This window comes from Rhipicephalus sanguineus, chromosome 11, assembly GCF_013339695.2.
Source record: "Rhipicephalus sanguineus isolate Rsan-2018 chromosome 11, BIME_Rsan_1.4, whole genome shotgun sequence".
Lineage (NCBI taxonomy): Eukaryota > Metazoa > Arthropoda > Arachnida > Ixodida > Ixodidae > Rhipicephalus > Rhipicephalus sanguineus.
This window is the reverse complement of record NC_051186.1, coordinates 125,299,651-125,369,756: the sequence shown is the minus strand read 5'-3', so window position 1 is coordinate 125,369,756 and position 70,106 is coordinate 125,299,651. Positions and strand designations below refer to the sequence as shown.

The 70,106-nt window shown below is 46.9% G+C and overlaps 1 protein-coding gene across 1 annotated transcript; it reads right to left on the bottom strand.

The window, feature by feature from the left end:
* Nucleotides 1-17,853: 17,853 nt before the first annotated feature.
* Nucleotides 17,854-65,832, bottom strand: LOC119375363 (keratin, type I cytoskeletal 9-like). Its single transcript, XM_049411252.1, has 6 exons — nucleotides 65,802-65,832; nucleotides 62,580-62,791; nucleotides 56,638-56,953; nucleotides 43,676-43,889; nucleotides 21,439-21,613; nucleotides 17,854-17,982 (listed from the first exon to the last, which is right to left on the bottom strand). The coding sequence occupies exons 1-6, from the start codon at nucleotides 65,830-65,832 to the stop codon at nucleotides 17,854-17,856; spliced, it is 1,077 nt and encodes a 358-aa protein (XP_049267209.1).
* Nucleotides 65,833-70,106: the final 4,274 nt, after the last annotated feature.

Below are 70,106 nucleotides of genomic sequence, written 5' to 3'. Positions count from 1 at the left end.
TTTTGTCTCTTGGGGACCGGAAGTTTGACTGAAGTCATACTTCCGGTCCTCTGCTTTGGGTAACTTCTTGGCTCTGTCCGCGCGATGCCCGTTTAATCTAACATTAACAGGTTGTCCCATTTCGCCAATGTACCGTTTTTGACCATATGAACATTCGATCATATAGATAACGTTTGAACTAGTGCAGGTAAAACTAGATTTTATATGATGGACGTTATCACTTCCGGTGCTTTTAACTATAACGTCATCTTGAAGGTGCTTACCAGTCTTACATCTTGGACGAGAACAAGGTGTTATGTGGGCAGTAGAATGAGGGTTAACAATCATTCAGCGAAACGTATACCCTCCCGCCCCCTACCGTCCCCCGCTTTCTGTTTCTTTTTTTTTTTGCGTTCCTTATGACTGACCCGGTCCTCACGCTGGCCTCTCCCCCACTCCCCCACCCCTTCTCCCTTCTGGTGGAGAGGGTAAGAAGCATATACACACGATAGCTAAGGAAATCAGTTCCAGCCTTGAAGAAGACAAGTCCACTTGTCGAAACGTCGGCTCGAGCACTCACCCCCTGTTTACGGATTTTTTTCATCGCAGCTTCCATCTTGCACTTCCTGCCGTTTTTTAGTAATGAGCAGTTATGCTTAATGCGGCTCAATTTTTAGTGGGCTCTCTAGATGCGGTAATTAAAAGCGTTTTAAATTATCTTTAGGAACACCTAGTAATCAGATGCCGCCTTGGAGGGTCCTTGCCGCCGATGGCCTTCACCCCAGCTTTGAAGGCGTGGCGATGCTGGTGCTCCACTACCGAGGACTGCTCACCACTAGGACCAGCCGCTGGCACCCACGGATCTCACAGCCAGCCAGGAACGCTGCCCTTGCCGGTGCCGGCTCTCCAGTGCATGCCGAAAACATGGCCCCCGCGGACTCTCCCTCATCGCGCACTCCCGTGCCACCTGTTCCAAGGCCCGTCACTGTCCCAACATCGCCGACGACGGCCTACAGCCTCCGTAGCTATTCTGAAGACGCTAGACCACCGGCGCAGCCCAAAGTGAATTGACTGTCAGGTATGGTCTTTCCTCCCAAACCGGGGTCCCGCTCATTTCGGAAAATCAGGAAGATAATTGAGAAAAAGGTGAAGTACGAGTTCCACTATTCGACGCTGACTGCATATTTAACATCTAATTCGGTACCGAAAGGCTTGTCTTTGAAACTAAATCCAGCAATGACAAAATAAATCGAGAGGAACAAGCACAATAGGAGAACACACTTGCAAGATGCATTGCTGCAGCTCATGCAAATAATTATTCAGCACAGTGAACGTCAATCTCGCGAACTTAAAAAGGCTGAGCTTTCACTGAGGCGTCAGGCCGATCTCAGCGAGGAGGACCTTAATGACTTGGTGGAATATAAAAATCACAAAGCAGCAATGACAAAAGAGCGCAAGCGTCGCAAACTAGAACGGGATGGGGTAACTGAGACAATTACTACACATGTAACTATACCGGCGACACCGATAAAGGCCAACCACAACATAAAAACTGCTCTTCCGAGTGTGATTAATTTTTCTTCAGCAAAGTTATCTGCCTACGAAATAAGCCTCCTTTCAAAGGGTCTTACATTCTGTCCGGCAAGTGGCAAATTTAATGAATTTCAGTTATATCAGGATTTGGATAGTTTTGCCTGAAACCTTCGCCTGTGGGAGTACTTTCACGATCATAAACCGAGCCGCACAATATTCCCCGGTTCATCAGAAAAAATTTGGTCGCCGCCTGAGCAGCGGGACAAACACCTAGACATGTATATCTTGGCCGTACAAAAGGACATCATAACGGCTGGTAATTAAGCCTGCAGATAAGGGTGGCGCAGTAACCTGAGAGAACCTGAGGTAACCTGAGAGAAGGTTACCGGCAACTTGAGGACAAGAACTTCTATCAGGAACTTGAAGAGGACCCCACTAAATTATTTCAATCAGAAACAAACCGCGAGCTACATTCGCTCCATAAGAACGGAAAGATCACGGCCGATATGCCCAAAGCAATGCAACCGATTAACCTGGCCCAGGCCGTTTTTATTTGCTCGCGCAAATCCACAAAGCCAACTACCCCGGCCGTCCTATTGTCTCAAGCAACGGCCCAGTAACGGAAAAAATGTCAAGCACGCTAGACTTCATCATTAAGGACATAGTTCCATCTATCCCCTCTCACTTCAAGGACACGAACCACTTTTTCTGCGACATCACCGGACTCGAGGTTCCTGAGGATAGCATCCTTGTGACAATGGATGTAGTGTCACTTTACACAAACATTGCACAGTCAGATGGCATTGTTGCAACGGTGAAAGCTTTCAGGAAGGCCAGTACACACGTATGCTTAGACGAGGACACGCTGTCGACACTATTGAGGTTGGTACTTAGCCACAAAAGTCACAGTTTCGCCGCAAGGGCGAAGCAATGAATGCGATAGCAAGAAAAGCGGCCCGTGATGGACGCGCTGCAACTACCGTGCGTCCATCACTACAGGCAGCTACTAGACAGTTAATTTCACGTACGTGGAGAGTTCTCGTACGCTAACGTGAAAAGTACACGTACGTTACGTGCACGACATCTGAAACGCTTTTAGCTACACGTACGCGACGTGCGGTGAGAGCTACCACGTAGCTCCATCTGCTGAGAATCTGAACACTGCGGTAGCGTGTTCGAGCGCCTGCGCGAGCAGACAGCGGAAGGGCAGGTTCTCTTTGCGCAAATATAAGAAGCGAGAGAGCTGGCCGACGCCTTCAAGTGCGCCCGCCGCGCTCCTAGCGCCATAAGTGCCTCCGTCTCGGAGGACTGCAGACGGAGACGCTTATAAGCGCCTCCGTCTCGGAGGACTGTAAACGGTAAAGTGTGTGTGTATAACGCTCGCCGTTAGCTACCTGAGGGATCTACGCTTTGTGGAGTAATGCTTAGCGCACCGCGATGCGAATTGAGAAATCGCTGGTTCGATTCCGCGCTTCGGAAGCTTTGATTTTTTTTTTTTTTTTGGATATTGATGTATATATACATAAGTATACATATACGCAGCATGGCGGCGGCGACGGCGACGGCAAAAACCAGCCGAGACGGTCCATATAATTGCTATCGCAATAATAACTTTGAGTTTGATATTAAACACTTTCTTGAGATAAACAGCCGGTACAGCTCTGGATACAAAGACGGCTACTAATTACGCGAATATTTTTATGGCATCTATTGAAAAACCTTTTCTTGCAACCAGAACATTGAAGCCTCTCGTGTACAGAAGGTTCTTAGACGATGTATTCATTATTTGGCACCGCGGAGAGGAAGGTCCCTTTCGTTCATAGATGATTTCAATTCAGCTCACCCTTCAATAACTTTTACACACAGGTACTCGAAATCAACCATAAACTTTCTTGATGTCACTGTTAAAATTATTCAGAAGCGCATTCATACAAATCTATACAAAAAACCAACGGATTACCATCAATACCTTCACAATAAAAATAGCCATCCACGTCATTGCAAGACAGCCACACCATACTAACAAGCCCATCGATACCGCCCAATTTGTTCGGACGTGTCAGATTTGCAAGGTCATGCAGAGGATCTTATAACGGCTCTTGTTGCGAAGGGCTACCCATAGAGTGTCATCGATGATGCTATAAGCCGGGCGCGCAGTTTAGATAGAAACAAAATTTTGTCGTGCTCGAAACCATGCCATTCAAAAAACCAAACGAGCCTTGTCCTCACGTATTGGTCCACACTACCGCACCTCAACAACATTCTCTCTTAACATTTTAACAATATACAGCAGAGTACGCGCCTGTCCTCAGTTTTAACGGAGCCGCCGCGAGTGTTCTACCGCCGCGGAAGGAACATAAAAGACATCCTAGTAAGAGCTAAGACGACCGAGTCTGAAAACAGGGAATCGGGTTGAAAGCCATGTGAAAAACAACGCTGCCAGGTCGGCAAACATACGACCACAACCTGTGTTGCCAAGGCTTCGTCCTCTGACTTCACATTCAAAATTAAGGAACCTATAAATTGTGACAGTCAGAATGTTGTATATATGCTACGTTGCGATGTCTGTGGCCAGCAGTATATAGGCCAGACTGGGACGGCGTTTAGACTACGTCTGAATAACCACAGAGCTCACGCGTGCACTCTGCCAAATCTCCCTTTCTCTAAACATCTGAGTTTGCCAGAACACCCGTTCGACAAAATACGTGTCACCCTCGTGCAGTCAGGATTCCGCAGTACTCGTGAACGGGAACAAGGAGAGTCCTATTTCATCCACAAATTTGAAACAGTGACACACGCCGTAAATGAAAGCATGGGGAACCTCTCGTTTCTTTGGTCATGCAAAAGTTAGTAGACGGGTAATGAATCCTGACAGTTCTAATTCGTGCTGGATGCTAAAATGGAGTATCGAACAAGTATCTGGGGGAGCGGACCAACCGGACACCTTTGCATATTCTGGAACTATGTGTATTTTTGTTTACATGTTATTTTTGATGTTTTATTTTTTTTTCCTACTTTTCAGTATTCAATAGATATCTTTCCCACATCTGATCTTTGCCTTTTTATTATTCTTTTTTTACGTTTTATTCGTTTTATTCTTATCTTTTTTCCTTTATCTTGATATTTTAACCGTTTTGCTCATTTATTAATTCATTTTTTAAATGGGATAGGCTGACCCGCACTAGATTTTTCAACCACAGACGGCTCGGAGAGCCGCACTGACAGGGCAGGATTCCTGCACCCACGCCGCCACTTTGACACAGACACGAGGGTTAAACTGTAGTTCTCAAACGGCCTCCTGCGTATGCACAATTTTTGCCCCCACACACACGCAACGGGTAAGCGACAAAAGGACACCGACCCTTTTTCCCTCTCTGGAAGTAACCGCAAAAGGCAGGGGATCGGGTCTTGCTCTGCCACGAATGCACCCCTCGCAGCAAGTAATTGCTGCCGCCCAGGCATGAAACAATGCCCCCCGCGACCTTCAAAAGCGCGTCGCGGAAGCCGCGCTATGCGTCTATTCTCTTCTTTGCTTGCTCTACAGAATGAGCCGAGAGGAACTGTGTGACACAATATACGTCACCACTGTCAAGTTGACTTATTTATTATTTTCTTCCTTTCCTTCCTTCAACTAAGAGTGACCACGACGATTTGGTATGCTCGCATAGCGCCGTATTTGCTCATAAGCCTTGACGAAGACCGGTCCACCGATCGAAACCATTGGCAAATAAAATTAAGAAAACCGCTTAGTTGTGTCTCTTCTCTTCCCAAGTGTAGTTGGCCCATTGGAAAAGTTTCTGCAGTACACACACACACACACAAATATATATATATATATATATATATATATATATATATATATATATATATATATATATATATTTATATATATACATATACATATATATATATAACCTTTGGTGACACTAAATACGTTGTTGCACCCCCCACAGCATTCAGCCCTGTTATACCCTATAACAATGTGCCTTTGCGTCATAAGTTTTGCTGATTTTGACAAGAACTGGAGCATGCGCCGTGAAATGGCTGATGACAACATCGTTCAGTTAGCATTTCTTATATGATTAATAACTAGACGAAGGAAAAAGGGACACTGAAGGACCTACACAAGGTTATTCAACACACGAGACTGGCGCATAATATAACTGAACTCGCAGAAAATTTTGGTGTAGGATGTCGCATCGTGTCAAGCGGACACTAAGTTCGAATTAATGAAACAGCCCGTCGCGAACATACGATACAAAGGCGAATTTGAATGAGTAAGCTCAACATTGGTCATGCCGAGGTCGTAGGTGGAGATCTTCAATTTCGACTGAATTTAAATCGCTGCTGACGAATGCCACTGAAGCAGAATCGCGATTTCCAATCAATACGCTTTTTTTTGGCAAGACAAACATATATACAGACTTCGAAGGCGAGGGACGAAAGAGGATGATTGAGACACTCAACACTGGGGACTTCATAGGTTCGACTAAACTGTACATAGAAGTCTCATCGCAACTGCAGCTAGAACTCGATCTAAGGAAACCCGATTTAACGAAGTTCCCGGTATAACGCAGGAACTGCCATTCCCCGAAAATTACCAGTATGGTGCAAAGTTGTCATCAATCCGTAATGAACTAACGTCGCCACCAAATCCGACTTAACGAAGGTTTTTTTCTTGAAATAGCCGAGTTAAACGCAGTGACTTCTTTCTTATCTTGAAGGGGACGGCTCTAACGCCATATTGTTAAAACATCTAGGCGCCCTGGCAAAGGCCCTACCTTTGCTTTGACCATGATGCAGGCCGTGCTCATGCAGAACAACGGGCTCGACAGTCGATAGCGCTCCTACGCACCGGGTTGTGCAAGAGGCGACGGTGGCTGCACTCCTAATTCAGAGGTGCACGAAAGGCAAAATTGAACTCTGCGCGGACGTTTGAATAAATATTGAAGGATGCTTGAGCTTCACCTTCAAGAGCAGAGCATGATAGCGTAATGTGCCCCGTGCACATCGCCTTCAACTGCTAGACTCCCTTCTGTTCTCAGTGCATGCCTAAACCGTGCAGTAAGGAAAGAATGACTGGGCGCGTAACATTGTCCGTTTCAAACTATCCTAGAATGCCTACTGCCAGTGCAGTCGTTAAGTGCCCGCTACGCCTCATTATTCGTTTTACGAATCAGCGGAGGGCCCACCTTGCGTCCGTAAGGCAATACGCGAGCCTACGCAGCTGTTCATTTTGTTGATGCTTTTGCTGCTGATAATGATTAAGTATGTCTGAGCGCTTTGTAATGGGTCGGTCTTTAAAACAACTGCTCTTTGCGGAATTCACACGTTTTCACCTCTGGCACGATTCTACGCTTCTGCCACGCAATATTACATGTGTTAAGGAGACTCCTTTCACATGACATTCATATAGCGTTTTTTTTCCGAAGCAGATTCAGGAAATAGCGTGGCTCTGTGGTAGAACACCTGCTTGTCACTTGTCACGCAGACGACCTGGGTTCGGTTCTCACTTTGAACCCTAAAATTTTTATTATTCGTTTTAATTGCATGTTTCTGGATATTTCGGTCAAGGACCAGATGATTTTTCGCTCACAACCGACGATGCCATCAACGACAACGACACCGACACCGGAGTTTCTGGAGAGCGAGTTCTTTAACGCTATCGCGTTAACAGCCTTCCAGAAACCTCGTAGTGCTTGTTCCAAGGAAATGCTTGGTTTGAAGGAAAAACACGCTATTGTGGTCCGCATACTGTGAGCTCAATTCAAGCTGTCCGGCTCTCAAGGAGTCGTGGCGTAAGCACTCGCCAAAGCCGCCTCTAGCAGGTGCTACGCAGCACCTTCCGTTATTGGCAACATTGCGCCTCCAGCGGACACGTACGAGGCTATTTTTGCTGGCCGCTGCTGGTTGCATTGTAACGCGATCTGTTCCAAGGAAACGCTTGGTACTCGGACACTGCTGTGTAGAGTCGGTAAGCTGCAAGCGATCCGGCCGTCAGTGAGGGAATACGGCCGCCCCATGTGCCTGTGTGTATTAGGGGCGAAGCTCCTAAAGCCGTGGGTCTGTCCCTCCTAGCTCGTACGTGGCCGCCTATGCCACGCGTATGTGCCAGTGGTGATGGGAACGAAGCAGCGCGAGTGTTCTTGGCCCAGCGCAGGGACGAAGAAGACGTTGCAGTTCTTTCTCTGATCGATAAAGCGTGTTTGTCGTGCTCCGTGTCCTCGTCGATCCCACGTCGTTACACTGGTGGAGGTGCGGGGTAAGCTTCATGCTTGGCACTCCATCGCGGAGCCGACAGTCGAGCCCGGAATCGCCACCACGCGTCGAAACACCGGTCCACCGATTCAGTCGCCGTCTGCTAGTCGCCGTCATGACCGTGTACCTCGCACCCACCCTGTCTATCGGGGACGTAAAATTGTTTATAGACGCTGCGTTAGGTGACTACGACAACAAGTACAAGAACCGTCCGTTTGTGCTGGTTGAGGACATCAACGTGGACCTCAGTGCCAATGACTGGATCATGCAGCGCATGCTTTCCAAATACGCACTCAGATGTATCCATATGCTACCTACTATGAGTAGCGCATGAGGAAGAAGCAAGAGTCTGCCGCCGGGACGGACGCTCCTTCTTTAGCTCTCCCACGAGGCTTTTTTTTTCAGACCACTATCCAGTATGGCATTCTCTGCCTTTAACTTATTTTCATCCCTTCTGTACGCACTTTCGAGTGCAGCCCCCCTCGGGGCTTCGCAAGGGGTGAACTAATTTAATCGCATCTTCCCCTCACCTATTTATTTTCTTTATTCCTCCCTCCTCACAACAATGTTTCCTCACTCTCCAATCTCCTTCCTTCCTCGTTTCCCTCACCGCATCGCTTGATGGACGACAGTACCTTAGCTGAACTACCCTTGGGGCCAAGTTTGAGCGCCAGCTCCAAGCTGTCTCGAGCGTGTGAGCTCCTCCTGAGAGGAGCGAGGAACCTCAACAGAGATGAAGAGGGGAAAAAACAGCTTTCACCTCGGAGACGCCCGCGTCGAGCAAGAAAAAGCCCCGCGCAACCACGCAAGCGCACCCGTGGTGCGGCGACAACACCGGGCCCCGTGAACCCTTGTCCGGCTTTTCCAACCAGCCCCGGTATCTTCTCATCGCTTGGAGCAGCAGCGGAACCTGTAGAGAATTCAGCCACGGCCATTTTGCCTCTGCCTGACTCACAAGGCCGCCATATTTTTCCCGAGCAATTCTCAAAAAGCGATTCTGCACCTGCAGACCCAGAAGGGAATAGCCCTCACTTAGCACCCCTTCTCAGTACTGGCAGCATTCCTGAGACAAGCATCGAAGGGTCATCGCCCTCGCCCACCACAACTTCGGACGGAAACACCTCCTTCACCTCGGGCCTTGAGACGCCACCTTCCTCCTCTCCCGCCGTCTCCACAGGGGCGAGCAGCGCAATAGGTTCCCCGCCTGTCCCTTCCTCTGTGGCCTGTGACGTCGCTGGGTTACCAGGAACAGCCGCAGCCCCCACTCCCAGCACAGCCAAGAGCGTGACCCCTCCTCGTCCCCCTCCGACCACGACTGTCGTCGATGGAGGGACGATCGCAGCAATCATGCCTCTGTTGCCCTCCCCACCCAGCAGGCATCTCTCCTGACGCCTATCAAAAAGGGTGCCTCCGCAGGCGCGCTTCCCAAGCGTCCCTCTCGGCCAAGTTGTGTATTGGGCCAGCTACCAGCCGAGGACCCATTTCCCTCCTTCCCATCTACAGGAGCCCCAAGCGGAACAGCGCTATGCGCACCGCTCGTCTCAATCCCGCGGCCCAAACCCACGCGTGCTGATAAACCGACCCCAAACACTGCCCAAACACAGACGCCTAGTCTCACACATGCAGACGCACTCCTCTTTCGCCCTACTGAGAGGAAGGCATCCTTCCGGACTGTCACGCAGGAAGCCATCTTTGCCTCTCTTTACCCCATTGATGGAGTTGTGCGTGTGCGAGTTGCAATGTGGTCGCGCCGTCGTTGCTCCGGGCACACCTCTCGCCACCCTCCTCGCCATTGCCGACATCTGCGGCATTCCAGTGCGAGCAAAGAAGGCGACCACCAATACCTGCAGTGGTGTATACAATGTGGACCCCTCCATAGGCAATGAAGACTTCATTGCGAATGTTACGTCGCAGTGCCCGATCATAGAGTGCTCCCGTACTGGCTGGAACATTCTTGTCACGTTCAGCGCGTCCAAATCCCCCGCTGACATCGAACTCTACAAACAGCGCCGCACTGTTCGCCCCTTACGGCCCCGCCCAACTCAGTGCGCCCGCTGTGCCCGCTACGGCCACATAGACGTCACGCGCACGTCCACCATACGCTGTGTGCGATGTGGAGGGCCCCACCCCCCCGGCTGAGTGCGCGGCTGAGCAGCCAAAGTGTTTGTTCTGTGGCGTAAAACACCTTGCCACGGAACCGCGTTGCCCGCGTTGGCAGGAGGAGCCTCGCCTCCTTGAGCTGCGCAAGGAGTCTACGACGCCCCTTTCGCGTAGTGAGGCCCTCGCTCTCGCGCAGGCATCGGACAACAACGCCTCCGGTAACCCCGCAAAGCAACGAAACTACCACCCAGTCACTAAGGGACTATCCTACGCAGCTGCCACCGGTGTCACTGCTCCCGCAGCCGCGACCAGCGACAAGAAGAGTTCTGCTATCTCAGTCTTGGTGGCAGCACTCGCAGCAGCACTGGAGTTTCTGCCCTCCGATTGCCCCATTCGCCCACTCTGCACTGCAGCGCTGGCCACCCAAACGGCACTAACCCAGGATGGCGAGTAACCGTCTCCGTGAAACGAGGCCGCGCATACTGCAGTGGAACTGCAACTCACTGCGCCGCCGACAAGCCGTGTTTGCGGCGATCCTTCCCCTGCGCGACTACCACGTCCTGGCCTTCCAGGAAACAAACGTTCGCGCGGAGGAGGTATCGTTGCCCGGCTACATCGGCTACAGCAGCCCCACGCAGTGTGCGCGGCCTGATTGCACCAGTGTCCCGTGCGGTGACGCCCTCCACCCACCTGGGAAGCCGCGCGCAGCCCTTTACATTCGAACAACGCTTCCTCACGCTCTCATCCCCACGGAACACTACACCAGTGAAAGATGTGAATGTGTGGCCGCTACAGTTCGTGTAGACGGTGTTGACACCTCCGTCGTGAGTGTTTATGTGCGCCCCGTCTCTGCGGCCACCTATGCGTTTGTCCCACCACTTGTAGCTGCACTCTCGCGCGACCACGTCCTGTGCGGGGACTTCAACGCGCACCAGGTCAGCTGGGATGACCCTAGCACCGATGTGCGCGGTCGGGACCTCACCGAAGCGATACACAGGGCTGGTCTCCTCGTTCTAAACACTGGGGAGCCAACTTTCATACGTCGAAACAGCGCTGCCACTGTGATCGACCTGGCCTTGGTGTCGGAACGCTGCTCCTACGAGTGGAAGCGACATTCTGACACGGCCGGGTCCGATCACTTCCCGATCGCGCTCCTACCGTGCCAACCCAGCCGTGGTGCCGTGCGCGAGTACAAGGTCGTGCGGTGGCCGCTCTTCCGCGAGCTGTGCGCGAGTGTTCAGTCCAGCGAGGACTTCTTTGCGCGTATCGCGGACTGTGCCGAACGTGCAACCACTCGCTGTGTGGTGCCCGCTGGAACGCCCTGCCCTGACATTAAACTCTTAAACCTCCGTGCAGTGCGCCAGCGTGCACAGAGGCGCGCACTGCGCTCTTCAGGCCCCGGTGCCTGCACAGAGTACAACCGACTGGACGCCGTGTGCCGACACCACGCGCAACAATTGCGTGACCGCAGCTGGACGAGCGTGTGCTCCTCCCTCCGTGACCCGCGCAGGCGCCGCCGCGGTTGGCACATCATGAGCGTTATGCTCAACCCGAAGATGCCTCGCTTCCCCGTTCTCGCCATCGCGGTGGCGCGTGGAATCACGGAGTTGGAGGTCGCAGAGCTCATTGCCTCATCCTTCGAGCTCCCTCCTGCTGCTGCCCAGGCACCAGCGCACGCCCTGAACCATATTGCCCCACCCCTCCCGCCACCCGAACCTGATCTTGCGGCTGCCATCCGCTCCCTTTGCGAGAGCGACTTCACCCTGTCCGAGCTGCAGCGGGTAATTGAAAGGAAGCGAATACGCCGCGCTCCTGGTGTGGATGGCATCACACACCAGCTCCTGAGGAACTTGGACTCATCCCAGCGCTTAGAGGCATACAACCGAGTTTTGGCTGGTGGAGGCCTTCCGGATCAGTGGCGCTCTGCTGTGGTTGTGCCAGTTCTAAAGCGAGGCAAGCCGTCCCGTGAACTCAGATCGTATCGGCCCATCTCCCTGACATCTGTGGCTGGGAAAACGATGGAGGGAATGGCCCTTCACCGGCTTCAATGACTCGCAGCGGCTCGCGGCGTCTTTGCGCCCGAACAGTGCCGCTTCCGACCTGGTCGCGCAACAGCTGACTGTCTCGCTGCCGTCGTTAGCACCCTTGAGCAGGCCCTTCACGATGGGGAGATGGCAATCCTGCTGCTCCTTGACGTTCAGTCGGCTTTCGATTCGCTCCCCCACGCGTCCATCATCAGTGCTGTGCGCGCACTCGGTGTTGAGGGCAGACTCTTGAACTATGTGCAAGCTTTCCTCACTGACCGGACGTTTTCTGTGCGCGTGGGGAGAGCGACAATCTCACCGCGCTCCGTACACTCTGGTGTACCACATGGCAGTGTCCTAAGCCCGTTTCTGTTCAACTTGGTGCTCGCGCCGCTCGTGAAGTGCCTCCCAGAAACGGCTGACCTCCCTGTGCGCGCTGTGATCTATGCCGACGACGTCGCGCTGTACGTGCGCGGCCCCACTCGCAAGCGCAGTGCTGTGCGCGCACGCATACAGACAGCGCTCGAGCGTGTTGCTGCCTGTTAAATGCGAATGCATTTCTTAATCGGGGGTTGTCGTGCGTCCCTGGCCGGCGTGCGCACAGATCTCTCCGCGCACGCTCATCCTCGCCCCTGGCAACAGCTTCGCCGCGCCTAGCAACCGGAGCAGGTGGTGAGCGGCGAAGGGTAAGGGGGAGGAGGAGCGCGCGGGCGAGTGATGGCGCTCGCATCGCGGAGCTCCGGAGGGTAAGGGAGAGGAGGAGTGTACCCGGTGAGGGCGCTCGCATCGCGGAGCTCGCTCCGCGTTGCTAGTAAGGGAACTGATATCGCACGCCGCTGCCACGTCTCCCGTTCGAGACGCGTCTCCGTACAAGGACTTGTACACCCTTGCCTACACCGGACACGGAGTCTTTGTGGTGACCGTGTACCTCGCGCCCAACCTCGCTCGGGACGCCGTTGCCGCGAAGCTGGACGCGGTTATGGAAAGTGTGCGTGTGCGCTCCACACCCTCTGATCCCATTGTCTTGGTCGGCGACTTCAACGTTGACGTGCGCAAGAAGAGTGGCTGGTGGAGTACATGCAGATCAAGCACTCTAGCCATTGTCTCTCTGCCGCCTCCGACAACACGTGCCCCACTACCATTCACGGGAGTTGCATTGATCTTGTCTTTACGCGAAACTGTGCCGCGCGTATGCTTCTCAAAGACCCTTTGACCGTGCACTTCAGCGACCACAAAGCGGTGATTGTGGCCGTCAGGTACAGCGATAACACGAACAGGTGCTGACGTATGAATAAATAATACTTAGGTGCACACTCTCGTCTCTCTTCATTAATTAATCGCACACTCATCGGGTGCACCCAAATGCATTCGCATTTCCTCACGATCCCCTTCGGGGAGGTGCGGCTTTTTTTTTTGGAGGGCATCGGCCTGGCGCTCTCTCCAACGAAGACTGAGGCGCTCGTGGTTCACTCCGCGCCACCATCTCCCGTGCCTACAACTTCACGGTGCGCCGATCGGCTGGCAAACCTGCGTGCGCTACCTCGGGCTTACGATCGACAACCGGCTACGGTGGCTGCCCGCTGTTAAGCGCAAGGCCACCCGTCGTGTGGAGACCTGTGTTCGCCGACTCCTCGCCCGTGGTAACGGCTGCCCCCCACCCCCCCGCCTTTGCTTGCAACATCTACGAGGCAATCGCACTTTCGGCAGTGCATTACGCCCTTCCGCTATGCAGTGTGCGGGAGGTGCAGCGGCGCGCGTTGGAGCGGGATTACCTGCGTGTGATCCGCATGTGCCGCGGTCTTCCCCGCAGCTCTCGTGTGGCAGAAACACTTGCGGAAGCTCGCGCGTGGCCTGTGTCATTAACATCTGACATGCGCGCCCTCTGCCACATCGAGCGCCTTCACCGAGCCCCGGACGCCGGCCCCCTACTCACCAGACTGCGTGTAGTGCCCAACTCGTGCGTCGGCCGAATCCTCGATTTCTACGACAGTGTGGTGGTTGAGTAACCGACGCACCCTGTTCACTGGCCCGCCCCACACTGCCGCGAGCCCCTGCGAGTCTCCCTCGAGCTCCCCGGTGTCCGCTTCAAGCACGTCACCCCTCGCTGTGCCATCGCTCAAGAAGCCGCAGCGCGGATGCACGAGGACCTCGCCGGCAGGACTCACGTCTTTACTGACGGCTCTGTACTACAGGACCACTCTGCTGCAACCGCCTGTGTCGCCCCCGAGCCCGCCACTGACCTCCAGAGACGCCTGCGCTACTGCGCCTCCTCTACCAATGCCGAGCTGGTGGGTCTGCAGCTAGCTGCCGATCTCCTTCGAGAGTCGCCGGCTGTCCCTAGCGCGGCCATCTTCTGCGACTCCAAGGCAGCCCTGCACCAACTCGCAAGGGAGGACCGCGGCCCACCGCTCGCCCAGAGCATCCTGGCAAAGCGCGGAGTGGTTGCGACGTGGTCCTGCAGTGGCTACCATCCCACGTCGGCATCGCGGGCAACGAGGCTGCGGACGAACTCGCGAAGCAAGCACACTCCAGCGCGACCCCGCTCACGGACTACGCAACATCGTTCGACTCGGCGCGCATCAACTTTTGCCGTGAGTTGATGCGACAGCATACCGACGCGCGGATCGCCGCTGGACACGCCCCACCTCCCCTTCCTGCAACTGGCTTCTCCCGCCGCAATCGCGCGCTCCTCCTCACCCTGAGGACCGGTTCGGCGTGGCCCTCGGAACGTAAACATCGTCTCCGCGGCGCGCCTGCACCGAACTGCGTCGATTGCGGCGTGGTAGAAACAGTTGCACACCTACTCTGTGAGTGTCCCGCCCTTGTCGACGCCCGGAAGAGGCTCAAAACTGAGTACCGCCGCCACGGCCTGCCCTGTGTAACCCTACAGGACTTCCTGTTCCCCACCGGCTGCGAGGATCGCCTCCGTGGAGCTCTTGCGGCCCTGATCTCCTTCCTTCCACACGCGAACCTGATCGAGCGGCTTTTCTAAGCCGCTCGACACGGTTAACCAGATTCCTCTCTCCCGCCTCCGCTCCAATCACTACCTCATCCTCTTCTCTCTTTCTACCGCCTTCATTCCCCCCCCCCCCCACGAGTGTTTTGGTTGAGGTGTCCTTTACAGAGACAGTTATCGAGTACTCTTCCCCCAATCCCCCCCTTTTACTCTTTCTTACCCCTATACTAAAAGAATAAAGAATCACTCACAACCTACCACGATTCGAGGGACGTGCATAGACTTTGTGTTTGCAAACTTCCCACTGCAGCCAGTACAAGAACCTCTCTTGCTTCATTTCACGGACCATAAAGCCGTCATAATGAAGGGACCTCGCAATCCAGCCGCCATGACAACGACGAGATGAAAATAACAAACGAAGAAACGAAACAACAAACGAACAAGAACAAAATAAAGTTGATTTTGTATAATATACGCACAGTCTTACGTCTTTTTAATGATGTAATGGGCGAACTTTCACGGGAGGGTTACGGTTTTACCGATGATCTCCCCCTCTTGAGCTTCGCCCACTGGATATGGCGTGATTTTTCTTTATTTGTGCTGGCGCCGTTCGGTTGGCCTTTGTTTACGCCGCTGGTGCGCCATGCCGCCGAAATGCGATACGATCTATCCATGTATATTGTGAAATCTGTGTGCACAGCCTTCACTTGTGTGATCCCCGTGGGACCAATGTTCACTGCCTCCGAGGAATCGTGGAAAAGGCGCCGATCGCATCATGTGGCTTTGAGGTGCTTAGAGGGGCGGTTCGGGATAACAGCCACCTGAATGATATGTAGTCCTTCCTATTATTACAGTTTTGCTTTTAGATGCGAATCATCTTACAGCGGAGTTCAGACCGGTGGTGGTGGTGGTGGTGTGCGGCGTGACGATCCTTACTGCGCATGCGCAAACCTTCTCCACACACCTCCTCTCCCCTCCCCCTTTCCTCCTCTCCACTCACCCTCTCCTCTATCTCTCTCCACGTTCACTCTCCCTTCCCCCCTCCCCCTCTGAAACGCGGGCTCGACATGCCGAAATTCTCTCCTGCGCAACGCTGCGATGAGCGCCAGCGCATGCGCGTCCCCTCCCCTTTTCTCTTCCCACCTACGCTGCTACCCTCTCGCGCGCCTGTCGACCGCGTTCCCCGCTCGCCCCGTGAGAATTAACGGCCAGGCTAGAGGGAAGACAAGACACGCGTAGCGTTCCTCTTCGTGTTCCACGACGCGAGGTGGGTAGCATGCCCAAAGAACGCCAACGGAACGCGATCGTGCAAGTGCTCCGGCTTCGCATCACCTCATGGTCCCCTTTAGCGGGAGATGGTATAATGCTTTTTTAAGACCTTGAAACAAATTCTTTATTCTTCCATTTCCCTTACGTAGGCATACAGCCTGCTGACAAGACCGACGAAACAGTGCTGCGGGGAAGCAGTACCTTGAAGAGCGGCCTGCACGACTTGGTAATGTTACGGTTGATTTCGTAATCCTCAGCACGAAAATGCAGAAAGCACACCAGTAGATCATGTTGTTCGTACCATATTCGTAGCAGTGCGGCAATTCGACACTTCGAGCGGATGAGTTCCCTCCGTGGCGGCCATTGGAAAGTCGTTGATTTCTTTGTTGGAGGTGACAATACACGGACGCAGCATTTTCTCCAAGTTGCAGTTAGAACGAGTTTCGCGAGCCTGCAAAGCCCAGGCAGCACTATTCAATAATTAAGCTACCCTCCAGATGCGACTACGCAAGCGAAAACTACCACTGAGACGCGACCGCGTGAGGGGAGCGCAGCACGGCGGAAACGGAACTTTTGAACCATCCGCGCCGTTCCCAACGGCAACGCCAAGTTCTTTTTGCCATGAATCAAAAAGAAACGCAGAATCAGCATTTTATAACGTCGTTTACAGCACAAAATATTATTTTTATTATATGTTGTTTGAGTACTAGTGATTCTTTCTCGAATTGTGATGCAATTTCTCAATTAGTGGAGTTCTGCTGTAGATCTTATTGACGTTTTAGTCATTCTCAAACACTGAACTTTCACTCTGACATAAATTTTTCTTTGCCTTTAGTGTCTCTTCAATGGTTTATGCGACAGAAAGCACTGATCGTATGCTTGAAACTTTCTCGCTCGGCCTGCTTTCAAATCCATCCCATTTCTTATCCGTGTCATCGCATATCGGCAGGCTGTCAAAGCTTCACGTTACCATCTACCTGGCCTGCATCACCTGGACGTGGTGTCCCCTATGCGCAGGCCGTCCTCACGCCTCCCTTGCGGACTTCTCAGGCGCGCAGGTGTGGGCTGCCGGCAAAAACGATGCCACGGTAGCTTTTCGGTGTCGGTCAATTACAATTTTAGAAAAACTTCACAATTGACTACATGGTTAAACATGATCAACTTTCACTGCAGCAGGTGCAAGAGCTGTCCGATGTTTGAAGGAACACAAGTTGTACACTCTTAAAGCAACCAGACGAAAGCGGAGGTCGTCGAAGGTTGCACTACCAGAACGGCTGCAGTTGGCGCGTGACGAAGCGCTCATCCAACAACAAATAGGGCTGATCGAAAGCGCTCGGCCAAGAAGAAATAGAACTTATCAATGAGGCAAGCTCGCGTTGGTAGCCTGGCCTTCTTTGCGCCTGCCTGCAGTCTGTGTATATGTCTCATGTTCATCATCGTATTAAACAGATTATAGTTCTGTACGTTCTGGCTTGAACTGCATGTGTCGTTTCTCCAGCGCTGCGGTGCTTTTCGCAGTTTCCCGCAAAAAAAGTCATTATAATTTGAGATTTGCAAGGCCCGCAAAATTCCTTTCTTCATCTTAAAAAATTACCGACCTATCAAAATAATTCGAGGTTGTTCATCACCTCGTTAATTTGAGTTTCGACTACACATTTCAAAATACCGAGCACGCCATTCTGTAGTACATTCTCGTGGAGGTCAAAAGCCTGTCAGCAAACGAGGGTGCTGCCCTCACTTGGAAAACTGCAGGAGGTAGGGCTCGAAATCCGTGCCCCATTCCGCGTCTGAGGCGTAATTTATGCCGCCGAAGGCCATCACTATCTTTCGGCTCCGGTCTCCTGCCTGCAGTTTCCTCAGCTTCTGCACATGTAAAGAAAGACACAAGGCGCACGAATCATTTCCACGTTGGTAGCTCCAGTTTACACGTTACGGCGAAAGAAATAAGTGGCGCGACATCATGTATTACGAATGTAGATTCTGCCTAATGAAACCAACAGACAAAGAAGCTAAGAATCGTATAGGGCACATTGCATGCATGATTTAACTGTAGTATTGCATTTAGGACTCAAATAAAAAGCAATTAAAGTGAATGAAAAATCAACTTGCCGAAGGTAGGAATTGAAGCTGTCAAAGTTTGACTATGATGTGCCTAATAAAATGTAGAAGACCTCGATCAAAACTTTTTTCGTTAATGTGGATGCTGCAGTTTGTACCAGTGTGGGTGATTGGTGACGAACTTACGCAGCAGGTCAGAAATATACACAGCCTAAGGTTTATTGGGTTTTTTTCTTTCACACGTGCCAAGCCTTCTAGATATTGCGCAATCGTCATAATTCACGCGCCTAATATTTGCGGTTTTTCGTCGTTTAATGGAGGTACCTTAGTCCGTGTTACATTGGAGTTTCGGAATTCACACGAAGTGGTAAACAGGCCGGTAATGCGCCAGGCATTCTATAACACTGCTTTTCCCTTTTCATGTGGAGAAATTTTCATGGCTTCAGGTATTATCTTGAGCACGTTGCGTTTCTTACTTGAAAAAGTAAATTATTTTTAAGAATGGCCATTGCTTTATGGTAGCAGCCCGTTTCATCAAGTTTTTGCGTTTCCTGCTCACGTTCAGCCAGCAGCCTACAGAGGAAAAATTTGCAAAGTGAAGCTAGAGGCCTTTTAGTGTACGCAATGTTCGGCTTAAGAGAACAGCGCACCATGATTCGTGAATTATAACTGTATTACATAAGACTCCGTGAAAGACAGCTTAACTTGGTGCAATTCGTAATACTTGAAGACAATTAAAACAACACTCTGACTACGATTAAAAGCAAATAAAAGAACGACGTTTCGGCCCCCGTACGGGAGCCTTGTTCACAAGTGAAAAATGACTGTGTGAGCGGTCCGGTTATGTATGTTATAAAATGTGACGTAAGCAACGTGTGTAGGCGTGTGGAAAGTTTCCGTCATTTCGATTGAGTGTGTGCGCCGTTGTCTGGATCGTGATAGATTCGAGATGAAGCCGAGATGACCAGTTCTTTTCTCTTTCTGTTATTCTTGCGTTATCCCAGTCTATTTTGTGTCCGGACGTTTCCACGTGCTCGGCCAGCGCATTTGATGAGACCTTCTTTTTTACGTCATACATATGCTGTTTCAGCCTTTGTGGAAAATTACCAGTCTCGCCGATGTAACTTCCACTACAGTCTGCGCACGGGATGCTGTAGACAACGCCAGGAATTTTTTTCTTTTGGCAGCTTGTCTTTTACCCTCACAAGGGAATGCCTCAACTTGTTTGTTGGCACGTGTGCTACCTGCCCATCGTAAGGGCGTAGAACACGCGCAAGGTGTTCGCTGATGCCAGGAATATATGGCACAGAAGCACGTTTTCTTGGGCGCGAGTTTCCAGAACATTGCGACCGTGCCAGCTGACGTTCCACGGAGTGCACGAACGAGTCAGGGTAGCCACTTTGCGAAAAATCCCGATGCACATGCTCCATGTCGGCAGTGAAGTCCTCTGATTTTACGCAAACTCTCTTTGCGCGATTCATCAGGGAAGTGACCACGGACCTTTTGTGGGAAACCGGGTTCACGGAATTGAAATGCAAATAGCGACCTGTGTGGGTGCTTTTTCTGTCGACATTGAACGACATGCCTTCTCCTTCGCGCTTGACGTCTAGGAAAGGAAGTTTATCGTGCTGCTCCTCCTCTACAGTAAACTTGGTTGCTGCGTTCATGTCGTTCAGGTGCTGAGTGAATGCATTCAATGCCTCCTTCTTGATTATGCTGAAGCAGTCATCCACATAACGTAAAAAAAACTTCACTGCCGACATGGAGCATGTGCATGGGGATCTTTCGCAAAGTGGCTACCCTGACTCGTTCGTGCACTCCGTGGAACGTCAGCTGGCACGGTCGCCACGTTCTGGAAACTCGCGCCCAAGAAAACGTGCTTCTGTGCCATATATTCCTGGCATCAGCGAACACCTTGCGCGTGTTCTACGCCCTTACGATGTGCAGGTAGCACACGTGCCAACAAACAAGTTGAGGCATTCCCTTGTGAGGGTTAAAGACAAGCTGCCAAAAGAAAAATTTCCTGGCGTTGTCTACAGCATCCCGTGCGCAGACTGTAGTGGAAGTTACATCGGCGAGACTGGTAATTTTCCACAAAGGCTGAAACAGCATATGTATGACGTAAAAAAGAAGGTCACATCAAATGCGCTGGCCGAGCACGTGGAAACGTCCGGACACAAAATAGACTGGGATAACGCAAGAATAACAGAAAGAGAAAAGAACTGGTCATCTCGGCTTCATCTCGAATCTATCACGATCCAGACAACGGCGCACACACTCAATCGAAATGACGGACACTTTCCACACGCCTACACACGTTGCTTACGTCACATTTGATAACACACATAACCGGACCTCTCACACAGTCTTTTTTCACTTGTGAACAAGGCTCCCGTACGGGGGCCGAAACGTCGTGCTTTTATTTGGTTTTAATCGTGGTCAGAATGTTGTTTTAATTGTCTTCATGTCTGTTCCTGACCAGACGGGTTTCCGTCCAACTATCGATTTCAATTCGTAATACTTGTTCCGCATTGCAAGTTGTAAGGTACCAAATATTATAATCATTTTTGGGGTTTTACGTCCCAAAACAACGATATGAATATGATGGATGCCGTACAGGATGGCTCAGTATATTTCGATTATCTGGTATTTTTTAACGTTCACCTGTCTAAATGTACGGGCCTCCTGCACTTCGCCGCCATCGAAACGCGACCGACGCGATCGCGATCGAACCCGCAACGTTCGGGTCAGCAACCAAGCGCCGTAACCGCTACACTACCGCGGCGCACATGGCTGCAACAGCGTATAACAAATACTTGTTCTGGCAGACAGTACGTATTTTCTGTTGTTTCATTTATTCAGCTCTTGAAAGCGGCAACTAAAGAAATTCACAGGTGTAAAAGGAACGAGTTAGCACAAGATATATTAAATAACGGTTCTTTGGGAGAGGCCTTCGGCCTGCAGTTGACCTAAGATAGGCCGAAAATTATGATAATAATAATGATGATGGCACTTTAAATTCTTTCTTCTTTGCCAGTCTTGCACCTTGTTTCGATGAAGCACATTTAACAGATAGATTGTTCCCGCATCGCAGTAGCTTATTACTTTGGCAACTACGCACAGATATTGGCAACAATCACTAGTGATTTGGTCCACTGTCCACTCAGAAGTACACATATCCGAATCCTGGCAAGAATAGCGGAAAGAAACGAGGAGTGACGGTCCCTTCAGAATCGCGAGATGCATGACCGTACTTCTCACCGGAATCGCCCTGACCATCGCTCCCTCCAAGTAGTTCATATAGGCCGGTTCTGACATGACATTTAAGATGCCGTAGTGTTTGATGTTGCTTCTGCTGGCCAGATCTCCGAGCTCAGTGCCGACCTCATCCAGCGACAACGTCAGATCGGTACCATGCACAGCAACTATGGTGTATCTGGAAACAAAGAAGTCCCGCCTGAAGTTCAGCTTATGTACATATAAAAACTAGGAAAATTAAAATTTCCCATAGTGGCTAAACACCATAACAGACGCAATTCAATGTTTTTGTGTAGAATAACTGCACTTCGCGTATTGTCCGCTGAAAGGTACGTGGCTAATGTACTTAAACGTACGTGGCTTTGTAAACCTTCTAAGTTAGAAAGAACATGGCGGCAGACGCCGGCTACGCGTGAGAGGGTCGGGAGAGGGGGCAGTTCACGCTACCTAAATCAAAGATAAAAATATAGAAACATTAGCCATAACACTTTACCAGCATTTGTGTTTATGGGGGAAAATGGCGATACAGAAGTTCAAAGCCACTTCTTCTACATGGAAAGTTAGTGTGGGTGATTCCACGAGAGATCGAACATGCCTGTCCGGTCGATAATTTTTTTTGCCTGGGTTTTTTATATGTTATGTGGGAACATTCAAAGCGCACGGAAGGGAAAATTTTATTTCCAAGAAACGCTCTCAGCACGCCAAAACAATATTTGAAGGTGGCGACGCGGGCCTCCTGTTGTTGCTCACTGCAATGTTTTCGGATTTTACGGCCGAATTTAACGCTAACTATAAATGATGCCGAAAATTCTTTTTGCTGGTTTGAATACGCATCACTGTTAATTACATATGTGTTTTTTTTTTGCCGTGCTCAAAACAAAAAAATGTGAAAAAATGGCAAACGCGGCCGAAATCAAAAACGTCTGCTAGGATTGACGCGCCTTGGCGCCTTTCCTATTTCAAACAGAAACTTCAAAACAGTGTCAAATATGAAAAAGAGCCTTTGCAAGATTTATACCGAAGATCATTTTCCTACGGCAGCCCAAAAAAAAAAGAAAAAATAGTAAAAGAAGCGACTGTTTTCATAAATGTTCGTTTTAAAAAAAAATGAAAACTCCGGTCTCAATTTTGATGACAATTTTTTATCGAACAGCGCCTATGTCAGTCAACACACGGTTTTAATATCAGATGTCCTAATTTGCTTTGTTCACGAGATAAAACGGGCCAAAATGAACCTTGCTCTGTGTGCTCACTTCAGTGCGATAATATTATCTGGGGTGTAACGTCCCAAAACCACGATATGATTACGAGAGACACCGTAGTGGAGGGCTCGGAAAATTTCGACCACCTGGGGTTCTTTAACGTGCACCTAAATCTAAGTACACGGGCCTCAAACATTTTCGCCTCCATCGAAAATGCAGCCGCCGCGGCCGGGATTCGATCCCGCGACCTTCGGGTCAGCAGTCGAGCGCCATAACCACTAGACCACCGTGGCGGGGCCACTTCAGTGCGACTGATAGCTGTTATCAGGTTTCATTGTGCGTAAATCTACAGTTTTAATTATTCTGCTGCAGCAAAACTTTGCTCTGGTGGCTTTTCGTCAAGAAAAATGTGTCCTCAGGTTTTATTTGTGTCTAGCGTGTGCGAAAGTGGTCTGCTGCCGCCCTCTAAAGGGCTAACGTGTACACAGTTTGCAGCCTACAACCTCGCCTACAAGCATCAGAGGAAAGGGGGGCGTGCCTGTTCAAGATATCAATCGCTTCTTCTTCCTGAAAAAATGCTTGGTCTACCTCATCGCGGCTACATGTAGACAGGTTTTCCTTGAGCAGCATAAAGCAATGCTAGCAGACCTCGCAGGTGTCTCGAAGATCCTCAGCCTAAGACCGTAGAGTTTGGAGGCAGGTAACAACAAAAAGTGCAAGAAAAAGAATTTCGCAACACAGCAATCTTCTTTTTATGAACGCGTAAATAATAGGCACAGAATACTCGGACGTAGCCATGGGCCGCGCGCATCGCGTGTAGTGACCAGCTACACCAAATCGAAACGTTTATACTGAGCGGTGCCGTACACATTATCTCACTTCTGCGCATCTGTTATGAATGAGTTACCAGATCTGCTTACGGTTTCACATTTTATGACCAAGGGTGTCTAAGCGCTTCGGGCTGTGATAATTATTTTGTAGGCCACACTCGTCAAAACTAAGGGTAATGTCCGTCTTGCGCCACCAGTGACCTCTGCTGTTCTCGACGAGTGAGATCACTTTAGAAAAGTGCCAACAAAATATCATCAATTGTGCAGCTTCGGCCACTTATGGCTTAATCATGGCACACCGCACGTTTTCTGGCTGCTGAAACGCTGAGGTAAAAGTCGAGATGATACAGAAAGACGTTATCTGCGACGCCGAAAACATGTGATAGCGCGAAGTGAAATAAACGGCTCGAAAAGATTGAGCTAACATTTTACAAATGTTTTTAGGCAAAGTGTGCGTCAAATGGGGAAGATGGTTAGAGCGTACAATGCACGTAATGTAATGGGAGCAAGCAGGCAGTGAGAAAGCAACTGCATAAAAATCCGGCAGATCCCACGCACCCTGGGAATCGATGTAATGCGAAGCAGCCAGCAAATAGCTGCATACATCGCCTTGTTTGTCTTTGAGCCAAATGAAATCATTCATGCCATGGCATCTAGTCCACCATATATCGCATGCATGCACAATCTAGAATACACCATGTGAATGAAACGCATATTCTGGTATATACAATGCATGACCTGTAGTTTATGTTCATCACGCACTCGTGTCATGCCATGCCAATTTTGGTATATATCCAGTTAACAAAACGGCCGGAAGCGCACCATGACAGTGGCATGTAAATCATACCGTACATGACATGCATAACATGATTCGCATGTTAAGACCTCTTATTTATGTTCGTCATACAGTCATATCGCGCAATACCAATTTTGGTGTATATCAAGCGAGCGAAATGGCCGCGAGTGCACCATGCGTATAGCATGTAAATCATGCCATACGTGGCATGCGTATCATGCTTTTTCATGTTACCACCTGTCACTAATGTTCATCATACAGTCACATCGCGCAATACCAGTTTTAGTGTATATCAAGCTAGCAAAACGGCCGCGAATGCACCATGAGCGTGGCATATAAATCATAACATATATGGCATGCATGTCATGGTTTTCATGTTACCACCTGTTATTCATGCTCTTCATACAGTCATATCGGAGAATACCAATTTTGATGCATATCAATCTAGCAAAACGGCCACGAGTGCGCCATGAGCATGGCATGCAAATCATGACGTACATGTCATGCATGTCATGATTTTCATGTGACTACCTCTCATTTACGTTCATCATACAGTCGCGTCGCGCAATACTAATCTTGGTGTATATCGCATACCCAGGAATTCGGGACATCGCTTCTAGTTCACCGTTTTTCACACCACGTGGCGTACGGACCTTCAACGTTCAAAATTCGCGCGATGACGCTTGCCGTAATCGCGCGGATTGAGAAAACCACAATACATAAAAAAAAAGCACGACGACGATGTACAACCAGCGAGCGCGAACCTCAGTCGCCGACAGATAACCGCAACGCATGCGACGAGCGGCCGCTTGGGCTGCCCGACTGTGAGTCAGCAGTTCTGTTGCACTGAAAGGGTGCACACATACAAGTCGCTTGGCTGTGCTTGATAACTACGAACTCTCGAAAGAGCGTTCTGCCCTTCTTATCATCCCCTGCCTTTTCAATATATTTCGTCCGATGATATTCTAGTTGGGCCCGACGGGTTTCTTAAAAGAAAGCAAGAACGCGTCCTTTAGCGCTGCTGTTTTTGTAATGTGAATAAACTAACTTCCAGAAAATAATGCAAGCTTGGGAGTGGGTGATGACGATTGCGGGTTTCCGAATGTGCAGTGTCTTGACGTCCCTAATTTTTGTTGGCCTCAATTTATAAAATCAATATTTTGCGCTATTATGTGAAGACTTCTGGCCGTGTTCGCTACCACAGACATTTTTATTGAAAGCTCAATAACCAGCAGAAGTAAAGGAAGAATGAATACCTTTGCATGCAGAATATTGTTAGATGATCTTAAAAAGAATGGTTTTAACAAAGTCGCTTTAGTTTTAACTGCGCGCTTTTTGTTTCTAAATACCATACCTATACGTCGGAAAGTGCATTGACTTAGGCATGACATGGTACACAGGCCGCGTTTCCCTCTCTGCTAAGTGTTGGTGAAGGAGTAATGAAACAGATTAGATTCATATAAAGTATCGAGAAACCCGCCTTCTTATTTGACTGCCTATGCTAGTCTGCAGAAATGTAGGTGGTCGCGGCTTGAAACCCGGCTCTTGCGGCCAGCTTTATTCGGGACGGAATAGCGCGTTTCTATTTTTACATGGCAAAGTTCGCTAAAAGGCCCCTCGTCAGGACCCGTTTATTATATTGATTACGAGCTGAAATATTTCATTTATTTGAGCAACGGACGTGGAAAGGTGTCGAAAAGCCGTTTTATTTTTATTCTCTGTGTCGTGTGTTTGTTTACCGTAAGACAACGTAGCACCTCACCAGGCGATGTTTGGAGCAAGCTGAGCAAACGTTCACGAATGTCATTTTTTTTTTTTTTGTCAATAAGTTCGCTGTTCACTATTGCAAGAGTCGGAAGGCATTGAACTGCCCTGTTACCGTGCCGCCAGAAGGTAAACATTGTTGTCAACGCAGGCCTTGTCCGCCGCGGTGGAGCAGTGATTATGGTGCTCGGCCGCTGACCCGAAGGTCGCGGGTTCGATCCCGGCCGCGGCCGTCGCATTTCGGTAGAGGCGAAATGCTAGAGGCTCGTGTATTGTGCGATATCAGTGCACATTAAAGAACACCAGATGGTCGAAATTTCCGGAGCCCTTCACTACGGCGTCTCTCATAATCATATCGGGGTTTTGGGACGTTAAACCCCAGATGTTATTATTAACGCTGGCCTTATACCTTCGCCAAGGTGATGCAGGGAAAGAACTCTGCGAGTTTTTTCCCTGCCTTCCCTTACGTATCGTAGGCGATGTGCCCTGTTTTGCTTAGATGGCGAGCCCCAACTTCTTTCTGTTTTTCTTCGCGGCGCCTTTAGAGTGACCGCATTGAGCGTCTCGCAATGGGAGGTTAACTGAAGTCACGTGCTGTAATGAATGACGCTAAAAGCAGTGTGCTGTAGTGCGCGACTCACATCTCGCAGGAAGTGTGGTCCCCTCTGAGATGCACGGACTACCTTTTATTACTTTCATACTTGGTAGACACGATGTTCACCTGCTAATCTACTGACCGTGAATTGGTCAGAAATCTCAGATGATGAAATTCTTCGGTTTCCTCGCATTCCTCATTGTCATCGTCTCAATCACACAATGATGTCAATAAACACTTCGCACCGTCAGATGGTGCTAAGTAGCTATCAGTCATTAAGGCGAGAGCGTTGTATGGCTCGTAATTTTAAAAATCCGGCTTTGGGCGCGAACACACCATTGGTACCAAAACTCGAGTGGGCCGATACCCGGAGGCTGTGCAACAACGGGCGAGGTTGAAAATGTTTCAGGGTGAGGGTGGGACGACCAATGCAATTGACTAAGGACGTTAAAGTGGTTTAATTAATTAATGTCCCTCCAGAGCATAGGCTACTGTGGTCTCCTTAGCGTCAGCTAAATACATTTTATTACAGCGCCACCGACATAATGTGTATCCGCCGTGGGAGCTATTGGCAGATAAAAGTGTGGCGCTGTTAAGCGCGAGGTAGCGGGTTCGATTGCCTGCCATGGCGGCCGTATTGCTTTGATGTAGGACACCCGCTTGCTTTGATGTAGGTGCACGTTCAAGAACCCCAGATGTTTAAACCTATTACAGAATTCCCCACTGCGGCTTGCCTCATAATGACAATGTGGTTATGGCACGTAAAATCCTTTAAATTGTTATTATTTGCATAGGCCGCTAGGGGACGACAGAAATATTACGTGGAAAAAAAAACCCGTACACACGCTTCATCATTAACGCGATAGTGTCACATACCGAGTTTTGCCTAAATTATTGTTATGCATGTTCTATCATCTGCTTATTTTAATAATCCGCAAGTAGCCACGTGAATGCGCACGTGGATACTTCGGAATTACAGATGCTCTTGTCGCAGGATAAAAAAAAACATATATAAAGGGAGAAGGTTATGATATTCCTCTAGTTTTGCTTGCTTTGCTCGCTAGGCCGTCTTCTGGTGCTGTTGTCGCATGCTAAAAGCTACACCGCAGTGTGTATTTTCGCGGGGTACAAGTCAAGAAATGGCTTCTCCTGGTCTTTGTATTTTTTTTTCGGTCGTATTGCAAGATGAGAAATCGAAAACACGACTTGACGCCTAAGACGAGTGCGGTTTAAACCAATGCACTGCGGAGAAAACATTCAACCAGGTTGAATATAAAGGCTTCGAGCTTTCACTTTTGGTAATTCAATTTACATAAACCAACACTCTGCCAGTACCATGTGTTAATAATAATTAATAATAATAATAATAATAATAATAATAATAATAATAATAATAATAATAATAATAATAATAATAATAATATTAATAATAATAATAATAGTAATAATAATAATAATAATAATAATAATAATAATAATAATTGTTGGGGTTTAGCGTCCCAAAACCGCGATATGATTATGAGGGACGCCGTCGCGGAGGGCTCTGGAATTATTGACCACCTGAGGTTCTTTAAGGTGCACCTAAACCTAAGATTTATTCCAGTATTTTTAAATATGGTTCATCGACGCCCTGATTCCGTAACGCCTGCGTAACTGCTTATGCTCGACCGAATCAAATGCCTTCTCGTAGTCTATGAAGGCTATATATAGGGTTTAGCTATATTCCGCGCATTTCTCTATCGCCTCATTGACAGTGTCAGTATGGTCTATTGTCGAGTAGCCTGTACGAAATCCTGCTTGGTACTTTGGTTGACTGAATTCTAATGTTGTCCTAATTGTATTAGCTACTATCTTTGTAAGCAGCTTGTAGACAACGGACAGTAAGCTGATCGGTCTGCAATTTTTCAAGTCCTTGACGTCCCCTTTTTTATTGATTAAAATTATCTTAGTATTCTTCCAAGATTCGGGTACCCTCACCGTTAAGAGACATTTCGTATACAGGGTGGCCAGTTTTTATAACACAGTCTGTCCACTCTTTCAACAGATCTGATGTTACGTGATCCTCACCAGGGGCTTCGCCTCTTTTTCCCTCCAATGCTTTCTTTATTTCCCCTGTCGTTACCGCTGGAATGTCCGATTCCTCTGGGCTACTACTACTTCTTACATTATCTTCCTGGTTGCCCCGGCTACTGTACAGATCTCCGTAAAACTCCTCAGCTGTTTAAGCTATCCTACCCATAGTGTTAGTGCCTTTGTCTTCCTTGTCCCTAAGTCCATACATCTGGATTTTGCCAGTACACAGTATTGCTCTTCACCGCTTTGAGGCTTCGTCCGTTCTAGAAACATGGGACGAAGTTAGTCACGTGCGAGCCGGACCGTGTCCCCAGCCCCTACAGCATAAATTAAATAAAACAATACAATTCGTGTTCCTAGATGAAGTTCAGGGGCGGTCTATGCAATTCGCGGATCCATTTGGAATCAACGTCCGTCGACACTGTCGACGAGCTGAAGGTGAGGTTGTGATATTCAAAGAGTACTCAAGAGAGTATAGTTGGCGTTTGCTAAAAAAAGTATACATTCAAGTATAAAGTATACTGAAATAAAGTATAGATAGACCCGGTGCGCGTCGCTCGCACCATATATGCATCAAACGATAAGCTTTTACGACACTTCGTTGATACTTACTGCAGTTGTTGCATTTTAGAAACGCTGGTTGTGCTTTCGCGTGATGGCTAGCAGGTGAATGTATGCCGCAGATATGTATTGTCGTGAGCAAGATGACCTGCAACGCTGAAATTACCTTTTAAATAGGCCATAGCAGCTAAACGCAGCGAGTAAGCGCAAAAGTGTTCACTACACCAAATGCTCAAATCGAAATGTGTCTACGGCGATTCAGTACGTCCCATTTACATTAGTGCATTACAAGTATTCGTACACTAAACATTAATTCGGTGTTTGGCTCATATTGATGACGACAGAACGTCTTGACGGCATCGGCACGCGGTAACACACGTGCCGTTTAAATGCTACGTCCGATATACATACATACGCTCGGCAATACCTACAATGACTGCGCTTTTCCTTTCACATTTCATGCGTAGAGATACATGCAGATGCGTTCGGATATGTGAATTGTTTTATGATGTAAGAATATTCAACGTGTTCTTTTCGTTTCGTGCTCCCACGGCGCCAACGAGCCGCGGGCTACCGAACGGCTGGCTCGCTCGATGTACACATTTTTCCTATAGTGCTTCACACTCCCGCGGGTCGTTCTGGGATTACCTGAAAAAGGTTTATTAGCAAGAATATAACAATGGGGGGGGGGGGCATTCACCCTCTCTCTTTAGCCTATCATCTGATGCTTTGCAATCATATCCCTCAATTAATTTTTACTATATCTCAACACTTAATTTTCTTTGCCTGTAACTATCAATTCAATTAATTACTCCTTTAAATTGCAAAAGGGTCTCTTGAAGGGCCAGTTGATATACCTGTTACTGCGTTGAAAACAGCGCGAAAACGGGACGAAGCGTAACAAACAAGACAAGCGCTGCTTTTATGTTTTCTTAGCATTCGGGTCGTTTTCACGCAGTTTTCAACGCAGTAACAGGCAGCAACTGGCCCTTCAACACAGCCTTCTGCAATTTCTTTCTTTTGCATCAGGCTCTTTCGCACCCAGTGTTTTGCATAACTCATCAATGTACCAGCGCTTGCGTTGTTTTAAATGTGAAGCATTTCTTAGCGAACATTTCACACTTCGAACATTTCTGCCTACCTACCTACCTACCTACCTACCGACCCTCCCACCCACCCACCCATCTACCTACCCACCTACCTACCTACCTACCTACCTACCTACCTACCAGGCCCGTAGCCAGGAATTTTTTTTCGGGGGGAGTGGGGGTGGGAGTGGCACTGACTGAAAGCCTTGACTATTTGAAAAAACGCCTATTTTCAGTATTTATTTTCGGTAAAACACCACGTATCAAAAATATTTCGGGGGGGGGGGGGGCGCCCCCCCTGGCTACGGGCTTGCTATCTATCTATCTATCTATCTATCTATCTATCTATCTAGCCGCCTACGTCTCGGTGCTCTCTTGATCGCCTCCCTAACTTGGTGTAGACCAAAATTGGCATGGCAGGGTAAGAGGATTTGACAAATATGACTGTCGGGTGATGGCATGAACAATGTGAAAATCCTATCGCGTACGTCGTCAAACACTATGCTCCAGAACGTGTTGCACATACCCGTGTACCACGGGCCGCGGTGTACGGGTATGCGCCACAGGGAATAGAGAGTTTATATCTACCCAGGAACGGCGAGAAGAGACTTTGGTAATTTAAATGCGAGAGCGTTAAGAGAAACCGACATCGGCAGCGTTGACCCGACGATTGTTAAGAATGAGAATTAGGATCCCAGCAGGAATCGAACCCAAGCATTCTGCGCGGCAATCAGCTATTCTACAACAGAGCCGCTCCAGGTCTATAAACTGGTTTGGAAAAACAGCCTATGCAGGCGTAATGTTGGTGCAACGTCAGTAGTGGTTGTGGTGCTGGCTATCTAATTTTACAAGAAAGCAATAAACACTACATATGTACTCCTGCGATACAGACGTCATATCAGATTAACGTCTGTGGTTGCAGTGATGGCTCCCCTTGTATAGCAGTCTAATAAGCATTACATTTGTATCCCTATGATTCAGCAAGCTACATTGAAGTTGAAGCATTGCTCGATCCCTACATTAACGAAAGTTACGTATGATATTCACATGATTGCACGATAATGTGAACTTAGTTTGTATAATACTGACGTATGTGCTCTTACGTGAGGGCTGACGTTACGTCGCACAATAAGTTACCTTTTAAACGCCAGTATTGTCGACGTGCCTGGTAAGCCCACGATGTGCACACAGCTACTACACTTACAAAAGCACGTCGATCCACCTCGTAACGCTTGGCTCAAAGCCATAAAATACAGCATAAAGGTACTCGATGACTGCTTCGCGCGAAACCGATTCCCACAACGCGCGAGATCTGCCGAATTTTTTTCGTTAGCCTTCGTCCAGTTTTTGCGCTGTTTTCAACGCAGTACTCCTTAAAATCGTGATCTCTCGTAAATGTTTCTTGTGGCACATGTCAGTGATAAATGGCATCTATATTAAACGAATAATTATAATTGATTACAAATTAAATACATTTATCGCTGCTAATAATTGACGACATTGTATTATTTCCGGCCATCGCACTATAACTGCATAGATTGATATACTAGCTATCTATCTTCATTATGTCCTGCACTGACAGCTTTCACTCCTACATTTAAAATGTTGAATTCATCGTCGCCATTCATTAGTAATGCACTTCATGCTATTGTGCGAATGCAGATCAACATATAATAAGTCATTCTTAATGTGAATTCTGGGTTAACCTAAGTTTAAAAATTCGCGCAGCTTGCACTGAGTCGCGCAAAGCTGGACTAGAGGGGAGCTGGTCGACACTTGGCTGGTCCTGGCTTTACCAGCCAAGTATCGACACATGCATTCACACGCCGATGCACGAAGTGTTCATGGGATCACATTGTAAATCACGAGTATATAGACTAGGTGTTGATAGGGTTCCATTGGGTATCGCTTGGTAATCACAACACCAGTAAATCACAACACCAAATGAATCTGCTTAGGCAGGATAATTAGAATAATTAGCTTAATAGCACTGTAACAGAAAAAACAGCGCGAGTAGACAGGGACGGAAGGGGCACACACAGAACACCCGTGTGTGTACCCCTTCTCTCCCTGTATTCATGTGCTGTTTTTTCGTTACAATGCTACCAAACCAACGAGCCCACCGACATGCAATAGCTTAATAGGTCTTAGTGGCACATTCGAGTCTTGGTCCCGATTAGCTTGCATCCCAAGTCAGACTAGCCTTAATTATAACTTAATTAGCTTAATTAGCCTAACTCGCACATTCGAGGCTCGGCCTCGACTAGCTTGCATTCGAAGTCAATCTAAGCCTAATGAACTGTTTAGCATAATTAACGCTAATTAACTTAGTATTACTTAGTCTTAATTAGCATTTGCTCGGCACATCTTGCTGAGCTCAGCACGACTATGCAACAAGAATCTCAACTCGGCTTAATAATCGCTAATTAACCTTTGAGTTAATTATGCCTGGCAAATTAGGCTTTGCCCTGCTCAGCTAGGCTTAATTAGGCTTGGCTATGATTCACTTGGCTTAACCAGGCACAGTTATGCTCAACACGCCGACATGATGATCATTATCTACATCGCGAGTCGGACAACGGGTGGACATAACAGCTCTGCTGTAAAAATAAATATTGTAATTGTGCTGCAGAGCCCTTAATTGCCAATTAGCAAAACACTCTAAATGTATTCAGCCTCTCCCTGTATACTTTCAATTATGCATTACAATGATATCGTCCTATTAATTTATTGACCAACTACCCACACTTGATAACTGCCTACAACGATCACTAATAAACTATAAAATATGTTTTTCTTGCATAAAATTTCATTTGTCACCTTTAATCATTGGTTCCATAGATTTTGCGGGTACGTCATTGCCAATTTTGTTAATTATCCATAACAATTAAGCTAAAAGACCCCTAATCACGAATTAGCAACTTGAGATTCTTACATCTAATTAGGCTAAAATACCCTGATCACTAACTAGCAACTTAAGATTCTTATATCTTTCATCGTCTTCGTCTCCACTCCATGTGATTACGTGGAGTGGAGACGAAGACATGTGATTACATTACAACGCGATCCTCCGATTAATTTATTCTCATTTACCCCTTTCCTAATTAACACTAAGTGTAAGTATTAATAATTCCAGAGTACGATTACCATATATTTTATACCTTTTATTAGTAATTAGCTATGACAGTAGCTAATGCTAGTTACATGCGACAGCCATCTAGCATCAATGGTGTACGGTGCAATACTACCTATAAATATATATATGATACATGTCCTTCTGTACTGACCGCTTTCACCAATAAGTTTTAAATAAATTGTTAAATTCATTAGTACCTTTCATTACATATACTCAATAGAGGAAGATTCGTATGCGTATCAATGTCTCTTGTTAATTCTTACTTGCTTTGAATTACGAGGAACTATTCTCCTTTTTGATCATCTGCTCTAATTAACCTACGATTTCTCATTGCTAGTTATCAACTGAAGAACTCCACAGTATTCATACAATCCATATCTTGAGCAGCTTCAAGAAAAACAAACTTGTATAAAAACAGTGACATTTTCACGTGTTTTGGGGCCACCGAAAACACTATGAAGCGCATGCACCCCTATAAGATGGTTTTGCTGCAATGCACCATTTTACAAAAGTTCCCGTCGAACCTCAGAAACTTCGCCAACATCAGCCAAACTTCACAGGTGCGAAGATTGAATCATCGACATTGAATCACTTCAGTGATTTAAGCAGGTGAGGGCGCATTGTTTTTATATAATTTTTTAAGTTCTCTCCTATGGAGTTTCACATTGCACATAAAAGTGGTTCTCGAACCCAGGAAGTTTATGGGAATAAAGCAAAACTTCTCGCACTGTGAGATGATGATTCCCAGATTATATGGACGAAGTGATTTAACCGTATATTGAGGCGTTGCACTACAATAAATATTTCAAGGTCGTTTCCCATTCAGTGACGCTGCCACTCAGCAGCCAACGCAACAGATGGCGCTAGTTGTCGATGTCTCGAATTCCTGGACATGCACGCTGGTGAAACGGCCGCAAGTGCACCATGAGCGCGGCATGTAAATCATGACATACGTGACATCATGTCATGGTTTTCACGTTACCACCTGTTATTCATGTTTGTCATACAGTCGCGTCGCGCAATACCAATTTTGGTATATATCAAGCTAGGAAAACGGCCGCCAATGAATCATGAGTGTCGCTTGTAAATCATGTCGTACATGACCTGCATGTCATGATTTCCATGTTACCACCTCTCATTTACGCTCTTCATGCAGTTGCGTCGCGCAATACCCAATTTTGGTGTATATCAAGCAAGCGAAACGGCCTCGAGTGCGCCAAGAGCATGGCATGTATATCATGTCGTTCATGTCATGCATGTCATTATTTTCATGTTACCACGTCTCATTTACGTTCGTCATACAGTCGCTTCGTGCAATAGCAATTTTGGTGTACATCAAGCTAGCGAAGCGGCCGCGAATGCATCATGAGCGTGGCATGTAAATCATGACATACAATACATGACATGCATGTCATGGTTTCCATCTAACCAACTGTTATTCATGTTCTTCATACAGCTCATTCGCGCAATACCAATTTTGGTGTATATCAATCTACTGAAACGGCCGCTAGCGCACCATGAGCGTGGCATGTCAATCAGGTCGTACATGACTTGCATGTCATGATTTTCATGTTACCACCTCTCACGTTCGCCATAGGGTCGTGTCGCGCAATACCAATTGTGGTGTATATCATGCAAGCCAAACGGCCGCGAATGCACCATGAGCGTGGCATGTAAATTATGACATACATGTCATGGTTCTCATGCTACCCCCTGCTATTCATGTTCTTCACACAGTCACATCGCACAATACCAATTTCGCTGTATATCGATCTAGCAAAACGACCGCGAGTGCGCCATGAGCATGGCATGTAAATCATGTCGTACATGACATGCATGTCATGATTTTCATGTTAACACGTGTCAGGTATGTTCGTCATACAGGAATGTCTTGTCATAGCTGTTTTCGTTTATATCCCTTCATTTAAACGGCCGCGAGCGCCCCGAGACCATGTCATGTAAATCATGCTGCACATGACATGCGCGTCAAGATTTGCATGTTAGGACCTGTCATTATGTTCGTCATGAACTCTTGTCATGCCGTACCAATTTTGGTATATATGAAATTAACGGAACGGGCGCAAGAGCCTAAGGCCAAGGAATGTAAATCATGCGTTCATGACATGCGTGTCATGTATACATCCGATTAACGAAACGGCCAGGAGAGCACAAAGTCGTAGGCGGCTAGATAGATAGATAGATAGATAGATAGATAGATAGATAGATAGATAGATAGATAGATAGATAGATAGATAGATAGATAGATAGATAGATAGATAGATAGATAGATAGATAGATAGATAGATAGATACGCTCAAAGTCGCAGAAGTTCGCTAAGAAATGCTTCGCGTTTAAAACGCGCCGGCTGATTGTGCCATTTAGCTGGCACCATGAGCAAGCTGGCCTTCGCTGCATACAGAAGCTTTGTTTGGTGTGCAAGGATAGTTTTCGCAAAGTCACCTAAACCATGTGCTCGCGGTGTCTCGCGTGCTTCTGATTATCGAATACTGGCGGGTTAAGTGGAGGTTTTAAGCTGCACACTGCGTACGCGTTAGCCCTTTAGAGAGCGGCAGCAGCCCACCCTCGCACACTCTAGACACAAATAAAGTTTGAGAATACATTTTTCTTGACGACACGACACCAGAACAAAGTTTTACTACAGGAAAATAATTAAAACTGTATATTGACGTGCAATGTAAGCTGAGGACAACCATCAATCGCGGTAAAGTGAGCACACAGAGCAAAGGTGATTTTGGCCTGTTACATCTCGTGAACAAAGTAGATGAGGACCTAAATATTAACATGGTGTCTTCACTGACATAAGCGCTCTCCGATAAAAAAAATATCAAAATTGAGACCGGTGTTTTCCTATTTTATTTTTTAAATTGAACTTTTTTTGAAACATCACGCGTCCTTACCTCTTTGCTTCCCTTGCGCTGCCTGTGGAAAAACTATCTTCCGCATAAATGTTGCAAAGGTCTTTTGCTATACTTGACACTGTTTTGAAGTTTCTTTGTTAAATAAGACAGGCGCCAATGCGCATCAAAATTAGCAAATTTTGTTGATTTGGACCGTGTGCGCTATTTTTTCACATTTTTCCTATAGGGGACGCCATAAAAAAAAGCATGGAGGTAACTCACAGTAATGCGTATTTAAACCAGCAAAAATAATTTTCGACACATCCTTTACAGTTCGCGTTAAATTCGGCCGTGAAATCCGAAAACATTCCAGTGAGCAAAAACAGAAGGCCCGTGCCGCCACCTTCAAAAATTTATTTGGTGCGCTGGGAGCGTTTCATGGACATAAAATTTTCAGTTCCGTGCACTTTGAATATGCCCACATAACATATGAAAAACCCAGGCAAAACAAAAATATTAACCGGACAGGCTTGTTCGATCTCTCGTGGAATCCCCCGTGTGTGTATCTGTATATGATGGGCTCGATAAATATTATGCGGCAGGTTCCGACTCAGAAGGAAATGCAGAAGGCACCGCTATTCTTTAGTGGATCTAAATTTTCATCAATCCCTGCCATCTTGAATATCCATATCGAAACGTATTCAGCTGTCATCCATCTATCTGGAACACACGCCATGCAAATGCGATAAAAATTGTGGAGGAGGCCCTAATTGTTCACTTAGCTGTCCAGTAGTGGCACTCGCACATGGACGTTCGTGTGCACTGGTCTATTCCTTTTTTTAACCTTGTGTTTCGCGCGCTGCCCAAGCGAATCTCAGAGGCCACGAAGAAAGAAGCATCAGCGAACTTAATCCATTATTTTCAATATTCCTCCCGACACTAATTGTCTCTTATTTTATATCAAGTTATGCTCCGACATCGTATGCATAAAATAGAGCTGTTGACTTAATCAAAAACCACCCATTCGTATTGTTAGAACTATTTTAATGAATATTCGGATATCCAGAAATAACTTCACGACCGAATATGACACTAATATGAATATGACACTAGATGCTCATGACACTAAAAAGGAAGCTAAAGAGCCTGCAAAAGTGTCTACAGCAAGTAGAGACCTAGAACCCATCGTGAGTAGTGCAGCGAGACAGGACCCCAGAAGGGAACAGACGAGCACAGGCGAAAACTAAAAAATGATAGTACTGAAGGCAGCTCTGCAGGTTTACACGCCAAGCTGCGCAGGTGCACCGTCACAACGACCAATGGAATAGAAAAGAAGCATGCAGACAAGGTGCGAAAGAAATTGAATTTCTGCTTTGTAGACCGGGAAGGACGGGTCGCTTACACACGCCTCACCCGCTTTTCTGATTAAAAACGCTTCTAACGTTTCACGGGCTGTTTTTCGCCTGCTTCTGCCTAGGAAAGCAGAAATTTATTTCTTTCGCGCCTTCTTTGAATGTCTTTTATTCCATTGGTCGTTGTCACGATGCGCCTGCGTTGCTTGATGGTATATAAACCTGTAGATCTGCCTTAAATAAAATCATTTGTTAGCTTCCGCCTGCGCTCGTCTCTTCCTTCCCGGTGTCCTGTCTCGTTGCGCTACTCCCGATGGGTTGTCTGTCCAAACACCAACGAGCATAACAGTCAACTCCTTTAAAATAAGAAGAGAGTGGGGCATTCTCACGACATCACGATATGTGGCAGCGGCATTAAGCACAGCAGGCACTGACCGCATACCATATACATTAGGGCAAATTGGGTAACCCCTGGTCATTTAGCGCAATGGAATATGAATCAAGGTAACGGAACGCACTGGTGAAGTTAAAACAAAGTCGCGTGGTGTGACTAGTAAACACCAATCAATAGGTCCTCCACTATTTGACGAGGAAAATTGAAGGCATGTGACCAAGTCAACACACGAAAAATGGGGATGCCACTTGACCGCTGTAATAAGTTTTCCTATTCCATCAGATCCCGTAAGGCTCAGTCTGTCGACCATTACGGCATTCGTGTCATTTTGCATTGGACATGCCGAAAGTGTTAACAGGAAACCCCAGACGCAACGTGGGTGAACAATGCAAAGAACGGTGCCTTTTAACCTAATGTCGGTTAAAATTTCAGTTCGAAGTGTTGCAATTCCGCCTTTAAGATAGATGTTCAAAATTCTGCACCAATGAGCGCGCGCTTCAAACTGACATCATGAGCCGGATGTCCGGTCACCCCACCCTCACAGAACTTGCCAAGTGGATAAACGGGACCATTTATTTTATCGCAGAGGCGGTCAGCTGAAGCGGTTCGGTCATGTGGTCAGGGCCTTTCTGTACTTCTTAAGATGTACCTCAATATATTTTGCTTAGTCGCGGAGGCTGTCGGATGAAGCACTTCAGTGATCTTATAATAATTATTGTGGGGGGTAACGTCCCAAAACAACCATTTGATTAGGAGAGACGCCGTAGTGGAGGACCCCCAAAATTTCGACAACCTGCGGTTCTTGAACATGCACCTAAGTCTAAGCACACGGGCCTTAATCATTTTCGCCTCCATCAAAAATGCTGCCGCCGCGACCGGGATTGGATAACGCTTCCTTGGGTCAGCAGCAGAGCGCCATAACCACTAGACCACCATGGTGAGTCTTCGGTGATCTGAGCGGGGCATCTATAGACGTCTTGAGTTGTACCCGACTATAGTTTGCTTAGTCGTGTCCGCGATCGGATGAAGCGCTTTGGTCATCTGGGTTGGGCATCTCTGAAGGTCTTGAGTTGTACCAAACTATACTTAGTCGCAAAGGCGATGGGATGAAGCGCTTCAGTCAACTAGGCGGTGCCTCTCCGAATTAATTGAGTTGTACCTCACTTTACTTTGCTTAGTCGCGAAGTTGATCATAACAAGTGCTTCAGTCATCTGGGCGGAAGCTGTAAATGCTTCTTGATTTGTACCTGACCATATTTTGCTTAGTCGCGGAGGTGCTCGGATGAAGCGCTTCAGTCCTCTGGGCATTGCCGCTTCGTATTTCACAAAGTGTCATCATCAGCCTGTCTACGCCCACTGCAGGGCAAAGGCCTCTCCCATGTTCCCCCAATCAACCCGGTCCTGTGCTTTCTGCTGCCACGTTATACCTACAAACTTCTTAATCTCATTTACCGACCTAATTTTCTGTCTCCCCCTCACGCGTTTGCCACTCCAGTCAGTTACCCTTAAAGGGGTACTGATACAAAATTTCGCGGCCGAGATAGCCTGCTGGATCAATTCCCGTGTACGTGCGTGTACCATCTGCAAAATATCGACAGCAAATAAAGCTTTTAAGGTATTTTATATGAATTTTGAAGTTCGCGAGCGCGATCCAGCATTGTAGGCCGCACCTGGTGCATTGACACCCTCGGAGGTTACCCGAGGTGACCCCCCTACTTCCCCTACGTAACCGTTGCAGCCGGTACAAGTTATGATGACGTCGGAGCCGCCATTTCTGTTTTGACGCGCTTCCCGACGAATCGCTCCTCGCCAGCGGGTAAAACCTGAAGTGATTCGCCACGTCGAAAATTCCTTCCATCCCCGCCGCAACAAAATCGTCGCCATCAGACGACGATGAGCCCGGCGACATCAGACCGCGCGGAAATGCGTCACTGTTCTGTGTGCTCAAGTGACCGAGCGTTTCACTCGCTAGGTGGTGATAGTTGCACCCGGCGGCTTGTCGTTTTTGGAGCTCTGTCAAACCGAAACTGAGGCTGTGTCGGTAATGAGGAGCTTGTAATTAATCATCTGTCGCGCGCTGCAGCAAACGATGTGCCGTGTTATGAATAACAGGCCCTCAGCAACACATTGCAGCAAAAAAACGCGGGGCGAAAATTTTTGTGTCAGGACTCCTTTAATGACCACCGGTTATCCTGCCGACGTGCTACGTGCCCGGCCCATATCCAATTCTTCTTGATTTTAACTATGATGTCCTTAACCCCCGTTTCTTCCCTGACCCACTCTGCTCTCTTCCTGTCTCTTAAGGTTAAACCTATCATTTTCGTTTCCATCGCTCGCTGTGTCGTCCTGAATTTAAGTTGAACCCTCTTTGTAATTCTCCAGGTTTCGGCTCCGTAGGTAAGTACGGGTAAGATGCAGCTGTTATATACCTTCGTCTTGAGGGATAGTGGTAGACTACCATTCATGATTTGATAATGTTTGCCGAATGAACCCCATCCCATTCTTATTCTTCTTGTTATTTCACTCTCATGGAATGGCTCCGCGGTTACTATCTGTCCTAAGTAGACGTACTCCTTTACAACTTCAAGTGTGTCGCCACCTAAAGTATACCTGACAATAGTTTGCTTAGTTGCGGAGGCAGTTGCATTAAGCACTTCGGTTATCTACGTGGGAAGTCTCTATACTTCTCGATTTGTGCCTGACCATAGTTTCCTTAGTCGTCGAAAGGATCGGATGAGGCGCTCCAGTCCTCTGGGCATTGCCTCTTCGTAGTTCTTGAGCTACACCAGCCAATAGTTTGCTTAGTCGCGGAGGCAGTTCGATGAAGAACTTCTGTCATCTAGGCGGGGCGTCTCTATACTTTTCGATTTGTACCTGACCATAGTTTGCTTAGTCGCGAAGGGGATCGGATAAAGAGCTTCAGTCCTCTGGGCATTTCCTCTTCGTATTTCTTGAGCTATACCTGATAAAAGTTTGCTTAGTCGCGGAAGCAGTTGGATGAAACACTTCGGTCATCTAGGTGGGACGTCTCTATACTTCTCGATTTGTACCTCACCATAGTTTGCTTAGTCGCAAAGGGAATCGGATAAATCGCTTCTGTCCTCTGGACCTCGCCACTTCGTATTTCTTGAGCTATACCTGACAATAGTTTGCTTAGTCGCGAAGGCAGTTAGATGAAGCACTTCTGTCATCTAGGCGGGACGTCGCTATACTTTTCGATTTGTACCTGACCATAGTTTGCTTAGTCGCGAAGGGGATCGGATAAATCGCTTCAGTCATCTGGGCATTGCCTCTTCGTATTTCTTGAGCTATACCTGACAATAGTTTGCTTAGTCGCGAAGGCAGTTGGATGAAGCACTTCGGTCATCAAGGCGGCATAATAGTTCCTATACTTCTTGATTTGTACCTGACCATAGTTTGCTTTGTCGTGAAGGACATCGGATAAATCGCTTTAGTCCTCTGGGCCTTGCCTCTTCGTATTTCTTGAGCTATACCTGATAACAGTTTGCTTAGTCGCGGAAGCAGTTGGATTAAGCACTTCGGTCATCTAGGCGCGACGTCTGTATACTTCTCGATTTGTACCTGACCATAGTTTGCTTAGTCGCGAAGGGGATCGGATAAATCGCTTCAGTCCTCAGGGCATTGCCTCTTCGAATTTCTTGAGCTATACCCGACAATAGTTTGCTTGGTCGCGGAAGCAGTTGGATGATGCACTTCGATCATTTAGGCGGACGTCTCTATACTTCTCGATTTGCACCTGACCATAGTTTGCTTGGTCACGAAGGGGATCGGATAAATCGCTTCAGTCCTCTGGGCATTTCCTCTTCGTATTTCTTGAGCTATACCTGATAAAAGTTTGCTTAGTCGCGGAAGCAGTTGGATGAAGCACTTCGGTCATCAAGGTGGGACGTCTCTATACTTCTCGATTTGTACCTGACCATAGTTTGCTTAGTCGCAAAGGGAATCGGATAAATCGCTTCTGTCTTCTAGGCCTCGCCACTTCGTATTTCTTGAGCTATACCTGATAATAGTTTGCTTAGTCGCGGAAGCAGTTGGATGAAGCACTTCTGTCATCTAGGCGGGACGTCTCTATACTTTTCGATTTGTACCTGACCATAGTTTGCTTAGTCGCGAAGGGGATCGGATAAATCGCTTCAGTCATCTGGGCATTGCCTCTTCATATTTCTTGAGCTATACCTGACAATAGTTTGCTTAGTCGCGAAGGCAGTTAGATGAAGCACTTCTGTCATCTAGGCGGTACGTCTCTATACTTTTCGATTTGTACCTGACCATAGTTTGCTTAGTCGCGAAGGGGATCGGATAAATCGCTTCAGTCATCTGGGCATTGCCTCTTCGTATTTCTTGAGCTATACCTGACAATAGTTTGCTTAGTCGCGAAGGCAGTTGGATGAAGCACTTCGGTCATCAAGGCGGCATAATAGTTCCTATACTTCTTGATTTGTACCTGACCATAGTTTGCTTTGTCGTGAAGGAGATCGGATAAATCGCTTTAGTCCTCTGGGCCTTGCCTCTTCGTATTTCTTGAGCTATACCTGATAACAGTTTGCTTAGTCGCGGAAGCAGTTGGATTAAGCACTTCGGTCATCTAGGCGGGACGTCTGTATACTTCTCGATTTGTACCTGACCGTAGTTTGCTTAGTCGCGAAGGGGATCGGATAAATCGCTTCAGTCCTCAGGGCATTGCCTCTTCGAATTTCTTGAGCTATACCCTACAATAGTTTGCTTGGTCGCGGAAGCAGTTGGATGATCCACTTCGATCATTTAGGCGGACGTCTCTATACTTCTCGATTTGTACCTGACATAGTTTGCTTGGTCACGAAGGGGATCGAATAAATCGCTTCAGTCCTCTGGGCATTGCCTCTTCGTATTTCTTGAGCTACACCTGACAAGAAATTGCTTAGTCGTAGAGGCAGTTGGACGAAGGACTTTGGTCATCTAGGCGGGACGTGTCTATAATTCTCGATTTGCGCTTGACCTTAGTTGTTTGCTTATTCGCGGAGGGTATCGGATGAAGTCTCTTGGGTCATTTGGACGGAGCCTCTTCGCTCTTGAGTTTGTGGCGATGGGCGACCTGACAGACCGGCCAAGTCTCGGCCTTACCAGAAAAAGAGCGAGTCCGACACAACCGTTTCGATCAGAAGTATTTTTAATCTATATTTCTTTCGAACTCCAGCGCGCGTAGGCCCGTGGCACTGGCACCTGCCTCGTGCAAGAGCGAGCGTCTCGGTCCTCTTCTTTGCGACGCCGATGCTGCTGCCGTTACTAGTTGTACCTGAGAAGAGTTGGCTTAATCGCAAAGGTGAGCTGTTCATTTGATGACGTCATCTTGATCCGACATCGTGTTTTTACGTGATCACATGATGTCACGGTATGTGACGCCATCGTAACCTCGTAAATTTTGAAGAATTTTGACGTCATTATTACGTCATATTATGATGTAATCTCATGACAATTTTTTGCACTCTCTCGTATTGACGCCGCCAACGAGAAACGCTGATGCCGCCGATGGTTATTTTTAGCGGTTGACAAGGCATCTAAGGCTTTAGCTTGAACAAATAATGCTTGCTTACTTCATGTCGAAGGAGATTCCTGCACTGTAGCTGGGATTCGCTTGCATGATGCGTATAAAGTTCTGCAGCGAACCGCTGCCGTCTGAGGCGTGCAGGCTTTTGTCCGCCACCATGACGTGCGTGAAGAACAGGTAACTGCACACACCCAACTGAGGCAACAAGGTTTGTGCGCTGCCCACGCTGCTCACCGTGCACACGATAGGCATCTGTGTCACTGCACATGGTTGGAAAACAGTAGCTACCTATGTGACCGGCCAATGTGCGTATTTATGCAGCTTCGCCACCAGTGAATCACCTGGTTGATCGACCGATTCACTATTTTTATGACCAAAAGCGTTATCGTTTTTTTACTGCATTTTCCTCAAAAGCAAGTATCGTTGGGAGTACATATTTTTCTCATGGAATTTAGTCGAAAGACGAAGGCCTTTCTTGTCAATCGGGGAAAGGCAGCAAAGTTTAATTATGTGCAGAAATTTTGAGGGCTCAATTGTGGGTACAGCGCAAAAAGAAATGTTGCGCATATTCTCTGTGATTGTCTTTTTCTTTATAACTGCTTCTTCGTAGCAATAAAGCTTCATTTGAGAGTCAGCGGTTGCATCAGTTGATTATTCTTGAAGTGATTCGTGACTGGATTTTTTTTTTTTGCGCTGTGCCCTCAACGAATGCATAACTGGCCCAGTTAACCATGGTAGTGCAGTACTGAAAGAGCTGTACGACTGATCTAACTACCGTCAACAATGTTACACGCCCATTATTTACAAATTCAAGACAAATACATCTAGCGAAAAACGTAGAACTTGGGTCGCTGGAAAAATCATTAGGCAGTTTTAGAATAGCGTGCGCTAAGTTAGCGTTAGTGTTTGCGGCCCGCTATTTCCGTCACTTAAAGGAAAGCTGAAGCACTTTTAAAAAAAATGACTTTCGAGTGTGTAATCATAGTTTTATCCTTGCTTAGTTCGAAAACCAATCTAAGAGTTCACAGAAGTGAACGCAAATGGCATTTCTTGGCCAAAAAAGAGCGGCTGCAGCCGCAGGGCTTTTTGAACTGCTGAGCGAAGGCGGTGACATCAACTTCGGTGTGCCGCGTCATCGGCGCCATCAGCTATGTAAAAGCATGGCCTTCGTGATCAGTTCCACCAACGCGCGCAGCCAGAAGTAGTCACGGAGGCCACGGCTCCGCCAAAACCCCAGGGGTAGGATAAAACAGGTGGCCCATCGAGCGCCGCGAGCGCGTCGCCGTACTGCTCCAGTTGCTCGCGGCCGCCGCTAGGTTCGAGACGAGTTTTTGGGCCGAATGACGCGCATTGCAAGCTCTCGCTGGACTGTAAAAACCGGTTTTTCTAGCTAGCTTTGTGGCTTTAAACGGTTGTTTGTGCTTTTACAAGCTTGTAGTGGCTGTATGCCAGCTTCGACTGCAAAAGTAAGAGCGCCAGGCTTTATGAAGCTTAAAATTGTTAAATCGGCGCGGGTAGTCCCGATATGACTGTCACTGTGTGCCGATTGCAAGAGACGCGCGCGTATGTTTTTTTCGAAAGCGTGAAAATTTCTACCGGCGAGTGTACAGAATAAAAAAAAAGCATTTGGTTTTCACCTTATCGTATGTATGTCGGAGTACTGTAGCTGGCGGTCTTTCCGTGGAATTGCATTTCTCCACAACTGCAGTCGCTTTTCGTCTTTCCGCGCGGAGAACAGACACAGCTTTTCTTTAGTAACAACTTGATGTGGGCTAGTTGGTTCATAATTAGAACAAATAAAGTAACAGCGCGAATGAAACAAGGACGACAAAGGAACGAAGACCACGGGACAAGCGCTGACTGCCAACTGAATGTTTATTTCAAGAAAAACCAGCCTTTTATACATTCTCAGAATGAACATGCGCACAACAAACACTCGCTAATCACACTCTCAATCTTTCTTTCAAGAAGTTTATTTCTCTCTCCGAGAGTAGAAGAGAGGGCGAACTGATACACTTATCACCTTCGTTATGGATCCAAAAGGCCTCTAAAATTTCCCTTTCCTTCTTAGATTTCCCATTTCCTATAAATTTCGTTTTTTCAAACATGGGAACACATGCGCACTTCTTACAATGGTCAACTAAATGACTGCCATATCCATTTTTTACATTATTGCAGTGCTGACGCGCGCGATCGTTGAACATTGTCCAGTCTGACCTATATAAACTTTTCCACAACTCATGGGAATCAGATAAACCACATCACTCGTGCATTCACTGGTGCGGGTTCTGTGTTTAGTGGAGCATGCGGGAGGCTTGTTTCTTGGTTTCATGCGTGCACATATCGAGGACAGCTTGCAAGGCGCACTGAAAAGCAAGTTAACATTGTGCCTATTTGATACCTTCTTAAGATTGTGTGACAACTTGTGCAAGTATGGAACTACGTGCACTGGTCTCTTGTCTTGCCCTTTTTCTTTTTTGCGTGGTTGTGTTTTTGCTCTCTGCAGGATTGTTTCGCACACGGACGTGATGACCGAATGGGGAAAGCCTGCGTCTCGTAACCGTCCTAGCTGAATCCTCAGGCTACGCTCGCATTCGTGCTCACATGACTTATTCAATGCCGCCTTAATACAGGTCGTGGCTATGCCCCTCTTAATCAATTTGGTCTGTGCGCTGTCATAAGGCATCAATGTTTTCTTTGATCTAGGCTGATAGGCCCAGCTTACATGGTTACACGATGAAAAACACAGGTTGATGTCAAGGAATTGAATTCGGTTACTGATCGGCAATTCCTTGACATCAACCTGTGTTTTTCATCGTGTAACCATGTAAGCTGGGCCTATCAGCCTAGATCAAAGAAAACATTGATGCCTTATGACAGCGCACAGACCAAATTGATTAAGAGGGGCATAGCCACGACCTGTATTAAGGCGGCATTGAATAAGTCATGTGAGCACGAATGCGAGCGTAGCCTGAGGATTCAGCTAGGACGGTTACGAGACGCAGGCTTTCCCCATTCGGTCATCACGTCCGTGTGCGAAACAATCCTGCAGAGAGCAAAAACACAACCACGCAAAAAAGAAAAAGGGCAAGACAAGAGACCAGTGCACGTAGTTCCATACTTGCACAAGTTGTCACACAATCTTAAGAAGGTATCAAATAGGCACAATGTTAACTTGCTTTTCAGTGCGCCTTGCAAGCTGTCCTCGATATGTGCACGCATGAAACCAAGAAACAAGCCTCCCGCATGCTCCACTAAACACAGAACCCGCACCAGTGAATGCACGAGTGATGTGGTTTATCTGATTCCCATGAGTTGTGGAAAAGTTTATATAGGTCAGACTGGACAATGTTCAACGATCGCGCGCGTCAGCACTGCAATAATGTAAAAAATGGATATGGCAGTCATTTAGTTGACCATTGTAAGAAGTGCGCATGTGTTCCCATGTTTGAAAAAACGAAATTTATAGGAAATGGGAAATCTAAGAAGGAAAGGGAAATTTTAGAGGCCTTTTGGATCCATAACGAAGGTGATAAGTGTATCAGTTCGCCCTCTCTTCTACTCTCGGAGAGAGAAATAAACTTCTTGAAAGAAAGATTGAGAGTGTGATTAGCGAGTGTTTGTTGTGCGCATGTTCATTCTGAGAATGTATAAAAGGCTGGTTCTTCTTCAAATAAACATTCAGTTGGCAGTCAGCGCTTGTCCCGTGGTCTTCGTTCCTTTGTCGTCCTTGTTTCATTCGCGCTGTTACTTTATTTGTTCTAGCTTTTCTTTGCACGTATTGTAGCCAGCTTTGCACTTTGGAGCGAAGCATTTTCGCCCCATGGTGGCCGCCGCATCAGCGGCATAAATCGGGCCACCGTGGTTTCAGCCATGGTTCCAGCTTGCAGAGTGAGTGGAAACACCGATGCGGTCACGCGCGTTGGTTTGACAGCGCAACAAACGCGACGCATCATAGCGGATCTCAAGCCGTGGGATCACCTAATCACGACCACCGTGATCTGGCCGTGATCATGACTCGAATGCCGATTGCGACTTTGCGACGCTGGTTGCGTCGCATAGGAACGCTCTTGCTCTTCGGACGCTTGCACCCACGGACGCCTCCGCATTTATCGATGACAAAGCAGTTGCGTTGCGTTGCATGCTTTTATTAGTGGCGCGTCCGTTCTAAGCGACGGCAACTCTTCAGTGTTGCTCAAGGCCTCTCTGGTGTAATAAATACACCGCGGATCTCTTTCTCAAAAGTTAAAGATGTAAATTGCAGTTTAAATGCTCGCGACGAACGCTGGCCACATGCTTTCAAATGCGCCGGAGCGGAGATATCGGCCCAGAGTATACCTGCTGCCACCTTGCGGAAAAGCGGCGGCAACTCGAGCACCGTGACACGCGCGGTGCATTGGCGGAGCGGCGCGTCGGGCCATCTGTTATTCTACCACCGTGGCCAAAACTACCGACTATGACGTAGTTCCGGTTAGTTCATTTCTACGCCCACACTTTTGGCGCCCTTGCTTGGAGGGAGCAAAACGAACTTTTCTTTCGCGTATATTAAAGCTCCTGCTGCCACAACAGCCAAAAAAATTACGCCATCGTCGACAATAATGTTGGTCCTTGTTAACAACAAAGATTTACCGAATCGTAAAACCACTTCAGCCTCCCTTTAACGGGAGCCCGCAAGCGGTTAGCGTATGACGCATGCGCAGTTGCGCGAGAAGCCACCGCAAAGCTTTGCGTACGCTATTCTAAAACTGCCCATTATTACAGAAGTCTACCGCAGGCTTCTGTTGCACTGGTACAATACCAATTAACTAAACCGGCTAATATATCGTACTAACTGGGGTGACGGGAGAAATCACTATTACAGAAGTCCACTGCAGGCTTCTGTTGCACTGGCACGCTTATAATTACCTACCCGGCTAATATATCGTACTAACTGGGGTCACGGGAGAAATAACTCTTAAAGAAGTCTACTGCAGGCTTCTGCTGCACTGGCACGCTTATAATTACCTACCCGGCTAATATATCGTACTAACTGGGGTCACGGGAGAAATAACTCTTAAAGAAGTCTACTGCAGGCTTCTGCTGCACTGGCACGCTTATAATTACCTAACCGGCTAATATATCGTACTAACTGGGGTCACGGGAGAAATAACTCTTAAAGAAGTCTACTGCAGGCTTCTGCTGCACTGGCACGCTTATAATTACCTAACCGGCTAATATATCGTACTAACTGGGGTCACGGGAGAAATAACTCTTAAAGAAGTCTACTGCAGGCTTCTGCTGCACTGGCACGCTTATAATTACCTACCCGGCTAATATATCGTACTAACTGGGGTCACGGGAGAAATAACTCTTAAATAAGTCTACTGCAGGCTTCTGCTGCACTGGCACGCTTATAATTACCTAACCGGCTAATATATCGTACTAACTGGGGTCACGGGAGAAATAACTCTTAAAGAAGTCTACTGCAGGCTTCTGCTGCACTGGCACGCTTATAATTACCTAACCGGCTAATATATCGTACTAACTGGGGTCACGGGAGAAATAACTCTTAAATAAGTCTACTGCAGGCTTCTGCTGCACTGGCACGCTTATAATTACCTAACCGGCTAATATATCGTACTAACTGGGGTCACGGGAGAAATAACTCTTAAATAAGTCTACTGCAGGCTTCTGCTGCACTGGCACGCTTATAATTACCTAACCGGCTAATATATCGTACTAACTGGGGTCACGGGAGAAATAACTCTTAAAGAAGTCTACTGCAGGCTTCTGCTGCACTGGCACGCTTATAATTACCTACCCGGCTAATATATCGTACTAACTGGGGTCACGGGAGAAATAACTCTTAAATAAGTCTACTGCAGGCTTCTGATGCACTGGCACGCTTATAATTACCTAACCGGCTAATATATCGTACTAACTGGGGTCACGGGAGAAATAACTCTTAAAGAAGTCTACTGCAGGCTTCTGCTGCACTGGCACGCTTATAATTACCTAACCGGCTAATATATCGTACTAACTGGGGTCACGGGAGAAATAACTCTTAAAGAAGTCTACTGCAGGCTTCTGCTGCACTGGCACGCTTATAATTACCTACCCGGCTAATATATCGTACTAACTGGGGTCACGGGAGAAATAACTCTTAAAGAAGTCTACTGCAGGCTTCTGCTGCACTGGCACGCTTATAATTACCTACCCGGCTAATATATCGTACTAACTGGGGTCACGGGAGAAATAACTTAAAGAAGTCTACTGCAGGCTTCTGCTGCACTGGCACGCTTATAATTACCTAACCGGCTAATATATCGCACTAATTGGGGTCACTGGAGAAATCGTTATTACAGAAGTTTACTGCAGGCTTCTGTTGCACTGGCACACTTTTAATTAACTAACCGTATAATATACTGTAGTGCAGCCACGGAGCTGCACATTCCTAGCTTCATTTTCTTCTTGCAGGAATAGACTGCAGCCAACGCTATCGCAACTGTCACCTCAGCAAGAGACTTCATGCGTGACGTCTACGTTCTTCCTCAGATCGGTTATCCATTTTAGGGTGTGCAGTTGGGCGTATTAGTGAAAATTCTTTCCCTGTGCTGAATTTTCATTGCAGTTAATATTATTTGGGAATATACAGCGTACAATGTCACCTTTAAACTCACTGCAATAAGGCATAGCTCCCACCACTTTGGCAGAACGCAGTGAAACAGGCAACGCGTTGACAGGTAATAGACCTTTGTTGTTTTAGAGAACTCAATATTTGGTGAGATGTTTTGCCATGCACTCCACTCTTTGCAGTTACCCGCATTCTTTAGACGCATATATATATATATATATATATATATATATATGGTTCATTCCATACCTAATGTACCAGGTAAATTGTCGACCGTCTCCGATCATGCTGAAAAAAATCGTGCAAGGATATGTGAATGGGAGTAGTAGTTATTGAGGCTTTATATTTCGGGAAAAAAATTCGTACCGCCTATAGGGTGCTTCGAACTTTGGGCGCGGAAGTGCAACTTTGTCGCGCTAAATATTATGTGTATATTTCCTGGCTTCAGCTATTACTCCGAAACAACTTTTTCATTTTTTCAAGGTGCTGATCTTTCATGACTGGGATAGTTCACTCACTTTTGTTATTTTCAATATTTTAAGCCTCGACGAAAAATTGCAAATTTGCTGCATGTTTAGCGCTTTTTAGAAAAAAGATGGTTGATCCCTCCGTCATAGGAATCAGAATAACACAAAAGTAATGCGTGCCCTAACAGAAGTAACTGAATGTTTACTGTACATTGATATAAGAGAGTTTGCACAATGTATGTTGATGTCTGGCAGTTATAGCACCCTTTAACGTGGATGCACCCACTTTGATGACTGGTGGTACATCTCCACCCCGACGACTAACGCCAATGTTAAATGATTAAACAAACCCTTGCTGTAGCTGTAGTAGATAACTGTGAAAGCGTAATCAGAGAACGAGGTGTGTTAGCCAGAAGAGCGTCGCATATTGGACGCAGAACTTGGTCGCCATCCCGCGGCATGGTAAAATATGATTGAACACCACGGCCGGACTAGAGGGAAACGCAAAGGACGTCGTGCCGCCCCGGTAGCCCGGCCGCGAATTTTCTCGGGGCGAGCGCGTGAGCGGGGAACGCGGTGGTACAGCCAGGTGAGGCAGGTGCGCGTCGCAGAGATATATTTTATTTGGATTAGCGTGATGGTATGAGCGAGGCGGAGGCTTTTACGACGCTTGGGCTAAGATCGCCACCTCGCGGTGTGTTAAGGCATTGACAAAATTGAACTATCGAAAACGCGCCGAAAGGTACGGACGTGTAACGCGTCGCAGATGCTAATCGCGGAGGTCACAGTAATAACAAATTACTTTACCCCTCCCAGAGGGCGACACCACCCCGCCGGCCGGGATAGTGGTAGATATAAAAGGCGCGTTTGTAAAGGCTCGAGAGTCTGTGACCGTGGCGCAGTGAATAGCGTGCGCGGCATCTGTTGTTGCGGACCGAGCGGTCGTGGGTTCGATGCCTGTTGACGAAACTTGTTTCGTTGCCATCTGATCATGTAAATTTTTTAGACATCATTTCCGTGACGGAAATACGTCACTGAAATCTTGGTGGACCCCGGCATAAAACACTTTCGTGTTAAAAGCACATATTGTTTCGAGAGCAATAAATTCACAACGCGGGCTTTATAGGTTCGTATAATAAATGATAAAAATACTGCGGGAGCGAATGAAGCAGAAACATTGCCACAATATTGGGTCAAAGTTGGAAAAATTGTATTTTGGCCCATATTGCTGCTTCATTTTTGCAGTGTAGCGGTCCAAGGAAAAATATGGCTTATACATCGTTGTGTAGTATGTTTTCTCGGTATTACAAACAGGAAGTTTGAAAGAATAGTTTTTTGTTTTAAGCGAGAAAAAGTTTTCTAAGCCAATAACGACAAGGTTGTAGGATGTTGGCCTTTGCCTCGCCTTCACTGCATAGCAAGCCAGCGCAAGATTTCAGCGGGGGCGTTTCGGCAACGACTAATGCAAGTCATAAAACTGCTTGTCATTTGTTTTAGTAATACTGCTATTTAAAACGTCAAAAACGGCATTAGGGCTCAAATTATGGAATCTTATCTTCCCTCGTAGACCATCAAAGGGCAGGTAATATTCACCCGCTTCATAGTCCATAGCGGCAGAATTATTAAGTAGTAGATGGCGTGCAGGACCGATTTAGGGTGACGTGTTTGGCTTCAGATGATTGAGGTACATGGTCTTACGCAATAATTAACGGTTTATTCAAAGTATACTTTGCTTAAGTTGTTTTTGTGAAGTTTCAGGTATAGGTCGATGCGTGATGGCTTACCACTGGTTTGCGTGATGAAATGATGTATTCTAGGTGCACACGTTCGAGATGATTCGATATCGTGGCCGTAACTGACATCTTCGCCATTTCCGGACGCGATTTAACATTTTCATCCACTATTTTCATCCCCCTCTTTCTTAATGGTCCGAAGATGCTCCAAATGTTAAGAGCCTGTCCGGTAATGGTCACGGGCTTTACCCTTTTCAGCACCCTAGAGCCATTTGGAAAATGGGGAATGAAAATCGCATAGCTCAAACCAGCGATTTTATATACATTATTTAGCGCGACACAGTTTAACTTCCATACCCAAAATTCGAATCGCCCTCTAGGCAACACATGATTTTTTTCCCAAAAATATGGCGCCTCAATAACTCCTTTTTTCATCCATATAACTAGCACGATTTTTAGCGTTAGCTACACCTGCCTAGCCAGAGCCGACTTCGCGTGGATCCTCATGAGCCGTGCTGCGCATGCGCGAGGATCAGTGACGTCACACGGTTAGCTCACCGCTCTGCGCGCTCTCCGCCACCGCAATATCACGCGCTTTCCGCCACCGCCGCGCTCGACTCGCCGGTGCTGGTCTGCGCATTCGAGAGGAGCGACGCCGTAGCCATGGCAGACACGCTGACGCCAGCGCGCGCGCAGCTATTCGCCCTCGCTGCGCCGGAGCCGATTGACAGCGCCTCTGACTGGCGTTTGCAGGTTAGCAACGCCAGTAACGCCATGAAGAACGATAGCGCAAATGCTGCTCAACGGCGCAGAAGAGCCGAGAAGCTTATCTCATCGGATCTCGAAGAAGTTGCCTGGAAATTATTGGTTCAGCGTACGAAGAATGAACAGAAGAAGGCTAATAATCCGAGACAACCTGGAAAGCTAAGAATAATCAGCTGAACTTTTGCTAACGCTACGCATATCCTGGCATAGCCGAGCTAAGCCACTGCAATTTTTTTAACATGATTGGAGAAGGTCAAAAAGTTACCTGGTACACATCATATGGAATGCCCCATATATATATATATATATATATATATATATTATAAAGAGGTTTATTAGCGGCGACGATATTCGACGATACAGCGACAGTCAAGGCGGGGCCGACTCTCAGCGTGAGCTGCGTTCTCTTCGAGCTGAAGAGGGCGACCCACTAGAAGGTGCTCGAGAGGACGACCCATTACCAAGTTCGAACGCTTCGCTACAATATATATATATATATATATATCCATGTCACGCGAGCTCCTTTTTCTATTTTTATGTAACCAGCCCAGTACACGTGTAACCCCTGCCTTGCTGAACCACGACCGAAGGAGTAGCAGCCTTCCAGACTATATTAGAAGCTTACGATCAGATTACGCGCAAAACGTGAACGTCAGATATTAACATCGAACTTACGCGGTCACCAGTGTTAAAGCTGCTATCTGTGATGCCACTTGTGTAAATGCCGTCACGCTTCACCTCTTGGCAAATTAACGACGACCGACGCAATGGTCAGTCGAGGCTATCTTTGCACCGAGTGTCACTTCTTTCCTTTCTCGGCACAAGTTCGCCCGATAAAGTTTTTCATCCTTGCCTGCTGCACTTCTGCTTGTTTCACTGTCAGAATCATATAAGTTTTAATTTCCACATTTATAGACAAAACATCACGCAAACCAGTGGTAAGCGATCACGCATCGACCTGTACCTGAAGCATCATCAAAACAATTTAAGTAAAGTATACTTTAATTATGCCGGTAATTATTACGTAAGACCATGTATCTCAATTATCAGAAGCAAAACACGTCGCCATATAACTGTCTTGCAGGCCATCGACTACATTATAATTGTGCCCTATTGGACTACGAAGCGGTTGAATATTACCTGTCCTTTGATATTCCAAGGGGGAATGCACCATTCCAAAATTTTAGCCCTATTGCCATTTTCAACGTTTTATACAGCAGTATTACTAAAGCAAGTGACAATCAGTTCTATGACTTGCATTATTCGCTGCCCCCGCTGGAATCTTGTGCAGACGTGCTCTGCAGTGAAGGCGAGGCAAAGGCAAACTTCCTACAACCTTGCGATTATTCGGTTAGAAAATTTTTTTCTCTCGCTTAAAACAAAAACTATTATTTCAAACTTCCTGTTTGTAACACCGAGAAAACATACTACACACTGATGTATAAGCCGTATTTTTTCCTTAGAACGCTACATTGCGAAAATGAAGCCGCAAATGGGCTGAAATGTAGGGGTGTGCGAATATTCGAGTTTGGAATTCGAATCGTATAATAGCTAACGGAATAATTCGATTCGATTTTCGAATAGCTAGTATTCGAAGTTTCGAATAATTCGATGGGACCAATATGTAAACCGCGATAAAGGCCAATGGTGTAACTTGGCTAGGGTGGGGTGGCTAAAACTAACGCTCACTTCGGTACAGTAGGCCTTTCGTTAAAACTTTAACCAGTATCCTGGTACAAAAGCGAGCGCATGTTTATTTTAAAGGCGGTTATGTAATTTCCGCACGTAAAAAAAAAACACGAGAAAACTGTCAAGCTCTTCACTACTTGGCCTCTGAAACGAAGGCACGGACATTTCTTGCCTAGTTCAGTAGCGTATGCCGTAGGCGCCGTAAAACATCACGACTTCGTCCCGCGAAGCCCTCGTTGATGGGATTCACATATGAAAATTTGTTTACGCCATGCAGTCTTCACTGGCGCACCGCACCACTCGTTCAAAAACTTCCATCGTTCCGGCGCGCAGTTACAACGCTGCTGTGAACTGGCGCCCAAAAATTTTTGGGCCCCGATTACCCGTGGAGATAAAGAACAATTGCGCGACCATAGATAAAGCACAATTGAAGCCGTATTCCGCGACCATAGGGAAAAAACTACCTACCGTACCCCCTTTTTTCAGCCGTTAGGAGGTTAGGAGTGCCCCTCCTAATTGGAGGGACAGCTTTTCGATCAATATGCCTGGGCGCCCATAAAAGCTGAATACCCTTCCGAACAAGCGCGTAAAAAAGCTGCTACCAAGCCACAGCGTCCCACATTTTTCCTTTGCCTTGCTGTAACTGGCGGTACGCGTTTCGTGTATATATACGTGCTATTCGATAGTCGATTCGGTATTCGATATTTCTGGCCAATATTCGGCACTATTCGATTCGAATTCGATTTGAGATGAAATTTCACCATTCGCACATTCCTACTAAAATGCCATTTTTTTTACAAATTTGACACAATATTGCGGCAATATTCCTGCTTCATTCGCTCCCGCCGAATTTTCATCTTTTAATATAGAAACCAATAAAGCCCGCGATGTGAATATATTACACCCGAAAAACATATGTGATTTTTCTAAAAAGTGCTAAACATGGAGCATTTTGCAAGTTTTCGTCGAGGCCAAAAATAGTGAAAGTTAAAACAAAAATGAATAATCTACCTAACTAACTGAAAGGATGAACTGTCCCGTCTTCTTCTCCTGTGTGTCTTGTCAATTTTGTGCGCTGCGCAAAGATGAATAAAGTATCATAGTCATAAAATATCAGCGCCTTTATATAAAGGAAAATACTTTCGGAGTAATAGCTCAAAGCAATAATTTTATATAAATTATTTTGCGCGACACAATTTCACTTCCATGCCCAAAGTTCGAAGCGCCATCTAGACAACACAAATTTTTTTCCCAAAACATAACGCCTCAATAACTACTTCTTGCATTCACGTATACTAGCACGATTCTTTTCAGCAAGATCGGAGATGGTCGAAAATTTACCTGGTACACTTGACATGGAATGACCCAAAACGCATGAACGCATGGGCACCGTATCTACAGGCCATTCCTTAATTGAGTTACCTTCAAACGCTGCAGTAGGGCGCGCATGAGTTTCTAGTCTGACATGCTGTGAGGCCAAGCTCTCAAGATCCCGCTCCGGTATAAGGCGCAAACAACGATAAAAAAAAGATGAAAAAGCGCTGTTTAGCAACTTCACTTACGAGACAGCCCTCGTGTAGCGCGTTTCTTTGACTGTCTCTGCGTTTATGCTCCGTTATATACTCTTCACGACAGCTTTAGAAAACCCTGGTTTTTGAAGAATATTTGGATAGACACGAACCGACGGTCGCAGGGGTGGTAGCAGGCGTATCATGACCGGGCCCCCCCTTCTTGGTAGTACCGTTGCCGCCGCCCTTTTTGGTGCCGCGGCCCTTTTTGGTGCCGTCGCCCTTTTTGGTGCCGCCGCCCTTGGTACCGCCACCCTTCTTGGTGCCGCCACCCTTGGTGCCGCCGCCCTTGGTGCCGCCGCCCTTTTTAGTCCCGCCGCCGCCCTTTTTGGTGCCACTGCCCTTTTTAGTACCGCCACCGCCGGGCCCACCGGTGTTGCCGCCATTGTGGTGGCCTCCCCCCGGAGGCGTGTTCTTGCCATTCTTGTGGTGTGTCACTCGAGGCGTCGTCAAATGGTGGTTCGGCGCCTTGGTGCCACCGCCGTGGTTCTGCACGCCGTGTAATGGTCGATTTGCCCGTATAGTTTAGCGCGCGACAACGTTGCCACATCTCCATGTCTCTCACAGGCACAACGGCTGTGTACTAAATCATCCATATCGCCTCAAGTACGACCTGCTGATTCACGTATACCGTGGTGCATACTGGAGAATGCACTCGTATGCGCTTGCTGTGTATAGTACAGAACTAGAAGGGGACATAAGAGACATTGATTCTCAAAGATGACGCAAAGCAACAACAATTTGCTACACTGCTCTGACAAAGCAACTTGTTTCAATGAGCAGAACAATCCTACTTGTCTGAGTAAACAAAGCGGGTCATCTCTCTTTCGAGGACAAGATACACTGAAGACCCTACAACTGTAACAGAAAAGAAACGCGTGGTGCCAACCGGCGCCCAACTCCTCGCGGGATAGAAGATCAACTTGTATAAATTATGGTGAAGTACGACGATTGCGCCAGTGTGTAGACTTTCAAAGGGTGTTTGATTTATGTAATGTGCACTATCAGTGTGAAGCACTTATTCAATGCATTTGCAACGCCATTAAGCAATCTACGCGAGCATATATGCCCCACAATTGCGAACATCCAGCGTGTCCCTGGATAACCAACACTATACTGGAAACATTAAAACAAAAAGACTATTTTTACCGAAAATGGAACGCAATAAATCGAAGTCGCTCTATACTATTGCAAAAACTAGAAAGTTATGGAATCACAAATACATCTCTCAAATATTTAACCAGAGATTTATTCTCACGAATACAAATGATTGTAATGGGCGATTATTACTCAACATACAGCACAGTTACTAGCGGAGTCCCACAGGGATCCGTGCCCGGCCCAGTCTTATTCTCATTGTACATTAATGACCTCCCTGCTGCTCTACATAGCTCAAACGCTCTAAGTATGCAGATGACACAGCTTTATTATTCACAGGGGACACACTCCCTGCACTGCAAATAGATGTAACGGCTGAATTAGAAAGGATTTACTCGTGGTTTGTAAAAAAAACAAATTAACTTTGAACAGCAACAAACCAAAATATGTAGTTTTTCGATCGAGGAGAAATAACATACACACCAATAAAATAAATATTATCTTAAATAGCAGTCGTATACAAGAAGGTGCCTCGATTAAATATCTGGGTGTCATATTTGACCAATATGTACATTGGGAAAACATATTCTAAAGGTGCGCAGGAAGGTAGCATACGGATGTTATCACCTCATAAAAGCAACACAGTATTTCCCTCCAGAAATACTGAAAACCCCTTACTACGCGTTTTGACATAGCCACATTGGCTGTTGTTTAGATTTATGAGGACTTACATACAACCTTTACAAACATTACAGAAAAGGGCACTGAAAATAATTAGTAAACCAAACAGCAGCAATAATATAACTCGTGACGTTTTCCAAACTCAGCATGTGTTATCGCTAACGGCTCTATGCAATCACAAAATATCAATTTCAGTTAACAACAATTTGTCTACCAACTTTCCTATTTCTCGAGATTTCTTTTCCGTCACGTATTACGAGACAGGCTCTAAAAGGCAATCTGAATTTACCTAAGTGTTATAATATATACGGCGAAAGAGTAATTGAATTCAATGGAACAAAAATCTGGAACACCTTACCCCTAGAGGTTAAAACGGCACGCAATTTTAAGTCATCTAGTAAATACTTTTTTCATTGAAAACCAGGATATCTAACGAACCTACATTGATAAACTAGGTGTACTGTATGGAAAAATTTGTGTATGAGGATTGTGTGCTTTGTTTTAATTATGAAATAGTATTGAATGCCGTTCTGTTAAACTGTGTAATTGACCTGTCTGTTTGATTTTTAAACACTGGACCGGAAACTAGCCTTCCTTGGCTATCGGTCCAGATATGTGTATAAGTGTGTTTGTGTAAAGAAAAATAAAGCACTTCACTTCAGAAAAAAAAATAGCGCAATTGGCGTGTATGCACACACAAAAATTAATAAATGCATTCCTCTGGATGCTGTCTAAGGGGATCTGCAGATTGGGTTGGCCACTTTGCTCACGAAGTGACACGGCATCATTTCGCTTAATAAGGTATGGGATTTTAAGTCCATTGCCAGTCTATAATTCTGTATAGTTTGCGTTTCTTTTCACCATTTCGGTAAGTTTCTCTTCCGAACAGTCTCCCCAATAATGCTTGGGCGAACATGAGCGATGAACGTAGCGAACTCACGGAAAAACTAGGCACCCTGGACAGGCGGCCGCTCACCATCGGAATGCGACGGTGGAATGGCAGTGTTATGGTCTGCGCGTACGCATTCTCCACATAGAAAAGACCGTCTAGTCAAGTGATACCTTGCCACAGAAATATAGCGTTAGGGGTTCGTTAGTGATGTGACACTGATGTGGGGCGGATGATGTCAGTTGTCGAGCGCGTTGCGGTGCGAACGCGTTCGTGTGCTTCAGAGTCATTTATCTTCTTGGTACTACTTGCACGCTTGGTTACGGTGCACGAACCTGACCAGCGCTGGCAGAGCCCCACATTTTTGTGTGGTGCAGCCGTGAGCACGTTGGGCAAAGATTTGCCTTTTGGAGCCAGGTAACAACATTCTAGATGCACTGTGAAGCGAGGCTCGCTTTTCAGGGATGCCCCGCACGCCCTGAACATGACTGTATTTCCCATACGGCTATTGTTCACCTGTCCGGCTTTCCGAATTATTCTGTTAGCTTCAGTACGTAAAATATCTAAAAAGGCGTAACACTTGCACACGCTGCGAGTGACAACGTAAGAAAAAAGTTGCAGCTTTAACTTAACTGGTGTCTATGAATTTCAATGCGAAGCGCCTAACGGCGACCAGAAGGCGCTACTTCAAAGCTGAGAAAATACGAAGAGGTTCGCAACGAGGTCGCACGCTAGACGGAAGATTTTGAGAATATCATTGGCGTTGGGGAAAGGTCCCCGACGGTCGAAACGTGCTTGCTGTTGAGTGGGTAGTTATTAAAGCCGTCCTACTCACCCTGACGCTGACTGCGCATTTTGGAGCACTGCGCCTGGGCACCAGCGTCTTCGAGTTCAAGACGTCCCAGTGAAACATTTCTAACATGTTTCATTTATCTTGATCCGGTGAGCATTTGCACCACCCATATTGTCAATCGCGTCAGCCCATGTGCGCGTGCGTCTGCACACGTGTGTATTTGTGTGTGCGCGTGTACGTCTGTGTGTGTTAGTGTGTGTGCGTGTGCGTTTGTTTTTATGCGTTTGTGTGTGTGTGTGAGTGTAGGCGTACGTGTGCGCGTGCGTGCGTGCGTAACGTAACACCTGAAGGTAGTTCGCCGACGATAATTTTATCGCGCTAGACAGAGGAATGTTCATAACGGACGTCGGAACGTTTCCTCTGCTGACCTCCATTCTGCTGTTTTTCTTTCGCTGTTATGTGTGCGTGACTGGATCATTTTACACGTTAAACTAACAACCTAACTTCCTGACTATGAGCTCTGCTGAACACTAGCACCACTAATCACCCTCTTCAGGCAGTATATATGCTTCGGACGTATACTGTATATCGTAATATTTTTGTGTCACGTTTCGCCAACAGCCCTTGTGAACTCTTCGACGGTAATGAAGAAACATTTTCATTTACATTTCCCATATCATACTGCCTTCAGAGCGTCTCGACATTCAGCTCAGCCGGAGGAAAAGGTGAGCAGCTTGCGCATATCACCATCTGCGTTACGTTGACGTTGATGTAAGCGTCCAATTCTTGGATTGACAAATTTGGGGAAGTTCACATTTTTGTCGCTTGAAAAGTATTCTTCATGAAAGAGGAACAGACTGAGCTGACGTTTAGAGGGCCGCTTCTGTTCACCCGTCTATGTGTCGGCCCGTCTTACCCTCTATCGTCATGCACACCCTTTAGTGCGCCATGCCAAATTCTTCGCATTCGCTTAATGGCTTCAATCCTAGAGCTGGTTCAACAGAAATCGTGCCGTCCTGCTAAAAATCTGCGCATAATGGTAGTCTGAAGGCTAAGACCTGCATTTTTGTAGTAAGGCTGAAAAAAAATTGTAGACGACATGCAAAAGAGAGAGAGAAATAATTGGTGTCTCGACAGGCAGTAACATAATTAAACTATTTACATGAACCTTATATCTCGCTTCATTTCGTGGTCTGCTTTAGAACAATGCATTAGCTCTGTTTTACCGAATTAGCGGTGGTCAAGAAATCTCAAAGATAATTTATCAAGGTAGTTTGAACTTATGCGTTCTGCTTGCTGACTTAAGTTTTCTTTTCAAGCGAAACTTGTTATGAATTACAGGTTTCGGTGGCGGCGTTGTCATAGGCGAAAAACCAGGCGCCGGAGAACACAGAAATGCGGCCTCCCAAGGTGCGCCTGCCACACGCGTATTTGTGTGCGCGGCTTTCTAATAAATGATGCTCTCTCAAAAACAAAGTTTGTCGGCGATCGGCCGCCTCTGATATGGCAGTCTGATACATTATCGACACCACTTGTCAATTGACGTAGCCACATTTCATCGTTGCCTGGATATGAACGAATGGCGTCATGTGCCGGCGCCGGCACCGGAACGTCAGTCATTGGGCACGATGTCAACTGCTTAGGCGCGGTCGGCATGTCGCTACGCAAAGAAAGAAAAGTGGTAGGCCAGGCACGCACACGCCAAGCTTCGCATTTCCCCCCTTTTCCGATAGAGGAAAGGCTTCCTGAATATTTCATATGCGCGTCCAAATATTGCTACGAGATTAACAAAGCACGGAGCAACAATGTGAACGAGAATGGTCTTGGCCATTTTGCGTCTTAATACCGGAGCTGTTTAAGCCGACAGAAAGCGAACAGAAAACTATCATGATCATGAACCGGCGCGCTCTCTCTTCGTCCTCTTCTTCATCTTCTTCCTCATCCTCTTCTTTGCTCCAGGAACAGGTGCGCCGATTTGTCCGGCGTGGGATGCAATAAACCTGATGGGCGAGCGAATGAGTGGAGAGAGAGAGAGAAAGCGAGAACGAAATTCTTCGCGAAAAAATTGCTTGGTGAGGCGGGATTCGAACTTACGTACCCGCGATTCAAAGGCGAGCGTCGTAGTAACCACTCGGCTATCCAGGCATGCGAGCAGAGCATAGCATAACCTTTTATAGTATAACATAGCAAAGAGAGGGACGAGGAGAGACGTGAGGGTGAGGAGGAGAAGAGGACTGAGTAAAACATAGCATAGAAAGAAAAAGAGAGAGAGAGAAATAGAAAGAGAGAAAGATAGAGAACCAAAGAACGAGATAGAAAGGCGTAAGTATAGAGAGAAAGAGATAGAAAAAAGAGGAAGAGGGAATAACAGAGACAAATAGAAAGGCAACAAAAAGAAAGACAGGTAGAACGAGCGAGAAAGAGGAAGAAATACATAGAGAGAGAAAGAAGTAGAAATAAACAGAGACCATAGACACAAAAAACACAGAGAGATGAATGAATAAGAAAAGAAAAAGAGATAAAGAAAGATAAAAAAATAAGGCCGCGCAGCGTCACATTTCGTTCAGGCTTCGCACCACTAGAGTACGAAGCTGCCTTTCTATTTTTACGACTTGTGTACACTCGCGACTCATGCATGATTGACAGTTACTCACTGGAGGAGAGTCTCCGCCGCCTCCGCCGCCGCCGCCTCCGCCTCCGCCACCTCCGCCGCCTCCGCCTCCGCCACCTCCGCCACCGCCGCCTCCACCACCTCCGCCTCCGCCTCCGCCGCCGCCGCCGCCGCCGCCGCCGCCGCCACTCGGATCTACGGCGTAGTGAGACTTGTCGTCGTCGTCTTTCCCTCCGCTTGATTCGTCGGTCGCGTCTGAGGGGAGGGAAGTATGCAACAGCAGACGGAGTTAGCAAGACAGTCGCCAGCCAAGTCCATCGGGCTGCTATGAAACGAGCCTTTGAATAAATATTATTGTCCAAGAAGCGTTATAAAACGTATAATACACATGACGCAGAGCTGAACAACAAAGGAGCACGAGAAGTAACCGCGTATGGCATATACCACGCGCTGGGAGAATCGATTTCATGCGAAGCGGTCAGCGAGTAGCTGCGCATGCCGCATTTGTTTGCCTTGAGGCAAGTCTTACGAGGTCGTTTAACAGCCTCGTATAAATTCAATTGCCAGGCACGTCAGGGAAAATGGCCTTTCCACGTGCCTATCACTCCACAGAAGCTGCCGGCTCGATTACTCTCTGCTTAGGCCGCGTTCGTCGGCAGCGTTCGCGTGCTTTCACTCGCACATAGAAAATACGACGCGTGGGGCAATGCTATTAGGTCGGGCTTTACAGAACATGACGGCGACGGCAGACATGCGCCTGTTTCCATATAACTTGTCTCAACAGAAACGTCAGTAAAAAGCGATTCAACACTACACTTTTAGGATAGTTTAGCGGCGCCACTGGAAAGAGCCGTAAATCTGTACACGCAAGGTTGACAACAGTTCACCTAGAGCAGGTATAGCGAAAAAATCTCGCTTCACAGCTTTGTCATAGAAACCAATTTCGCGAGCGTTAGGTTGCGTCTAAAACTCGCACTCTACACCCCGTCGTAATGAAGAAACTGGCTTGCTCACCACTCGAGCCTTCCGAAGAGTACATAAGCAGCAGTCCAATGAGCACAACAAACAGGAAAACACAGCAAAGGAGAAGCCAGAATCGCCGATGGTTTCTGTGCGAAGACGGATGACATATGTCCATGAAAGCAGCAATAGTGGGGAAAATCCAGCATAAAAATAATTTCGTGCCCGAAACATGCTTGCTAGTTCCGTATTATTCAATGGCGGAAGGAACAACTTTTTCTGGAACAGTCTAACCGACATTCGCACAAAACCACGCCCGTAGACGCGCACTGGTGGTATTACATGTATTTCCTTCCGAAGCTCTATTATAAAATGGTTCGCCAATTTACGACGAATCATCATCATTGTTGCATGCAATAAAATGGCGCTTCTTAGTGTCGCCGTCAGATACACCTGCTTAGAAGCACACCTGCCATAATCAAACTGAGTCATCTCCACAGAAAGAAGTGTTGAAAGCCATACTATATTCATTGACAGGGGTAGTCTGCAGCTTCAATTGCCTCAATAGACGAGATAGAACTCATTAAAGAGATGGCTATGTGTAAGAATATCTACACCAGGGGTCTGAAGCTCACCTCAGCCAACGGGCCGCAGTCACTACATGCAATCCCGCAGGGGTCGCGGCAGTAAAGAAGGTTGAAAGGGGGAGGGGGTATTAAGGAGCTTGCACAAGATATCAGATAACGTTGCCACTTGAAAGCAAAGAAAGCCTTTTCTATACGTGATTTATAGGTCATTTCTTAAACGCATTTGGAGTCGCGATTGGAGAAACATCGATACTGATCTGCAAAATGACTGAAATTCGTACGCCGATTCTGAAATATAGCTTTTGTTCTAGGTCTATGCTTGACCAAACAGTGACCACATTGGTTGCCTCACAGAAACAAAGCTCCAGACCAGCCATGTCTGCGCAGCTCGCGGAGGTTGTTAACCAAATAAAAATAAAAATGGGGGGGGGGGGCGGACACAGTGAGGAGCGGGCCGAGGGCTGCTATCGGAAGGTTCGCGGGCCGCGTGTTTGAGACCCCTGGTGTACACGAATGGCGCAGTGAGTCAAAATAAACTTTAGTGTATCTTGAGTAATGGACAGAGATGTAATAAGTGGATACCTCATATCGCTTTTTGTCAGGGTATAATATGTACCGCACGCTATATATTATAAGTTAGGGAAAGGGGGGCGATCACAGCATGTGTATTGTTTATTGCTAGCGAAATTCCGTAATATTTTATAACATATTTAGGGCGAGATTAGCGATTCTGCAATGAAAACATCGTGAATGGCCGCAATTAAGTCAGATAACAATACCAATTCTCAAAGCGCTTGTACTAGGACGTGTGTTCCCAATGTTCCCGCACATATGTTGCGACTTGATGTGGAACATTGGGAACTGATTTACCATATTTAGGGTTACTACTTTTGACTGATAAACGACTAATTGACGCTATATTTGTCTTGTGCTAGCTCATCTTGGACGAACCATGCCTTGCGAAATTGGGAAACCTGCACGCCGCTAGAAAACTCCCCAATTCTCCAACTTACACCAGCATAAATATGAAATTAGTAGAATTCACTACTTGGCTTGGAGCTTAATACACTAGCTCATCCGTTAGAACTTAATGAGTTCTCTAAAAAGATGACTGCGCCACCAACTAAAAAACACATACCTATTTTTTATATTACCGAGTATTAAAACTGTACACAAACAATTCAGTGTCGTTTCTTTAAAACCATATGGCTTAATATGTATTTTTCAAGATAATTGAGATCCTGTTGGCATAGGGGCAGTCATTTTTTGGAAAACAATTTTGCTTTTTCAATGTAAAAGAATTGTGAAAAAGTATACCACTATTTCTTCTTCTGAACTGACATCACTACTGCAATCTGGCCTCAGAAATACTGCTGTCTAAGCAACAAACAGCGAGCGCAGCTAGATGTCCATAAGTGTAGTTGAATACTAGGAATTCATTGTAAGCATTTGATGACCTTTGCAGGTATAGAGTTTATTTGACCTCCAGCGGATAATAATATTCATTCGCACATATTCAAGGAAGATTTGGCATGCGTATATAACCTCGATTCGGCCCCGCTCCAATAAACCCTTTCGAATAAGCTGTTACATTCCAGAGCCGCCTACATAGCACCAATGATTGCTACTACTCACGTAGGTTTCCCGACGTAAAACGAACGAATGTACAGTACTCACGAATGGAAATGGGAATACTTAGGGCAAGGTAATGCACGTACTTTTGTTTCCAGCCTCCACACTTCGTGCCATATCAGCGTAAATTTGACTCCAAAACCTACTTCAGTTCTAACATTGCCTCCAGTGGTCAGATTTACAGCCGCATGACGCGAATATTACGCGCAATTACGCATAACATTCTTCGTACAAAAAAAAAAGTCAAGATTGGAGCCGACAGATGGAAACATAGAGTGGGATATGTTGAACAAACAGGAGAAAGTGCCTCAGACAGGCTGGCGGACGTTTTGATTGGAGTGCCTATCTTTGTCAAAGGCGCCTTGTCATCCTTGGCGTGTTAGTTTGAAGGGATTACTGTTGATGTCATGTCCAGCGGTGGCGCATGTCGCTGATGGTAATTGCTGCCTGGAAGAAAAAAAAACTATAAAGCAGAAGTGTGTAACCCTTGCCACATTTAAAGAAAGTTTCCAACCGCGCACAGGCATCCAATCTCAGAGACAAGAGGACCTGAAAAAAAAACATGGTTGATCCCTCCGTCATAGGAATCGGAATAACACGAAAGTAAAACGTGCCCTCATAGAAGTAAGTGAATGATTACTGTACATTGATATAAGAGAGATCGCACAATGTATATTGATGTCTGGCAGCTATAGCATCGCTTAACGTGGATGCACCCACTTTGATGCTTGGTGGTACATCTCAATGCCGACGACTAACGTCCTTGTTCAATGATGAAACACACCCTTGTGGTACCTGTAGTATAGTTAACGGTGAAAGCGTAATCGGAGAACGAGGTGTGATAGCCAGAAGAGCGTCGCATATTGGACGCAGACCTTGGTCGCCATCCCTCGGCATGTTAAAATGTGATTGAACACCACGGCCAGACTAGAGGGAAACGCAAGGCGCGTCGTGCCGCCCCGGTAGCCCGGCCACGATTTTGCTCGGGGCGAGCGCGTGAGCGGGGAACGCGATGTTACAGCCAGGTGAGGAAGGCGCGCGTCGCATAACTATTTTTAGTTTGGATTAGCGTGATGCTATGAGCGAGGCCGACGCTTTTGCGACGCTTGGGCTGAGGTCGCGACCTCGCGGTGTGTTAATGCATTGACAAAATTGAAATTCTATTGAAAACGCGCCGAATGGGACGGACGTGTAACGCGTTGCAGGTGCTAATCGCGGAGGCCACAGTAATGAATTACTTTACCGCTCCCAGAGGACATCACCACCCCGCCAACCGGGAGAGTGGATATAAAAGGCGCGTTTGTAAAGCCCCTAGAGTCTGCGACCGTGGCGTAGTGGATAGCGCGCCCGGCATCTGTTGTTGCGGACCGAGTGGTCGTGGGTTCGATGCCCGCTGGGAGGACGTTTTTTTCTTTGCCATCTGATGGTGTACATTTTTTCTACGTCATTTCCGTGACTGAAATACGTCACTGAAGTCTTGGTGGACCCGGCATAAACACTTTCGTGTTAAAAGAAAAAAACATTGAAGGGAGGAGCGGTACCACAAAGCGGCGTACAACGGGCGGCGTACTTTTAAAAGCCCAGATGTCGACTGTGATACTGAGAGGGGTGTCTGAAAAACACGTGTTTAATGGCCAAAGTCATTGGCAGACATATGCATCAAGTGCCACCGTAGGTGGCCCGCCCATGGGAATGGCCTGAAAAGTTGGACGACATGTTAACTAATGGAGAAAACAAACGGGCGCAGGGGGAAACAATCGGAATAGGATGCGCAGAACTTCCTGGGGAAGCGAGGACTTTGACAACGCGGGCAGGAGTGGTCAGAAGCGGGGAAAGGTGAAAGGGAACAGTGGTTCGACGTTTATAGAAATAAAACTTACTTAAGAGCAGCATATATATACATGATATATATACGCACGTACATACACATACAGATATGTGAAATTGAAAAAAAAACGTTTTTCAGAAGAACATTGATAGTCTATTATATAGCCTAGTAGGGATATTATGTTGCGAATAGGATAATGGTCAAGGTTATTTGAAGGGTGATCGTATTCTATGTCTCTTCATATTATAGAAATTATGCTATGGCTCTTAGTGATTCCAAATTACTACGTGCTAGATTTATTCCTTATGGGTGCAGGGAATGGAATTTGTGTATCAAATACGATTCCATCTACTTCCTCTCACGTGGTGAGCGGAAATTTGTTAGTAGAACGTAAAGTTTGGCTTGGTGAAAATTGTGGTCTTGTTAATTGAAGTGGCTCGCTACTGCATTTGGTAATCGTGCTCTGTGTCTGCGCGGTGGCCGTTCACTCTTGCATTATTTGGTTGTCCAGTTTCGCCTATATATTGTTTTTTTGCAGGTGGTTCGATGTTACCTTGTGAATGTAATCCGATGCTGTGCTTATGTTCGTGGCCGGCTGTATATATCGCATGTAGAGCATCTGGAGCGCCAACAGAGACCAGATGTCGGTGTAGTTCTTGTTATGAGTTTTGCATGAACGAGCATGTCTTTAAAATTGGCGTTGCGTCTGTAGGGGACCTTACGTGGTTCGGGGAAGATTGTTTCGGTTCCTCGTTGTTCGTTAGAATTGGATAGTATTTTGTGACGATGTTGTTTATGTTCGGAGTGCGTTTGAAAACTTTGTATTGAGTAGAGGCGTTGTTGCGGTTGTGGTTTTAGGGCATGGTTTGCGTGTCTCAGTGGGGTCTAGTTTTATTGCACCAGTGTAAGCCTTATGCAGCAACGCGTTGAGATGGCGTCTGTTTGCTAGTGTTCTTTTTAGGGTGGTAAGTCTGTCTACGTAATTTTCGTTTTCCACGCATACGCGACGTAACCTTGTTGTCTGGCTCTTGAAAATGTCCTCTTTACAGTGTTTCGAGTGTTCGCTTATATAATCGAGGTTATGGTGCATCTCAAATGTTTTTTTGATACAGCCTTGTCGACCGAATTATACACTGTCAATATTCTAGGGCGCCCAGTAATATGAAACAACAAAACCCCAACCGAGAGCCTCTCCGAATTCCTTAACCACTTTCTCGGTGACATTCCGAGGACATTTCCCTCATTTGTACAAGATACCCCACACATAGTGAGAATTATAGAAGAAATTATTAGCAAAGGCACACTATCACAAAATGCCGTTCTCGCCAGACTAGACGTTACCGCTTTATACACGATTATTCCGATCCCGGAAGGCCTAACTTCAATAAAGCAACCCTTATCCCAACATAATGTGCAACATTCTACTGATGTATTTATCACTACTTGCACTAGTACTATCACATAACTACTTTGAATTTGAAGAAAATAACTACTTTCAAATACAAGGAACAAGCACGGGTACCCCATTCGCGCCCACGTATGGAAACATATTCATGGGACCAATGGAAACATCTCGCTGCGCGGCAAATCCCCACACATACCTTCGGCACATTGATGACATATTTAAAATATGGGGTCCTCGCAGGGACAATCTAGCGAAGTTTACGTCATTCCTAAACTCATTTCATGCAATAATAAAGTTCACGTCCGAGACCTCAGCTGAGCGCATCAGCTGTCTTGACAGAACAATATATTTCGAGAACGGCATAATAAAGACAAGGTTGTATAAAAAACCATTTGAAAAGCAACAATACCTAGATTATATAAGCCACCACCCGAAATATTGTAAACAGGGCATTTTCAAGAGCCAGGAAACAAGGTTACGCCGCATATGCGTAGAAAACGAGGATTACGTAAATAGACTTACCTGCCACCCTGAAAGGAACATTACACTCTTATTCAAGTCCCGCATAACGTCCGGCACATAACGGCACATAAACGGCCCGTTTTTATTCCACCACAACGTACTCCATATAAGGGGCCCTTCAATCGCCATTAAGCGTGACAAATACTGCAGTGACGGGCTGGGCCCGCTATATGCTGCCGCGAGCAGACGCAACGCTTATATGGAGCCCGGTGTTTACTGACGCGAAAATGTCTCGAGCGGACGCAACGCTTATACAGGGCCCGTTGTTTTATGCGGGAAATTGAGATCGGCGCCGCGGCGAGAAGCAAGAGGGAAACTTATACACTTATACCAACAGCGCCGAGCGAGCGTGCTCAAGGCTCAAAGTCCACGTTGACGTCGCGTAGTGTTTCCTGTGCTGGCGCCGAATGCGGCCGGTGAACTCGAGATACAGCTGATACAGCCAGCGCCTCCCTGACCTTGGCTGATCGTCTACAAACTCAACGTGCGAAGGAAGTTTTCACCTTTGATCGCGTTCCCTCCCTGCTGACTTATTCCCCCTACAGTTCTCTCTCCCATGCGCGTCGAGCGGTGTCTGTCTCTTTTGCGCCCGCTCCTTGCGTGGTCTCTCCGTTTTCGTTGAGAATTCGGTCCCGC

What these genes read in the sequence shown, in the direction of transcription:
- LOC119375363 (XM_049411252.1), bottom strand. Translation starts at nt 65,832, where the DNA reads ATGGCACGAAGTGTGGAGGCTGGAAACAAAA. An exon ending in GCGGCGGAGACTCTCCTCCA is followed by an intron (nt 56,954 to 62,579) that starts GTGAGTAACTGT and finishes CACGGCGTGCAG; the next exon opens with AACCACGGCGGTGGCACCAA. An exon ending in CGATGGTCAGGGCGATTCCG is followed by an intron (nt 17,983 to 21,438) that starts GTGAGAAGTACG and finishes TTACATGTGCAG; the next exon opens with AAGCTGAGGAAACTGCAGGC.